The 58,804-nt window shown below is 41.9% G+C and overlaps 5 protein-coding genes across 7 annotated transcripts in view; 2 read left to right on the forward strand and 3 right to left on the reverse strand.

The window, feature by feature from the left end:
* klhl23 (kelch like family member 23) overlaps positions 1-6,590 on the reverse strand; it is an 8,568-nt gene extending 1,978 nt beyond the window's left edge. Inside the window, exons 1-3 of the mRNA XM_002934612.5 lie at positions 6,290-6,590; positions 3,998-5,212; positions 67-219 (exon numbers count right to left, since the gene is read on the reverse strand). Coding sequence (XP_002934658.2) covers positions 67-219; positions 3,998-5,210 — 1,366 coding nt within the window. The 5' untranslated portion in view covers positions 5,211-5,212; positions 6,290-6,590. The remainder of the gene's footprint in view (positions 1-66; positions 220-3,997; positions 5,213-6,289) is intronic.
* Positions 6,591-11,352: 4,762 nt separating this feature from the next.
* On the reverse strand, positions 11,353-16,095 carry phospho2 (phosphatase, orphan 2). Of its 2 annotated transcripts, XM_012970326.3 has the most exons (2): positions 15,997-16,095; positions 11,353-12,542 (listed from the first exon to the last, which is right to left on the reverse strand). In XM_012970326.3, the coding sequence occupies exon 2, from the start codon at positions 12,495-12,497 to the stop codon at positions 11,781-11,783; it is 717 nt and encodes a 238-aa protein (XP_012825780.1). In that variant the 5' UTR covers positions 12,498-12,542; positions 15,997-16,095; the 3' UTR covers positions 11,353-11,780. The 2 variants fall into 2 exon arrangements, with proteins under 2 accessions (XP_012825780.1, NP_001007942.1); NM_001007941.2 differs by lacking the exon at positions 15,997-16,095 and having other exon boundaries at positions 11,365-12,542.
* Positions 16,096-16,436: 341 nt separating this feature from the next.
* Positions 16,437-26,559, forward strand: ccdc173 (coiled-coil domain containing 173). Its single transcript, XM_002934613.5, has 9 exons — positions 16,437-16,675; positions 19,414-19,616; positions 20,408-20,581; positions 21,344-21,537; positions 21,891-22,047; positions 23,112-23,251; positions 23,467-23,659; positions 24,273-24,437; positions 26,074-26,559. Exons 1-9 carry the CDS (start codon positions 16,603-16,605, stop codon positions 26,434-26,436), a joined length of 1,662 nt encoding a protein of 553 aa, XP_002934659.3. The 5' UTR covers positions 16,437-16,602; the 3' UTR covers positions 26,437-26,559.
* A 4,628-nt stretch (positions 26,560-31,187) lies between these two features.
* On the reverse strand, positions 31,188-44,492 carry ppig (peptidylprolyl isomerase G (cyclophilin G)). 2 transcript variants are annotated; one of them, XM_012970274.3, is made up of 14 exons: positions 44,260-44,492; positions 43,180-43,217; positions 41,307-41,375; positions 41,022-41,096; positions 39,664-39,771; positions 39,503-39,547; positions 38,025-38,112; positions 37,013-37,042; positions 36,767-36,906; positions 35,215-35,413; positions 34,301-34,465; positions 33,140-33,218; positions 32,917-33,053; positions 31,372-32,455 (listed from the first exon to the last, which is right to left on the reverse strand). In XM_012970274.3, the coding sequence occupies exons 3-14, from the start codon at positions 41,365-41,367 to the stop codon at positions 31,372-31,374; spliced, it is 2,211 nt and encodes a 736-aa protein (XP_012825728.2). In that variant the 5' UTR covers positions 41,368-41,375; positions 43,180-43,217; positions 44,260-44,492.
* A 490-nt stretch (positions 44,493-44,982) lies between these two features.
* Positions 44,983-57,651, forward strand: fastkd1 (FAST kinase domains 1). The gene is given in 15 exon segments (NM_001045723.1): positions 44,983-44,996; positions 45,315-45,792; positions 46,020-46,088; positions 46,823-46,948; positions 47,046-47,444; positions 48,155-48,265; positions 50,188-50,319; positions 50,409-50,895; positions 51,750-51,864; positions 52,744-52,872; positions 53,468-53,599; positions 54,090-54,203; positions 55,561-55,702; positions 56,537-56,651; positions 57,474-57,651. Coding segments are annotated over 14 exon segments (2,499 nt in total). The 5' UTR covers positions 44,983-44,996; positions 45,315-45,457; the 3' UTR covers positions 57,567-57,651.
* The last annotated feature ends 1,153 nt before the right edge of the window (positions 57,652-58,804 follow it).

Here is a 58,804-nt window from a genome sequence, read left to right on the forward strand (position 1 = left end):
GTTGTTGTGTGGTTGTAATAAGATTTTGCTTTTGCACTGCATGCTGGGAATCGGAGTTAAATTTACCTGGATGCGGACAAACTGTTAAAATGCTCCATTCATTGACATCAGCATGAAAGCTCTGGATTTTATCATAGGTACAGCTTCCCCGGTAGCCGTAATGACCTCCACTCACGTAAATGACATCTCGCAATACGCAGGCAGTCGCATTTCCAACACCTGTTACACATAGAAATGCATATACTTAACTTATCTTCATTGCACGGTGGAACAGTTCTTTTAGGGCTTAAATAAATAGCCAAATATGCAGGTTATAGGCTAGGTATAAAATAGTGGTGGGCCACTCTGGCTCAGATTTGATTGCTTGGCATTTGAGTCAGTTGATTGGATAACTGGTGACCTAGGACAGATGGCAACATAAATATTAGCACCAACTATCACATCTTAATCTAGCAATTTTAGCTGCCCATGCTATAAAGCCATTGGCCAGTTTAGTTAAAGAAGAAACCACCACTATGCCACAATGGGCCATCAGATGCCACCTTGTCCCATACCTGGCCTGAGAAGAGTAGAGCAGTGGGGTTGGTAGCCGCCATGGCTTTGTTATGTCCAGTGTGTAGGCAGGCATCGAATACTGCGCATACACACTAAAAACTGGGACCCAGTTGGCTTCCAGTGCACAAGCTTCTTTTCAGTGGTCAACAACTGGAAGCCTTTACAGAGGATGTGATACAGGCAGACATGGTGGACACCAATCCCCTGTGGTACTCTGCATTCTCAGCCCAGGTACAGGGCAAAGGAACAGCTGATAGGGGTGCATTATATTCAGTTATACAATATATTGTATGCCTATGCATTCCAGCCTTTAGAGTCTACAAGCTATGTACCACACTCTACATGATACATCTACCCAAAGAAACGCAGCTACAGAGGTGCTCGGAAGGTTGTGGTTTCTTTTAAATTTTAATTATTTCTCCTTATGTAAAACTAGATAATAGGAACCTCATAAAACATAATACATGTTCATTTATTTATTAAGGAAAATGATACAAAGTTACATATTTGTGGCTGGCAAAAGTATGTGAACCTCTAGGATCCTGACTTCATTTGAAGGGATGTTTCAGTCATGGCATTACAATCAACAGTGAGGGCCTGCCTTATTTAAAGAACATAAATCTGGTTCAGCACTATCCAAGTCTGATCTTAACTCGACAGGTTTGTGGAAGGAGATTTATGAGAACTTCTGAAACAGTTATTTTTGGTCACCAGGCTGGAAAAGCTCACAAGTGGAGTAGGGACTCCACCATTCCACTGTTAATGTCCCATGGAGCGATTTAGTCACCCGCGATAGATCTCTGCTACCGTGAGTGACTAATCACTCCTAAATTCCTTTCCACTGGCAACAAAGACAACCGCCTGTGGAGAACACTATGCATCACTTCGGTTTTTTTATTAGAAAATACCTTGTAAAAACGTTGCATTTTTTAAATACAGCGATACGGTGATCCAGAAGATGCAGAATCCACTATGCGACGATTGACATCTCCTCCTAGCCTTCCTTCTGTATGGGAGGAGTCGGGCTAGGAGGAGATGACGATCGTCGCATAGTGGATTGTGCAGAGGGAAGATTGCTGTATCGCCGTATTTGAAATGACCGGATGCAACGTTTTTACAAGGTATCTTCTAATAAAGCATTTAAAATAATAAACGCTGGGAAGTATAGGGCAATTATTGGAGCAGGGTAGAATATATTTTTTACTTAAAAAATGTTAATGTTACTTTAATATATCTTGGTAGAATTGATCAACTTAAGGTGGCCATACAGGGCCGATTCTAGCTGCCGATATCGGTCCCTTGGACCAACTCGGGTGCTTATTGGCCCATGTAGGGGCACCAACGACGGGATCAAGGACAGCATGGGCTCGTTGATGCGGTCCCCGAACCGACTGCGCCCATTACCATTGTTTTAACACGATCATTTGGACCCAGGGCCAAATGACCGAATTAGCCTAAATTCGCCCGATATCACCCACCTGAAGGTGGCTCGCCATCTGACCAGATCTTAACGTGTATGGCCACCTTTACTGGGGCCCTTTATTATATTTGCTGTGGGGCCCAATAACATCTAGTTACACCACTGCACAACTCTATATGTAGTATAGTTAGATTTAAAGGAGACACATAGCATAAGTGCAACCCCCCCTAAACTTTTAGAAAATAATGAATATAATATGGTGCTGGTTTCACATTGGGCGGTCGTGTCCTAATGGTCCCTGCCAGAAGCACAGTAGAAGGGGGATAGCCCATCACAGTCCTTGCAGTCACACAGGTAACGTAGGCTTTAATCTCCTATCAGCTGCTGATTGGTTCCTATCCTACAGTCAGTGTGCTGAGTGCCGCAGCCTGGGGAAGAGGCAACAGGAAGTGGGACAGATGGGCAGGGCTAGTAGGATTCTTGGAAAAAATTTCTGTAAATTAGCCCAAAACACTACTTTTCTCAGCACCTTTATTCTATCTTTTGAGTATAATGCACTGGCACAATCTTGTTTTTTACACAATGCGTCTCCATTAATATATTTGTAATACACACGCCATATTTGTCCCAGTCACCACAAGCTAAAGTTAATAGTGCCACTTTTTGTGAAATAAAATTGACTTCCCTGTTAACACTGACAATGGCCGGGCTTTTACTGGTCAAGTGGCCAGCTAGATGCGTGCCCATAGTCAGAAGGAGCCCATCGCAGGGTTTAGTACCTAACATGGCTTTATAAGCTGAATCTATAGGAAAACACAAGCCAGAAATGTGCCCCAGGGAGAAGCTAATTGTGTGCATTTCTGCTGTACTAGAGTACAATAACACTACTGTGTTACAGAACATGACAATCCTACATACAAAGCTCTTTCCTGTGGGGCAGAAAGGGTTATTAGCAGTTGGGCAGATAAACAGAGAGTTTATTTGGTACCCGTACTTGCACCCACTGGGAAAGGATTTACTAACATGAGTTTATGCGCAGAGCCCTACTAAGGGTATTTTTAGATCTAATGGAAGGATGTAAAGTGGTTTATATTTTGTTTCCATGGCTGCAAGAATTTGTTGTCAGGTAACTAAGATTATTTTTCCAAGCAATAATTAAAATGAAGAATTCTTGTTTCGGCAAGGCATAACATTTAAAGTGAAAGTGACACATTCTTATTCAGGTTCATATCAGATAAAAAATAAAATCTGATGGTAACATAAGGGGATGGGATCAGGGTTGTACTAAGGTCAGCACCCTAGTAGGAAGAGTGCACCCCTGCTCCTTCCACAATTGGTATGTGCACAGATGGCCCTTCTGTTCTACACAAGCACCAATCTAAGGGGCTACAGGTACCCCCCCCCCTCACTTCTGCCACAAGATTTAGGGAAGTGTCCAGTGGGAACTGGGGGGATTTTTTCTTTCTACCAGGTATCTGGGGGGCAACCCATCTAAAGCTGCCACCCTTGGCACAGTGCCTATATGGTAGATGCAGCCCTGAATGGGATAACAACATTTGGAGGATTGGGGACAGGTCCAAGTAGATATGGGGAAGCTGGCTGGAATGGGAGCATATATTGGGGAGATCAGGGCATGGCTTGGCATGCTGGGGATGTGACTGGGCAGAACATTTACCTGCAGGTAAACTTACTGTATACCTGGTTTTTAGCTAGTGCTTTCAGCTAGACTGGTGAAATACCATGTGGGTGCCACCCTTAATCTGTGATTCCTGATGGAAACTGATAAATTGCTAGAAGAGATTTTATCAAGCTGTGCTGATCCAGAAGGAGGAAGGTCATTCCCTAAGCTAAAATCTAAATGAGGCACAAAGAACAGGACACAGAATGCAGTCTTATTGGAGATGCCATCTGATATTCAACTTATGGCATTTATTACTTCCCCAGAGAGAAAATATCACAATTATAAGTGGTCACAGGATTATTGCATGCCATAACACTAACAGACAACAGGTGCCCACCTACCTTTTACCATGTTAGCAATGGGGATCCAGCTCTTTTTTAGTGGGTCATAGAATTCCGCTTCCTGGGAAGGAGCTCCTTTTCTATAGCCTCCCAGGGCATAAACACACCCACCCAAGGTAACAGAGCAGTGGTAATACCGCGCTTGGAGCATGGGACATCCTTCTGTCCATTCATCCCTTTCAACATTGTAGATCCACACAGTATTCAGTGCTTCTATGTTATCGGTTCTGTACCCCCCAGTGATATAAATGTTTGGACCTAAACATGTGGCACTGTAGCTTTCCCTGGTGTGGTCTGGCATATCTTCCCCCTGAATCCAGTTATCGCTGGCCGGATCCCACACATGCACTTCCGATAGGGGATGCCAATAATAACCCCCAACCACAAACATGTTGGCTGTAGACCTTTTGGAAGCTTCCTGTGCTTGGGGCCTTAAAGAGTAGTAGAGCAAGGACTGGATCCTGTTTTCATTCAGGAGATGTTTCTTGTGCAGCTCAAGGGACGTCCTGAAATAAATATCATCTATATTGATCTTAATGCACCCCAGTAGGTCGTGAATGTATTCAATTCGTTTCTGGGTATCATGGGCCACCCACCGAACCAGCGGACTCAGAAGAGCTTCCTCCTTCCCAACATTGAGGTTATTTTGGGAAAAAATATACAACATTTTCTCAAAACTGAGTTCCACAAATTCATCCTGCGTCCACACTTCCTCAAAGCGAGAGACGATTAACCTTCTGGCCTCCTTCTCCAAGTTGGGGCAAACGTGGAACTCGGCGAAAGAGTGCATCCCCAGGCAGTTGACGATATCAAGGTGCCTCACCAGGAACTGCTCACAAGCCTCTTTCACGGAGACAAAGCGGAGCTGGTCAGACGCTTGAAGAAGGCTCTGCACGTTTCTGGCCGTAATCCTGATCTGCGCCGTGTAGGCATAGTTCAACAGAGAATCAAGGATGGCATGGTCAATGCCTGAAAGCTTAATTTGGTTCTTAGACTTTTCCTTCATATCCGCCGTAAACATCACTTTAAAATAATGGCTGCAGGCGGCCAGGGCGGCTTTGTGACAGCGGAAGATCTCCCCTGAGGAACTCACCAAGGTGACATCTGTGAACAGACCTTCTTTGTAAAATGTCCGAAAGGCCTCCAGGAAATCCACGTGGTGAGAGGCATCGTTGTAAACAAAGCAGTAATCGTCCTGGTCCTTCAGTGACATTGCTGGAAAGAAACACACACACCGGGCTGAAAGCTTTCCATTGTCTCAGGGGGGATCAGTGCATCACAAGGAATTAACTGCTTACGACTGAGCATCTTGTTTATACAGCAAACAGAACAAATGCCAAGTACTGGGATTAGTGGACATGGTTCAATATTTGGAGAACATTATTTAGTCTTTACTGCTCTATATATATTGATCTTTTCACACATCCTAATGTCTCTCTGTATATAAATATCTACCCATACAGAGCTTGCACAGTTATTCCTCCTTTGCCTGAACAATGCCTTCCCTCCAGCAGTGAATAGCACCACTGGTTACATAAGTAAAACACAGGGACAAAAATGACTCTAAATCCATTGCTATTGATTGCTCTATAGTCCGTGCAAGGATTAGCAGCGATCTGTCAGCTTGAGGGCTTAGCCTGAATCTCTGCCATACCTGCAGCTTTATGGTATAGAGCCATGGTAAATGGGCAATGCCCAGGGTCCCAAATCTTCTTTAAGGGATCTCCTATAAAAATCACAGTGGCTCATTTTCATATACATCAGATCAATGATCTGTGGCAGCAACTGAGCAATTAGCTTTGGGCAACTTCATGCAATTTAGACGAATGAATGAAAATTTCTCATTTGGTTGCTATGGATCATGCACTTTTGCTCATTTATCCATTCCTCTGAGTCCTATTTCACTCCATTAATCTGCTTTAGTGGACTAGAATAAGATTTACCAACAAAGGGTCTGCAGTAACCCATAGCAACCAGTCAGGTTTTTGCTGTCATTCATTCTAAGTGCACTAGAGAAATAAAAGCTGCTTGCAGATTGGCTGCTAAGGAATATTGCTACACATTTGCATCATGTATATTTGCACCAAGTTCATGCTCCCGTTACTATCAAAACGACTAACCTGCAGTGTATATACCCATGATTATACTAACTGGCATAGTACATGTGCAGCCCCCTAGCATCGCATTGTGCGCCTAATGATCCATGTATCACTGCCTGCATGGCGCAAAGTACTAGAGAGCCCACAGTCGCAGTGTTTGCCCCAGTACCAGCTGAATGGAGCCACTACCCACCTGCACATGGAGGGGTCCCGGCCCGGCTGGGAGTGTTAGAGAGGGAGCCCGCCGGCTGGGAGTGTTAGAGAGGGAGCCCGCCGGCTGGGAGTGTTAGAGAGGGAGCCCGCCGGCTGACAGTCCCGGTACCTTGATGCCCATGTTTGGAATAAGCGGCGCTCAGGGAATTGCAATGGATCGGGCTGCAGTAGGAGGGGGAGGGAAGTCTCATCCTATTTTGGTATCTCAGCTGTTTCCCCAAGCGCGACTATCGCACCCTCCCCTCCCTCTTCTCCTACACTGTCACCCCCGAAGGTCACAGACAGTCGTCTCAGCCATGGACTCCTTTATTAATGCGCTCTCCGACTATGCGACTCTGGTCCCAGCGCTGATATCGCTTAGCAACGCAGCCATGGACTGGGGGCTGTCATCCAAATGATGAAACTAAATGGGGGGCTAGAACAATAACACATTTACACCTAATTTAGGTTGTAAGCTCTATGGGGCAGGGTCCTCTTTCCTCTAGCTTCTTAGCATTTTGCACTTAAATGTAACTGTATTTTATATATATATATATATATATATATATATATATATATAATTTCACTGATCCCTGTATGTTCTATCAATGTACAGCCTTCTGCCTTTATATGGCCATGGAAATATTTTACAATAGGGGGCAGGCCTGGGATGGCAATCTGTGGGTTCTGGCAAATGCCAGAGGGGCTGCTGTAAGATGCTATAGACAGTCACTATATAGTGGGTTGGTGGGGGCTGTTTGGGCCTCCTGGGTGTATTTAAAAATTCTAAGGGTCATTTTGAATCCCAGTCCAGGCATGATGGAAGGGACATTATTTCCAGTGTTATACACAGGAGGGGTCTGTTACCACTGGGAAGTCAGTATGGAAAGTGTAAAACTGGGTAGAGGAGGGCCATGCTGGCCAGGCACCCTAGGCAATTTGTCCAGCCGTCTTGCCCCTACACCCTCCCCCCATGTGCAGTGATGTTGTAGGGGTGCCACACAGGCCCGGGCCTAGGGTGGCACAAATTTAGGAAATTTTGCTGACATATGGAGAAATCGGGACCTCTCCCCACTGCTCTGTATGTAAGGTTAAATGAATGCGTGAATTCACACGCTGGGGGAAGGCATGAATGGGGCCGGTCCTGATGATAAATCCAGCGCTGGTGCCATATGATGACAAGCAGCATTGGGGGTAAGAGAGTGCAGGATAGGGGTAGGCAGATGCCTGCCTGGTGCCCCCTCATCATTGCACCATAGCCAGGTGCCTCTTCTGCCTACCCCTAGTTCCGGCCCTGAAACCGGGTGCAAACTGCCATTCTACTTTGCACCCTGCCTTCCTGACAAAAATGAATTGCTGTGAAATCTGCAGTTGCCTCCATGAGCGCTCTGTATATGGGGTAGGCATGGGTGCCATGTAAATATTCCCCACCCCTAACGGGATAGGAGTTCAGGGAGGTGTTAAGGGCGCAGTCTGCATTGGGGCCCTGTACTTCTGCCCTGTGGTAGAGAGCACAGCCAGGCACAGCCATACCTGTTCTCTGTATGAGCCCTTACATAGGGTGACCAGATCACTTAAAAAAATTTCAGGAACACATCTAAAAAATCCAGCTAGCAGGGCTGAACTGATTGCAGTTTATTTTAAATAAACATGTATTTATTAGACATGTGCCTGAATTTTCCAGTGATGTGGTCACTCTGATTTACATGATTTCTACTTTTTGAGACAGCAGTTTTTACATTGCTAATATAATGACATTAAGAAACAGCACCACCTACTGTTCATTTCAACTGAGTAGACTGAGAAAATTCCTGTGATGTTGTGCTGCTCAGAAAATGAATTTAGTGAACAAAGAAAAGTCATCTGATGGTTCTCTGGTCAGTTCTAAACATATTCCTCTCTCTCTGTAAACAAATATATCAGCTCCTTGAATGAGTGGTGTAACTACAGGGGATGCAAATGCTCCTGGGCCTGTCGCCCCCATGAATCCCACTGGAGAAATGCAGCTCAAAATCAGAAGACGAAAGCAGGACAGAAGGTTAAGGGCGAAAACAGACGATTTTTAAAAATTTAATCCACTAAGAATCTCGCCAAACTGGAATATATATATATATATATATATATCATTAAATATTGCCCTTTTACCTCTTTTACCTTTATCCACCATTTAGTAATGGGCTGTGTATTCCCTCAGAGATCACATGACAGGAAATAATTGCAGCCCTAACTATTACAAGTGCAGAAGCAAAAGGCAGAACTCTGTCCATTCATTGGCTGATGGGGCCTAGCATGTATGTGTGCCTTGGCTTGTTTGTGTGCACTGTGAGTCCTATGATCCCAGGGGGCAGCCCTTAATTTTTAAACTGGTAATTTTCTATTTAGGATCACCCAATAGCACATACTACTAAAAATGTATATTTTTATGAAAATTGCTTATTTAGATGAAGCAGGGTCTTACATTGGTTGGGGGTATGCGCTGGTCCCCTGCACTCTGTATTATTTGCTTTTAGGGCAGGGGAGAAAGGGTGTTTCCTAAAGGCCCCCAGAATCACAAGGACCCATTGTGGAGAAATTGTCGATAAAAGCACAAAAGAAATATTGGGTTGTGAAAAATTATAAACACTAAGTCTGCCCCCATTTTTTTTGTATTAACTGCTGAACTTACCTGGGTACATATGGGGATGGGGCGCCTCATCCCTTGGCAAACTGGCAAGAATAAGGCAAGGGGTTCATAGCTCAGGGTAACAGAATCAATTAATCTGTTGAAATCTCATAGAGAAGCAATTGGATCCTACTTATATTTGCCTTTTCCTAATTATCCCCCACTCCCCCCCCCCAGAGGTCTGCCAGCCTAATCATTCATATCACTTTCTCCTACACCAGTGCTGTCCAACTTCTGCGGTGCCGAGGGCCGGAATTTCTCTAGCATACATGGTGGAGGGCCGCTAATGGAAGCCAGTTTTGACCACTCCCCTTTTTTAAACCACACCCTCTTCAAACCACACCTATTTTATCACAATGGCGGTAGCACAGCAAATCCCAAATGCTTGGTCCTTACTGTGGGGATATCAACCGTCATTCATATGTGAAAGAATTATGTCATATTAAGATATACCCTTAAATTCCATATGCCTCCTCCTCCCCTGTGGATAGCAGAGCAACCCCCAGTACATAATTACATACCTTATGGACCATTTAATGACTACTTCCAACTGCTAACAAACTCCCACAACAAACCCCTGCCAGGTTCACCTCCCACAAGCAGCATAGGGCAAGCAGAGTATGGCACACACAGGCAGTACTCTGCCTGCCCTACCCTGCCTGTGTGTGCCATACTCTGCCTGCCCTACCCTGCCTGTGTGTGCCATACTCTACCTGCCCTATGCTGCCTGTGTGTGCCATACTCTGCCTGCCCTTAGCTGCCTGTGTGTGCCATACTCTGCCTGCCCTATCCTGCCTGTGTGTGCCATACTCTGCCTGCCCTTAGCTGCCTGTGTGTGCCATACTCTGCCTGCCCTACCCTGCCTGTGTGTACCATACCCTCCCTGCCCTATGCTGCCTGTGTGTACCATACTCTGTCTACCCTATGCTCCCTGTGTGTGCCATGTGTGTCTGAGGTGTGAAGAAGTGAACAATGGGGGTAATTACAGCCTGAGCCTGAGGTGTGAACACTGCAGGGGTTAAACAATGCAGGTATTAAAAGGTGTGAACAACACAGGGGATTAGATGTTTAAACAATACAAGGGGATTACAGCCTGAATCTGAGGTGAGAACCATGCAGGGGGGGCAGTTAATCTCAGTACTGATACCATTTAAAGCTTACACAAAGGTAAACCATCAAAGCAGCTAGACAGGTGGGGAGCCACACAGAGGGGGGTCACGGGCCGCCAGTTGGACAGCACTGTCCTACACCAATCAGCAAACAGTACCCTAACCCTATAAAGCTTTTTTAAAACATCTCTGGTGTTGAAGCCTCAGAGTACCACTAGAGGGTGCTGTAGTACTTCTCATACAATATAATGCAAGCCTATAAAATAAATGCTGCCAAAAACAGCCTTTAAAGTTGTTGTATAAATAAATGGCTGAATTATAATTTTAACAAAGGAGCAAAAGAGAAGCAGCTGCCTGAGACACATGGTGGAGTCCAATGCAAGTGTTGCAGGCAAGCTCAATTACTTATGGACAGTTTTGAGGTTACCCCCCTGATATCCCACCGGCCAAACAAGCAGTTCCCAATAAAAGAAGGGGGCGTGTAGAGCCCATAGGTGTCCACAGGAGGATTGACCAACTGGACATTATCTATGAACCAATAACAGCGTTTGGGTTAATTGTTAGTACTCCTACAGTTCCGGAACTACAAACCCCTAGACTGCCTCCCAGGGCAGTTCTGTTGATTTCAAGGGTTGCAAACCCAACTATAACATTGTCCCACTGCACCCCCTAGTTTTGCTATAGAAGTTGCTGGGAAATGTAATTATAGAAGCAAGAAAATGGACCAATGAGATTTTTACTGATCAAAAAACTATTATAAATGCAAAAGAACCCACCAGTGAGAATGCTGGTTCCTAGTACTAAGTCAGGCATCTTGCTGTTATCTTATATACAGAGATAATCATGTCATTATTTTCTTGAGTATATGACACAGGAATCAGACATGGGGATAAAGGACAGACTTGTTCAGTGATAGGAAACTGTGCTTAATGCTCCCAACTCCAGTTTGCACAGATCACCTGGGATTCTCATTGGAGGATTTTTTGCATTTTAAAGCAGTAATCTATCCATTTGTTATCCATTCTTCATTTGAATATGGAAGGAGATAAAACATCTTTACTCCTTTATTGTTACGTGTGTAAGAGAAACATCCACTCACAAAAACTAAAATGTACTTTCATGACATATGGCCTTGTACCCTTGTACTCACCTATAGCTGTACTGAATTGGATTAACCACACTACCTATTTAATAGGGACACAAAAGCTGTGGGCGGTGTCATTTTAAAAGAGGAACCCATGCACTCTGCTTCTGGATCAGTATCACAGAGAGATAATAATTATCCATATAAAGTATAGAGTCATGCCAACATTCTGCACTTTATTTGTGTATTCACCATCCCCATGTGCAAAGCAAATAAACCTCCCTGTCCCATAATCTAGAGTCCTGCTGTAAGTTGACCACCCATGGGAGCCTTTCACTGTGGACCACTTTTAGGGTGGTATTGAGTCATGGGTCATGGGAATAAATCACCGGTAAATATTTTGCTGTTGGGTCAGATGTAGAAATACTTTTAGTTCTTCTATGTTTCCGCCTCCTTCTTTCTCTGCTGGTATCATACCTGGTGGCTTCATGCTGATTTTGGGTGTGTATTGTAGGTATGGGTCAGGTGTCTGCATTGTATCTCCAAGTACTACTTTGTCTCCTCCCTCTTGTGTTAGTCATGGAGCTGCCCACCAATCAGTAACATCTGAATATCACAGGATCAGGTGTATGGGCCCCTAATGTTCCAACAGCAGTTTCAGGTGAGATAGGATTTCAGCACCCGTTGACCATACACTTATAGTTGAGTCAACCAAGGTGACGTCCTTGGCAATATGCTTATCTAACGTATAACCCGCCCTCGGCATGGCTATATCGCCTTTTTTGAGGAACGTCACAGGGCAGAGATCGTTCCCCCCGTCACCGACATAGACAATTTTTGAATAGTGGGCGGAGTTTGAGGACTGCTTGGCCACAAATTCTTCCAAGACCTTCTTTTTACACAGGTTTGTAGGACATGTTGTGCAGTGGTGGACATGAAAATTCTGAACAGTGAGATTTCCGACGCTGTCAAAGGCCGCAGGGTTAGTGAACACCTTGTCGAACACATTGTGAACGTTGGCGTGCGTTAGAATCCAGTCAATGAAGATGGTGTTGGAGTCCGAGATGATGATGCAATCAAAGGAGTCTTTGTTTTGGCCAATAAAATGCAGCAAGTCAGTCATGCCCGGGGTGTAGGGAATAGCGATCATGATCCTTTTCATGTCCTCCTCTCGAATTCCTTGCTCTCCTAGGTAGCTGAACACTCGGCCCATGTATTCCGTCCATTTGCCCTTCTCGTATGAATTCTGCAACCCGTTTGGGAGCTTTTTCCCGGGAACACACTGGACAATCCAGGTATCACTGTTATCATTAATAATGGTGTGATCAAAATCAAAAACTAGGAGGGTCTTCATGGCTGTTGGTTAAGGTGATCTCTACGGCGATGGGGTTTCTCTTGCCTAAAAAAGGTAAAATGGTACAGTAACATTTGTTATGGCCAGGATAGTTAGCTTGAGCCATTCACTGGGAAATATGAAAGTCTGAATAATATTACATCCCAACATGCAAGGCCATATATAGATACCTGAAGGCCTGTGCCTAGGGTGGCAGTTTGGGGGTGTTGAAAAATAAATACTCTGATATATATATATATATAGAAACTTGAAGGCAAAACGGGCCGCTCCACACAGGACTTATAACAAGCAAAAATGATTTATTGAAGCAAATAACAGAGACTGACGTTTCGGCTGGTACACCAGCCTTTCTCAAGCAGCAGAGCTAATGGGGAAAGGGGGACCCCACTATTCCACAAAGACTGTCCTACACATTTGCCAATTGGACGAGGGGGAGGAGGTCTGGAGATAATAATATAGTGAATAATGTACCTCCCTATTGTAAAATACAAGGATAATACAAGTCACTTCAGAGTTGACCATATGAAAGCACATGACCAAAGGATATAATTTAGAGCATATTGAGTATTATATAATAATATTACATCAGGGATATAGTACTTTAATTACCCAGCAGATCTTCTGCATTAAAATATCATATTTACATAGCAAATTGTACACAGTGTAAGTGAATACAAAGGTATGTAGAAACAGCAAACATCCTTTTTTCAACATGAGATGAATGGATAGATGCTGAACATACTAAACCAGGAAATAAAACCACTTTCACTGTAGCACTTCCTGGTTCTGACGAGTCACTGTTTGCAGGGGAGAAACTAGTAAAACAAATTACCAGTTCTCTGTTTATTGAACTATCCCTTATCTCTAGGTCTAATAAAGGTTGCAGCTTAGGGATCATTATCTTGTTTTAAACAAATAACCCTGTTTACATGGAAAGAGGGTGAGTGAGTTTAAAGGAGAATGCAAGTCAAAATGTAAAAAGCATACTTCCCAATAGTCCTTCTATTGTTTAGTAAAAACGCCACACTTTTGGCTCACCTAATCAAATATTTACTCAGTCACACTTACTCACATTTTCTAGAACAGGCAGCCATCTCTAAAAAGGTATTCTCCCTTCCTTTCCCTCCTTGCTTCATACTGCACATGTGTTTCATTCCCTCCCCCCCCCCTCTGCCAGATCCGCTTCTGATTGGCTGGTGGGCATGTGTAGCTCAGAAAAGGAGACAGGATCAAGTTACACACATGCTCAGAGAATAGGAAGGCTGCCGCTGGCACCTACAGGAAGGGGAGAGAGATTTCAGTGATGTCACTGTAGGCTTCACACTGCTGTAGGCTGCCAGCACCATATCTCAGAGAAGCAAGCAGGGATCTGGGAATTTAGATATGCAGTAAGTACTTAAAAAGAATGCCTTTAGACTTACTTTTAATTTATATTAACCTTTCATTGTCCTTTAAGGAAAACAAACCATTTTTTTCATTAGTGCTGTATATTGCTTATATACCAGATAATGTCTCTGAGCCAAGCCTACAGAAAGCAGATTGCACAGCGGCTGCGGGAGAATGTAGCGGTGACAAGTGGGCACAGGTCTCTGGGTACAGAGTTCATTGGTATCAGGTTATAGCAGTGACGCGCCCATCCACGTGTATTAGAGCGATAAAAGTCACCAATGACATTTACACTGAAAAAACAATGTCATAAAATGATTCAGTGTGTTTTTGGAAATTCCCCAGCTTCGGGGGGGGTGGTTATTAACTCTTAATTTACAAGGCAGACATATTGGATAAATGAAAAAAAAATATGTGGTGCTGGTTTTACTATGCTCTAAAAATATAACTGTAAAAAGCCCCTTTATTGGAGCTCCCTATAGATCCTCTCAGGTCCCGGTCTGTTTTTCAAATTAGGGGCGGCCGTTTCCCAAAGGTCCCTGCCAGAAGCACAGTAAGAGGGGAGTACATACTTTCTGTATGTCAGAGCTGAGCTCCACTTATAGGCAGTGGATTAGGGGGGGGGAAGAGTTTCTGAACAAAAAGCTGAATAATTAAAAAAAAAAATGCAAACTGTCTCAGAACATCACTGTCTACATCAAGGATCCCCAACCTTTTTTTACCCGTGAGCGACATTCAAATGAAAAAAGACTTGGGGAGCAACACAAGATAATACATATTCCTGGGGGTGCCAAATAAGGGCTGTGATTGGCTATTCGGTAGCCCCTATATAGATTGTCAGCCTACAGGAGGCTCTGTTTGGCATTACACCTGGTTTTTACGTAACCAAAACTTGCCTCCAAGCTAAGAATTAAAAATAAGCACCTGCTTTGAGGCCACTGGGAGCAAAATCCAAGGGGTTGGGAAGCAACATGTTACTCACGAGCCACTGGTTGGGGATCACTGGTCTACATTCTACTAAAAAGTATGATGTATAAAGGTAAATTCTCACTTTAAAACATCCAACTCCAGTTGCAGGACCAAGGTACATGGAGCCAGATGTACACTGATTATTTTGCGTTTTAATGCAGCTGTTGGCTCTGAAGAGCTGGGAATAAAAAGTATTGGGCAATATTGCTTTAACAATACAATAATACATTTAACCCTGATGTTGCTGGACTACAGTTACCAGCATGGATAAGTCACAAACGTAGAGAGAAGGCAGGCACTCCGGTATGGTTAGCGAAGAAAAGCAATTGTTCATGAGAGATTGAAGTAAAATCACAAAACTTTTATTGAGCTAACACATTAGGTAACATGTGTTAGCTCAATAAAAGTTTTGTGATTTTACTTCAATCTCTCGTGAACAATTGCTTTTCTTCACTAACCATACCGGAGTGCCTGCCTTCTCTCTACGTTTGTGACTTATCCATGCTGGCTCCCTTTAGCTGAAGGTCTGGGGCATGAGCACCTGGGCCCATCTATACTACAGGTGAGATTTTTCAAAAAACCTATGAGCATATGTTCTATCTTAGTTCTATTAATTTACAGTTACCAGCATGCCTTCCCCTTGATAATATGCTAAAGCGTGTTGGTATTTGTAGTTCCACAACAACTGAGTAAAGTGTAGTTCAGCAACAGCCTTCAGATCCCTATAACTAGTGCAGTTGCAACAGAAAGCAGGTGTCACACAATATAATTCCTACAGTTACCTGCAGTCCTTTCCCTCAGGGGGCCCTATGAACCTTGTTGCCCAAGCTAAATGCCCTCCCTGCTCTCAGGCTGACAGCTGGACTGGAGTCTATAATGGGCCCAACACAAACAGCTGGGGGAGCCACCTGGCCGACATAAATAAGGCTTCATGCCAATGTTTTCAATAGGGAAAAATTATAAAAATACAGGAAGGCCGGTATTTTTTTTCCAGAAAATGTAGCAACACTAAAACCAGCAGAAGGGGGAAATACAGTAGGACCATAAACACCGCACCCCGTAGTGATATTGGCTGAACGGTGCCCCCATGCTTCCCACTATGCGGATAAAGGCGCTAGTGTATAGGTACCGGCCAACTACTCACATCAGAACCGTCAACTCATAGTAGGATCCCGGCTTCTCTCTGACTCTCATCTGCCTACACTCGGCTTCTGGGTAGAAAGCCACGCCTCTTCCCTGTCTCTCCAGCCAATAGATATTGCCTATATAACAACCGTATGCGCCTATTGGCTGAAGGCTCTAACCTGAGCAAGTTTAGCGAGTGGGGGGCGGGACCGAAGGAATAGTGATTGGCCTCGATAGAAAGGTGGGAGGTACAGACTGCCGATAGGAAACGCAGACTGGATTGAAACAAGACTTGAGTAAATTGGGGGACCGAGGCAAATTCCTTTATTGACTTAAGAAAGACTCTCGTACTAAATAATTCTATAATGCTAAAGTTTAATGACTTGATTATTAATCTGCCCTCAGTAAAGATGGCCGCTTTTTCTCGTGTAGAATTTCCAGCCATCCAATAGGAAGTTCAATGCGAAGAGCATGCGAGATAAGTCGCCCCTTTCCCAGAGCCGCCTTCCTGCTGCTAAGCAACGGATATAACCAATGAGCCTCTGCTTCGTTTCTAGGCAACAGAAGCCTCAACAAAAAAGTTAGAGGTTTCTATGGAGGATAGCCTGGCTATTTCTACTGCACAATGATGGCCACTACTTTGTCTGCTCCTGTCGTGCAGTATGGGAGGAGGAAAGGCCTTAGCAGAGCACAGTCAGGTGAGTGGGTGCCGGCTAGCAGTGAGTGGGTGCTAACAGTGAGTGGGTGCTAGCAGTGAGTGGGTGCCGGCTAGCAGTGAGTGGGTGCTAACAGTGAGTGGGTGCTAACAGTGAGTGGGTGCTAACAGTGAGTGGGTGCTAACAGTGAGTGGGTGCTAACAGTGAGTGGGTGCCGGCTAGCAGTGAGTGGGTGCCGGCTAGCAGTGAGTGGGTGCTGGCTAGCAGTGAGTGGGTGCTAACAGTGAGTGGGTGCCGGCTAACAGTGAGTGGGTGCCGGCTAACAGTGAGTGGGTGCCGGCTAACAGTGAGTGGGTGCCGGCTAACAGTGAGTGGGTGCTGGCTAGCAGTGAGTGGGTGCTAACAGTGAGTGGGTGCCGGCTAACAGTGAGTAGGTGCCGGCTATCAGTGAGTGGGTGCCGGCTAGAAGTGAGTGGGTGCTAACAGGGAGTGGGTGCCGGCTAACAGTGAGTGGGTGCCGGCTAGCAGTGAGTGGGTGCTAACAGTGAGTGGGTGCCGGCTAACAGTGAGTGGGTGCCGGCTAGCAGTGAGTGGGTGCCGGCTAGCAGTGAGTGGGTGCCGGCTAACAGTGAGTGGGTGCCGGCTAACAGTGAGTGGGTGCCGGCTAGCAGTGAGTGGGTGCCGGCTAACAGGGAGTGGCTGCCGGCTAACAGGGAGTGGCTGCCGGCTAACAGGGAGTGGGTGCCGGCTAACAGTGAGTGGGTGCCGGCTAACAGTGAGTGGGTGCCGGCTAACAGGGAGTGGGTGCCGGCTAACAGGGAGTGGGTGCCGGCTAACAGGGAGTGGGTGCCGGCTAGCAGTGAGTGGGTGCCGGCTAGCAGTGAGTGGGTGCTGGCTAACAGTGAGTGGGTGCCGGCTAGCAGTGAGTGGGTGCTGGCTAGCAGGTACCCCCTGTTTAATAGTATATGGTATAGCTGCAGAATCATTACTTGGATTTACTGGGCAAGAACATTTGAGATAAATGTATTCTCTCTCTCTCTCTCTACCTTCAATGTTTTATCAAGGATCCTTGACAAAGGTCGGACCGAAACGTTGGTTTTAACAATATATCTACAATAAAAAAAATTTGATAAAACATTGAAGGGTGTGCTGGCCACAGATGATTATTTTCTATATATATATACACAGACACAGTAGGGTTGCTACCTATCTGTGGCCGTAGATTCAGGCGGGGGGCTGGGAACGTGATGTAAGCAGGCAGGGTGTGACATCACAGCATGGGGACATGACATCATGGGGTGGGTTATGATGTGCCAATCGGTGATTGCCCAATCGCCTCATGAATTTTGGCGAGTTCCATCTGGTTTTCCAAATTGGGAAAACTGTGCAGGCACCGCACAGGTGGTAACCCTAAGACACAGTAAGCACAATTAACCTGCGTGGACTGGAATTTAAAATGGGCCATAGCATTACAGGTACACTGAGGCCCAGGTAGCCCAACATAAGCCAAAAATATAGCACAGAACGGGTCAGTGGAAGCATGCAACAGTCCATCTGGCACTTGCAAGGGCATCCAGGTTGCTACTCTGGTCTGGCACTGGCAACCTAGGGATATTAAGTATGAAAAGCTGTTGAAACTGTCACCTAAAGCAGATTATATAGTAAGAAGCAGGCAGCAAATAGTAGTACCCTAAGTACAGTAAGGGATATACACATTGCATTGTGGAAAACAGTGGGTGCTGCGACCACAAACACATTATGCGCAGTGTGAGTCAGTGAATGCTAAGAACCAAAGCACATTATCTATAGTGAGCGGCAGCAGAAATTGACAACCAAAGCACATTGTATACAGTAAGAATCAGTAGTAGGGTTGCACCTTTTGCAGTGGCTAACTCTGGGCAGGGTGGTGGGGCGTGGTGTCACGGGGCACTGCTCCCAATAATTTTTTTCTATTCCCTAAATTCATTTTTTCTCTCATTCTCTTCTGCTGTCCAGTTTTCTATGACCCTTTCTGGTCATTCTTCCCTTCTCTTTAATTTTATACTTTTCTCTACCTACCGAGGGAGCCCAAATTATTAGCTCACTGCCTCTCTGGGCCCCTGGGTGGTGAACTACAGCTAAATTCACAGGGGTCACAATGAACCAATTATGACAGTTGACATTGTCCTCTGATTCACCCAAAATACACCCACAACTGTCCAAGCTCCACCCATTCCCTTTTCCTATGTGCCAGTCAGACCCCCTACTACAGTGATCCCCAACCAGTGGCTCAGGAGTAACATGTTGCTCCCCAACCCCTTGGATGTTGCTCTCAGTGGATTCAAAGCAGGTGCTTATTTTTAAATTTCTGGTAAAGAGGCAAGATTGGCTGCATAAAAACCAAGTATAATACCAAACAGAGCCTTCTGTAGGCTGCCAGTCCACATAGGGGCTATTAAGTAGCCAATTACAGCTCTTACTGGAACCCCCAGGAACCTTTTTCATGCTTGTGTTGCTCCCCAACACTTTTTCCATTTAAATGTGGCCCATTTAAAATGTTGGGCATCCCTGTCCTACTACCATGGGCCCCTGACAAGATCCCCATGTCTCCCCTGATGGCAGCCTGGCCTCTCTGCAGCAGATGACCCTTCAGAGGTGCTACTCACAGAATGGGAAATGGGCTTTGTTCCATTGTCACCATGTCTGCAATGTGATACCAGTGACAGGACAGAAATATGCTGCTTTCATAAGCAATTATTATATTCACCAATTGATTTTTTTTTATAATATTCCCATTGCAGCTGGAAACAACAGCGAAGTGCTTCCAGGAACAGTTGATCTGATGCAAGTGACTGTATTCCCCAAGGCAGAATGGGAGAGAATTGTAAGCAACACAAACAGCTTGGAGCAAGAAGCCAGGCAAATATATGAAGAAAAGAAAGAAAGGGAAGCCTTGCATTTACATTCCAAGGAAGTGGTGAAGAATTGGACTAACACTATAGCTGTGAGTAAGGACAAGCAGAGGGCCATTAAGGGCCCACAAGGGAATGGGTTACAAACAATGTGCCTTGTTCCTGGGGGGCTCGCCATTACCAACTGATATCCATGTTTATTATTATCATCAATAAATATTTTTATTATTGTTCTGGGATCAGACAAGTTTAAAATCTTAGCTGCCAATGCGCTACACACCGGCCAGCATGGGGCACTGGCAGAAGCGGAAGAAAAATAGGGCCGCTGCTCCTTTTCATATCCTGCTGGTCTGATTTTTGCTCTTTGCACAAACAAATAGAAAGACAGAAAGGTGATTGTGCCTCATGTGGCCCCCTATATGCTCTACTCAGTGGCATAACAAGGTGTTGGGCCGCCCCAGACAATATTTTACAGCAGCCTGGCACACATGGTGCCTCATGAGGGCACCCCCCCCCCAACCATGGCTGCTCGTGCCACTGCTAGATTGTGACGGGTGGGAGGGAGGCTTGGGAGAGGACTACAGTACAGCAGACCCTGCGGTCCAGACCCAATTGATATGCTAATCAAACCATTTATGGCTGCATTTAGTTTAGCTCTGCTGGTAATGTCACCCGCCCTGCTGTGTAGCTTTTATAGCACCAACAGCTTCAAGGAGGGTGCCTACCAAATACCAAGAGCTGGGGCTATCTTCATGAGACTTGGGGTGCTGCACACTGCCTTATACAGCTAGCCCCATTTCTTATCTAATTCACTATTTCAGTAATGCTGTTTGGTTTCTTAACTGTATTTGCTTCTAAAAGTGAAAACATTTACAATTAACAGGGTTTGAGACAAAAAAGACTGGAATCAAAAAAGCTCCGTGAGGAAAAAGAGGAAGAGGAGAAAAGACTGATTGATTTGGAGGAAGCAAAATTTCAGGAGCAAAAAAGAAAGGAGGCTATTGAGAAAGCCAGGCTCAAGCAGTACTATCAAAATGACAAAGTCAAAACATTCCATGTAAGTGACCATTGATTTTTCTGTAGGTTATGGGTTTGAGAGAGGAAGGTGGCAGTGCTCGGGCCACTATCTGTATCTACCTTGCCACAACATGTGCTCTGTGAGAGCTGAATTTGTTTCAAAAGATGGAAATTTGGCTCTTAAAGTTACGTAGGGTCGGACTGGGGGTTGAAGGGCCCACCGGAGCTCCCGTCCCAGTGGCCCTACAGGTGCCCCCAGCCGGGCGCATACCCTAACCCCCCCCCCCCTGCAGAGCCCCCCACCCGACGTCCTCCCCCGAGCGCTTAAATTTGACGCGTCAGGGGAGGAGCACTCGGGAGGGGGAGCGCCGGCAAGGGTCGGGTCTGGGCCGCCGGGGCCCACCCGGATTTTGCCCGGTTGCCCGGTGGCCCAGTCCGACCCTGATTACAAGAAAGGGCTGGTTTGAAGTTCTTCTGGTTAGGAAAAACATTAGAAACCTCAGATAACCTCAGAAACTGACCAGCAGGTGGTGCTGTTGTAACAAAATTCATTTATATTAACAGTGTACATTCCTTACCTATCCTTGGTTGTATTTATAGTTTATGTATGTGAGTGTATAGATTGGTATGTGTGGGTTAGGTGTGATGGGTTTACTTGGATGGGTTGAACTTGATGGACACTGGTCTTTTTTCAACCCTATGTAACTATGTAACTATGTAACTTAAAACTGAAGTGCATTTCCTTCACTTTTGCCGTCATTTACATGTGGATTTTCCCTCAATATGTGGGGTTACTTTACAGAGTGCCCTGTTACTCACAGAAGTAGCGAAGGAAAGGGAACTGCAGATAGAGCTGAAGAATAAGATGTTGGCTCAGAGCAAGAAGAAAGAAAAAGATTGGCAGCGGGAACTGGAGGAAGGCATAGCTGAAGATCAGAGCAAAGCCTTGAAGCAACTTACGGACAGACGCAATAACGCCAGTGAGCTCCTCAAGCAGTATGTTCAATCAGTTCTGGCAAAATTACACATTTTGAAATAAGTTGGTTAATTCATTAACCTTCAGACAGGAACATTTGTGTGACAAGGAGGGAATTGGTAATAACTGTGATAGAAATCAAAATGCTGAGAATCCATTGGGTTTCCACTTTCATATATCAATAAACCTGCAATTTCACCACTTTTCAACTTTAATCCTCTTCTCATCATGATTCCATTCTCCCTGTATCCATGTCCCAGCTCTCTTGTTTTCTGTCCAGTTTATTTCCAACCCCAGTTTCCCTTTTCCATCTCTTACCAAGACAGACTTTGTGAACAGAATTTTTTTTTTGTATTATTTGTCTCTAATCTAGGATTGACGAGCAGAAACACAAAGCAGAATTAGAGAAACTAGGCAATCATAGAGAAGGAGAAGAAATCCAGAGACAAACCAAGGACTATGAGATGGAAATGAGGAGGCTCGGCCAACGTAAACTTGAAGAAAAGCAAGAAATTAAGCGGGCTCACCTAGTGAGTAACAGAGCAGTTTCTCGTATATCATTGGAAAAGACAGGGTGGGGCAAGTGTGAGTATATAAACCAACCCAGCGTCCTGTCACCTGTGGGGCTTGGTACGGTGAAGAGAGGTCATGGGAGCAGCTGGATGGTAGCAAATTTGGCCCACCACCCACCTCTGGGCGTAGCTGATTGGCTTATTTTACTTTACTCACTCATAACCTTCATTTTGTACATTTATCTATGGGTGCCCAACAAGCCCAACCATTATCCATGTATAATTGATATTGGTTGGTTCATTGATCAGACAGCTTTGAGTAAGAGAGGACGTGGAGCCAGAGCTTCACCTTACTTCCTGCTGTGTGACTGTTCTTGCTTTTTGCATGAATGACTGGAACAACAGAAATTCAGCCATACCACGTGTAGCCTCTCATATGCTCTCCGCCTTTAGCCTCTAACCAATTATATCCTACAGTATGTGCATTATTTATAATCAACATTTACATAAAATATCTGACCTCTGTCATTTTCCTTAAAGGAACAGTAACACCAACAAATGAAAGTGTATAAAAATAATTAATATATTATATACTATTGCACTGCACTGGTAAAAGTTGTGTGTTTTCTTCCTAAACACTACTGCAGTTTATATAAATACCCTGCTGTGTAGCCATGGGGGCAGCCATTTAAATTGAAAAAAGGAGAAAAGGCACAGGTTACTAAGCAGATAACAGATAAGTAGCAGATTCCCATTGTATTCTACACAGTTTATCTGGTATCTTCTTATGTAACCTGTGCCTTTTCTCCTTTTTTCAATTTAAATGGCTGCCCCCATGGCCTCACAGCAGCTATTTCTATTAACTACAGTAGTCTTTCTGAAGCAAACACGCAACTTACCAGTGCAGGGCAACGGTACATTATATTTTAATTATTTTAAAACATTTTTATTTTTTAGTGTTACTGTTCCTTTAAATAGACTCTCATGGTCAGATTAACTTTTGTCAGTTTAGTCACCTTAAGCAATTGTACCGATATAGAGTGTACAGTGCAGCTGATGGTTTGCAATTTGCCTTTTGGCAGGCCCATATCTCAGACAGAGATTTTGTCAGAGCTCTGGAAAAACAGAAGGAAGAAGAGAATGATGAAATGCTGAGACGTTTCGTTCTGGCCAAGAGAAAGATGGGCAACTTGAAAAAAGCAAAAGAAGCGGAAATGAACAGGTATGAAATCTGCAAAGTTTGCATTAGTGCAGTCACTCATCACAACCGGAGAGATCTTTGCTCTCATTTTCTACCAACTTGTTGTAGATTGTTTAAAGTTCATTGCTGATTGGCCGCTACCTTCAGAAGCTAAAATCTCATTTTTCCTTAAATGCATCTACATAATCCATTAGCACCCATGTATGTAAAAAAATATAAAAATGTACCATCTCCAGGCAAGTTGAAGAGAACAGGGACCGAATCACTGAGCTTCTGTCGGCATGGTATAAGCAGAAAACCGACGACGAAGAGGAGCGCACTGCAAAAGCAATGGCCGATCAAGAAGCAAAGCAAAAGAAGGAAGCCCAGGAGAAAGAAGAGAAAATAAAGGCAGATATAAAGGCGATAACAGAACACAGACTTGCTGACGTGAGTATCGGATAGAGCTCACCGGAGTGGGACTCTCCAGCTCCTTATTCCCTTGGAACATTAGGGACATGTGAAACTGACTCTGTATTGTTAACCCTTGACAAACATACTTTTTGCATCCAAACAGCCACTTAGTGATGCCCTTGCCATGTAGCACTTGGATGGGATCCTTTCTTATAACTGCCACTGAGGCAGCTATATTTACTTTCAATAATAAAAAGGGAAGTCACTGGCAATAACATGCTCACTATACAACAGGGGGGGTAGGGGTGGCATTGGGGCTCAGCTTAGGGTAGTATTTGATCAAATGTTCTCTTTTAGATACACCTAAAAGTCCAGCTAGGTCAGTTAGGGGAAGATTTGGGTTGAAATGTCCTAGACATTCTTGGAAATACATCCAATATACCAATATTCTATGTCTGTAACTTGCCAATGGGGGGCTGGCTAAACGTGGGACCTTTAAGGGGGATGGGGGGCTTAGGAAAAAAAAATTCCAACACTAACCATAAATTGATACAGCAAAATGCAGTCTGCATTGTTTGATGATAGTGGCAACAATCCTAAGATGTACTTAACCCACCAATCAATAATAGTTACTTGTCGTTCCTTGCAGAGAAAGAAGAAGGAAAAGGAAGAAAAAGAGGCGAAGATGGAGGCTCTGCAGACCCTTTACTCCATGAAAGAAAGTGATCGTTTATTTTTGCAGCAACAGCAAGAGAAAATGAGAAAAGCAGAGGAAGAATGCAAAAATGTGCAGGCTGTGCAAGTCCAGCAAATGGTATTACACATTCTAAGCCAATGACACACAGAGCTACTTGTCGTACCTACAGAATAGACAATACTTATAACTACTTGTGTTTTAGCAGAGTCAGTTCTCAGTATTGTCTGTGGCAGGGCATATCCTGGCATTTTGTAGCCTTAAGAAACCACCTTTGCAGGTTGCAGATGATGTCTGAGCCTGGATACTTGATACTTATGGCATCCCAGGGATCAGTTTCCCACTGTATACACATTCTTGTACATCACCTTTGCAGGTGTCAGATGATGTCTGTATACCCGATACCCAGGAATCACTGTATACACTTCTATAGGACTTGGAGTTGAAATGTTATGACTGAGCAGGTACAGCAGCAACACAATATGCATATTGCTCCTTGGCTCTTTGTCTGCATCCTCAGGGTATACTTTATACCATTCTGGCAAGGTGATTACCGGTTGGGAGCAAGCTAAAGTACGCAGGTAGCTAATTGTTTGGTATGGCTGTAAGCTTTGTGAGTTGCACTGTACAGGCAAGATCCCAATAGTAACAGGAATAGAGAACTGACAGTTCCTTGACCAATAAGCATGTGCCATGCTCCACAGGATACGTGTCATTTATTATGATGCAGAACTGTTTAATCACTGTGGGAAAATATATGTTCCACAGATTTTATCACACTGGCCGCTGCCGCCACATTGCTTACATTTCTAATTTAGCCTTCATAATCCTTTCATATTCCTTTCTGATTAGGTCTCATACAGAGTATCCAGGACCAGATTATATTAAACAATAATGTCCTGCAATCAAGTGTTAGTTGTCCTAGAGCTTGAGGGGCCAAAAATATTCTTTGGAGGGTCACATTCAGTCCATAGGGCCTCCAGTTGGACTGCCCGGCTCTATTGTTTTGTGTAAAGGTGATTTATGCTGACATCTTGTGGACTATTGCTGTTACTACAAGTTATAGACTTAATTGCTCAGTTATCTCAGCATTGTGATGTTTCTATTGCATACAGTAAGTTGGCATCTTTAAACATCATCGGCTGTGGGAAAAGCTTATAATGTTTATAAATGAAGCACCTCAAGAAAACTCTGGGATAACTCTGGACTATATTTATATTTTTATGCTGTATTGAAAATAACTACATATCTTTTGTAAAATGCTCGTAAACATGTGGATCTTAGCCGAATGTTGGCCTTGTAGGTAGTGGGTCAGGTCATGTTGATCCGATCATTTGGGTCCCCATGCTAACAACCAGACAACACTAGAGGGACTATGGCTGCCTTTAGTTGTAGACTGATTCCCAGCAAAACCAATCATACAGGTCAGGGAGGTTTAATTTTCTACATATGTAGAAAAAGTTTAGCATCTCTTTATTTAGCATTAATTTCTCCTCTGCATATTTTATACAAAATGGAATGGCCTTAGAGCTTCCCCTTAGCTGTAAATATATTTAGTGGACAGAAATGGCTGCAATTTTTATTAATAGGTTTATGGAGCCAGACTCAAGCAGAGAAAAAGCAATATGGCAACCCCACATTTATAAGTGACAATATGCTGGGATATTTCATTGTACCTATCTGGAAGACTGCAATGTTCATTGATGTTATAGGATTACTGGCAAGTGCTTCATTTCTTCTTTATTTTGGCACACAGGCAGAGAAAACGGTGATGGCTCAGTCCGACAGGGAAGCGGAAATAAAGTATGCAAAGCAAAGTGAGTTCTTTCTGGCCAAGGAAGAGGACGAGTTCCAAGAATATGCAAAACAAGTGATTGATGTGGTGACCAAAGCAGGGAGAAACCCATACGCCCTGAAGAAAGCAGCAAAGAGCGGCACTGGGGGCGGGCACGGCCCGGTCTATACAGGGAGGGGAGGTATCCGTCCTAGTTACCTCGTACAAGACACCAGTGGCGTTCAGTTACCCTCATATAATAGTGGAACCACCCAGGAAATCAAAGGACTGTATGAGAGTGGGGACATCCAGCACGGAAAGAGAAAACTTGGCTTTACCTGGTGAAACAGTGCCAGCGAGTTGCAATCACCAGACCTAGCCAGATGTTACTCCTATTTACTTACTCTAGGTACTGAGCAATGCAAGGAGCTGTAGTAATGTAGATTAATAAACAAAGTTTACAACATTTTTCCCACCATCCTCATTTTAATTCCAAGGGTAACTGCGATTATAAAACAAAAATACACACACACACACAGCCAGTCTCTTAACAATGGTTGGAAGCTTAGTAAGCACAACTCTCAGGGCACCGGCACACAGGGAGATTAGGCGCCTGCTAATGTGGGTAACTTATCTCCACAAAATGTCTTCCCATCGGCAAGAACGTGAATCGGCAGTGGGATGGCATGTGTGTTGCTTTGGTTTTCAAAGTCAAAGCGATTAAGAGGAAACGCACTAAAACAATAAATATAGATATGAAAAGCTTAAGTGTATATTAAGTGCCACGATGGCAGAAATAAATCGTACCAAGTATTAAGCTGAGACCTGGGTGTAAATACCCCGGGTATATCACTCAGTCCAAAAGGTTATAAGTACATCAAAGTGCGGTAACAAAGCTCACCGTAGTCCAGTAAAGGTCCAGGTGCTCAAAGCCCCGAACCCGTAGCCAAGGTGAACTCCAAAATTGAAAGGGTAACGCCAAGCACACCGGACAGCAGGATATTCTTTTTAAAACTCGATCTTTATTTATCCATTAAAAACAAAAACGCCTAGTCGCCTCACAAACAAACAAGACAACTGTGAAAACCCATCGAGATGCGTATACTATCCCATCGGGGATTCCCATTCTTGCTGGTGGGAAGGCATTTTGGGGAGATTAGTCACCTGTGGCAGTGAAGATTTATCGCAGGCGACTAATCTCTTTTATTCCTAACTTTTAGGGATAAAATGTTATAGAATGGCAAACTCTTAGCAACTTCTCAACTGGTCTTCATTTGTTATAGTTTCTGAATTATTTTACTTGCTTTTCAGCTCTTAAAAGGGGGTCACTGACCCCAGCAACCAAAGCTCTCTGAGGCTACAATTTTATTATTATTGCTACTTCGTATTGCTTTCTGTTCAGTGTCCCTAGAATAAATATTCCAGTCTCTCATTCAAACCATTGCCTGGTTGCTAGGGTAAATTGGAACCTAGCAACTAGATAGCTGCTGAAATTTCAAACTGGAGAGCTGCTGAACAAAAAGATAAAAAGAAACAATAACATGGAGGACCAATTGCAAATTGTCACAATATCCCTCTCCACATCATACAGTTAAATGTGAGCTTGCAGTCTGTCTGTGTGATGTGGTTATAGGTATTGTAGCTGCAGCACCCCCACATTGCCCACATGATTCCAGTCAAACGCTAGTGGGCAGATAAAATATGCTTCAACCTTAAAATGTTTTTAAAACATTTGCCACATGTCCCTCTCCTGAACCGCCGTAATGAAACTTCTCCCGATTACTTACTATTTCTGCACCACGCAAGTTATTTTCAGCCGCATCGTTACTTGCGGCGGCCATCTTTGTATCAATCGCGTCACTTCCCTCTGGCTTCTAACATCAGCGCTGGCCTGGGGAAATCTGTAGAGCTGTGTGAGCATGCGCTTGGCTTGGGGGGAGTGAAAGTGCAAGTGTGTACGCCCTAATCTCACTTCGTTATTTGGCAAAAGGAAGCTGGAATCTTTTATAGGAGTGTACAGTATTTTTTTACTTTGATTTATTATTGCTGGAATAGAAGAAGTCTACTGCAGGAAAGCTAATGGTAAGTAGCTCTTCACATAAAGGGCAACAAGCTGAGCTTAATTTGTAAATAGGGTTTAGTTCTCCTTTAATCCTTGGGATTCACTTCGACTCACCATGGCAACCTGAAAGCCATTGTATATGAAAAATACACCAAAAGTAAAAAAGCCCCTTTCCAAGTGTTAAACAGAGAGATGCATATTCCTAATAGTAAATAATTGTCCTTTGCACAGTGTTTCACAGTACAGAGATTTATTTAAAGAGGCTTTAACATCGTTAATGTGCCATTTAACAGGAGTTCTGCTGGTTCGGTGAAGATTTCATATAATAGTTATACATTTGGGCACCGAGATAAGAGGCAAGTGAAAAGGAAAGCAGCCCCTCTCAGTGTTACACACCAAGCCTTACCCACTCCTACATTTATATTCATCTCCCCTCATGTGACAGATTTCACTAGTTCAACAGAACATTTACAGGAGAAAGCCACATTGAAGCCATAGACACACACACTCATATTTAAAAAGAATAGAAATGTGTTAATAGAAAGTGTCCCAGGGGTTTCTGCAGGTTTAACTGCCACTGAGACAGGAAGGGGGGGGGGGTAATAATGTCAGTGTACAAACTCTTACCTTGGACGGGTCCTCACATAGGTTTTCATTATCAGGTATCAGACTGACAATACTGGAGCCCTTGGAATGTCATATGTTGAGGAGGAAATAAAAGTACCCAATCCTTAATCAGTTCCCCAACAAAGTGTAACATAGTGGACAACAGCACCTAGTGCACCGAGTAGACTCACTGGGTGCTTTAAAATAAGTGAATGTAAAATGAATGAGAGTGCTATTGTAAGCACGTTTGCAATTTTAAGATTCTAAGATATTAAGGGAAATAGGTACTTAATACAATTTAACAACAGCGCCACCTATTGGCTAGTTTCCAAGTGTGATCCAGTCAGGAACATCAGGGCTGGTGTGATATTCTTCTGATGAGGAAAAACAAAAACCTCATAACTTTTCTCACTACATTCCTAACCAAGAGAACACCAGGACAGCCCTTCCTCCTGACAAGTTCCTCAGCTGGATTAGTTGGAAACTGGCCAGCAGGTGGCGATGTTGTAACTCAAATTGTACAGCGCTGCGGAATATGTTGGCGCTTTATAAATAAATGTTAATGTAATAATTCATATTAACAGTACATATTCCCCAACATCATCTTGAAATTAAGAAAAAAAAAATAATGCAAATTGCAATGGTGCTTAGAATAGCACGTCAGTTTTCTCTGATCCACTTATCCATTATAGAGAGTATGAAACACCTACTCATTCGTCTCCATGGATATAGCTGGTGAGTAGGTGTATAACCATAAGTGAAGCCTCCTATGAATGTAAGAATATTGGGGGTAGAGAGACTCATACTATACTGACGGCACCAACACAGCTGCAATCATAGAACCTTAAGGAAATGTGGGAGATTTACATGCAGTTGGAAATCGTATGGTGGCCAATAACTGGCTCATGATTAACACAATATATAATATGCTAGAACACTGCATGTAAACTCCTGCAACATGGGATTTCATCCATCCATCCCAGTGCTTTGAGAGCTATGGGGCCTGCATAAAACAGGACATTGCCTATAGCCATTTACACACTGTGGTGCACCTTGGAACATAACTTAAAATACAAAAATGTTTCCTATTCTATGCAGAAGGCATAGAGGCGGGGCAGGCAATATATGATTGACAGCTCAGACTTTTAAATCCATTTATAAAAAGTATGGATAATTTAATTAAAAAAAAAAAAATGTGTTTTGTGTTTCATTTTTAAAGGACTTTTATTATACAGCTTTTAATGTGTGGGAGAAAGTGTAATTATCCATTGCCACACCTTCCCGGTTTATTTCCTTTCCAACAATCAATGCTGAATCAATCAATGCAGTGATGTACCAATGCACTTTAGGCAAGCAACAACTATATTCTTGTACACTCGGGGTGCTTCCCAATTGGCACCATGCCACAAAGGCATCAGGAATAATGGAAGTTGGGGTTAAACAAAGTCTGTTTGGCCTTTGCCAAACTGGTAAAGCAGCACAGGTATAGGACCCGTTACCCAGAATGCTCGGGACCAAGGGTATTCCGGATAAGGGGTCTTTCCGTAATTTGGATCTCCATACCTTAAGTCTACTAAAGAATCAATAAAACATTAATTAAACCCTATGGGATTGTTTTGCCTCCAGTTGGGATCAATTACAAGGTACTGTTTTATTACTAATAAGAAAAAGGAAATCAGTTTTAAAATTCTGAATTATTTGATTAAAATGGAGTCTATGGGAGACAGGCATTCCGTAATTCGGAGCTTTCTGGATAACTGTTTCCGGATAAGGGATCCCATACCTGTATTTAAAAATGTGTTAGTACTTTGTATCAATCTTCCTTTTACATAAATCTAGTAGGATTTGCCATGAGAATCACAGTACGAACCCACACGCAATTCTGTGCCAGACCCTTTATTTTAAGGACAGCCTTGCCCATACATTGTGAATGATAAGAGACGGAGCAAATGACACATCTTAATGATACAAAGAACCCAGGCTAATGCAAACAGAAAATGAAAACATTTTCAACACATCAAACCAAGTATAAAAAAAAATTCTGTCGGTCCAACATCTCAAATCTAGCCGTTTCTATACAGGCAATGAATTGCGCAGCTGATTCTAAGATGTTCAATGAAACATCACTGCAATTAGACCAATTAGACACACCTCCTCTATTGATTTGTGTAGCAAAAATGGATTCTAAGCAAGAAGGGCTTTATACCATTTACAGTACAGTGATTTTGGGATTTAAAAAAACAAAAAATAACGAAACCTTATAATTCAATACTAAAAAATCTGGAAATGGTATAAGGGCATTTTCACTGTGCCCAAAACCTCCATACTACAGCATGAGAAACAGACGATTCTGTCTAAAACCCCTTTTTTCAGCAGCAATAAGGGGGTGAGGGAGCTGCCATTAAAACTTAAAAGTATTACACCTTGATTTCTTTTTTCATTGAAAGTTTATTAAAACTTCAGCAATACAAACGTTCCAGAATGAGGCTTATCAAAAAGGTGAAACTAAAAGTCCAGTATGACAGAACACAAAAAAAAAAAAAAAAATCCCTCAGTGTACGTAGATCTTCTAAAAAATAAACAGAGCATGGAACCAAAATATTATTTACACTTCATTTTTCGACACTTGCGGGACTTGACTGATGGTTTTTCTTATCTTTTGTGTTGGACAAATCCCTGTCGCGGCTCCTTGATTTTTTCCTTGTTTCCTTGTCATCGTGGGAAGATTTCCTTGTCTTATCTTTATCCCTGTTCCTATGGGTAGAAGATCGATCTTCCCGCTCTTTGCCGTGTATGTTTGTAGAGTCTGGACTTCTATCACGATCCCTGCCTTTTTTTGAATGCCTGTTCTCTGGGCTGCTGCTCTTGGACCGCCTTCTTTGATGGCTTTCATGCTCACTAGATTTACGAGAATGTTTGCTTTCATCTTTTCTAAGGGAATCTTTACTCTTGCTCTGACTCGTTTCTCTGTTGGAATCTTTCGAGTCATCCCTGCTCTTGCTTTCTTTATTCTTGGATTTATCTGGAGTTCCTTTCCTGTCTCTGCTTCTGGACCTACCCCTCCTTTTGGTCTCCCTATCTTTGCTTTTAGCATGGTCTCGACTTCTGGTACGCGTATCGTCTTGACTTCTGGACCTTGCTCTTCGGCTGTTCTCTCGGCTTTTGCTGCGCTCTTTAGCTCTGCTGTTGGAGCCATGCTTAGTTCTGGCAGACTCCCGTTCCCTACTCCTTGATTTTCCTTGTCGCTCTCTGGTTTTCTCTCGCTCCTTACTTTTTGCCCTCTCGTTTTTTGATGAAGAGTGTTTCACTCGTTCCCTGCTTTTGCTCCTATCCTTTTCTTTAGCTTTATCACTAGAGTTCTTTTCCTTACCTTTTTCATGGGCTCGCTCTTTGCTTTTTGACCTTGCTTTCACATCATGTTTGCTGTGTTTAGAATCTTTGTTACTTTTTGAGTTTTCTTTACTTTCACTTCGTCTTTCAGACCTTGTCCTTTTGCTGCTCCGGCTTTTATTAGGTCTTTCTTCCTTTTCAGCATCTTTCTTTAAATCTCTCTCCTTGCTGGCTGATTTGTGATCTTTTTGTTTTTCCCGGTCCCCTTTTTGGCTGGGGCTTTCCGATACTGGCCTCTGATCAGATGACTTCCGTTCCCTTCCCCTCACTGGGCTCTTCTGATTGTCCTTATCATTCATTTCGCTCCTAAAACAAAGTGATACAATAATAAATTGAAGAATCCTAAAATAAGGAAATCTCTTTAAGAGGATACTGCTGAAATGTATATAATTTCTCTTCTAATCTACACAGTATACAAGCCTCCTAGACACACAATCAGTAAACAAAAAAGTATGACAAGCTCATCAGAATAAAAAAGGCCACACAAAAGGTAGATAAAAGCAAATTTAGGAATTCCACAAAGGCCTGTCCGTGTACTGGGCCAAAAGAAGGATATTCCAAAAGTACAGATATCCAAATTTAACCCTACCCCAGTGATTTAGCCAGTGACACACTAATTTAGTCATTGGGTCAAACAATGGATCTGCTAATGTCTGACCAGCATTACAACAGAGCTATACTGCAAATTAAATGTGCAAGCAAAACATTTCAGCTCAGTAAATGATACAAACACAGACAGCATTATAAAATATTGCAGTGCTCCGTACTTGTCTCCTTTGATCCAGCGTTCACCACTGGAATATCTCATTCTTTGCGTCCGCTGCATTTCCTGCCTCCAGTGTGGAGGGGTCTCACTTCTTCTAAAGCGATCTCTTGACCTAGATCTGGAAGGAGTGCGGTAACGCTAGAAAAGAAAGAAAGTGGGTAGAACTATTAATATAATGTACTTAAAACTAACACAGGCTCCTGCCCCCAAACGATTTAACTTACCCTAGGCCCCCTTCCTTTTATTTTTCTTCCAGATCTGGTTACCAATAACCTCCTCTGGTAAAGGGATGCTTGCATGTTGCTAAAATTAAGGAAACAGAAAATGTTAAACAGCCAAATACATTAAATGGAAGATGATTTATTTATATAGACATTAAAGCAAAGAGGCCACATCCCTACAAACACTTTTTTTAATTTAATGATCATGACAGCTTGGACTTAACCAAAAACAATCATGTCTAAAGATATGACCCACTGAATTGTAAATCCACAAGGAACAGTACCATGACAATGATATAGACATTACTCTGCTGTAGAAATGTTAATACAAATTTACCTCCTTAGGCCAGTGGCACTAGTGCTGGGCGGTATACCGGTATATACCGAACACCGTTTTTTTTTTTAAAAAAAATTATAAAAATTTGTAACTTACCGGCATACCGGTGTGGGCGCCTCCTGGCAATTTTTCTTACTATTTCCGGGTTGTGCGCGCTGACGTTACGTGCGCGCTGACGTTGCGCGCGCAACCCGGAAATAGTAAGAAAAATTGCCAGGAGGCTCTGTGAGCTGTCGGGGGTGCCTGCGGCTGCCTGGCCAGTAAGTTATATTTATGTGAAGGGGATGGGGGGGTGTTTGGGGTTGGATGGGGGGGTGTTTGGGGTGGTCACCTAATCATGCATGGGGAAAAAAAAATACCGTCAAATACCGTGATACCGATATAATAAAAAAAAATACCGTGATATAAATTTTTGGTCATACCGCCCAGCACTAAGTGGCACACAGGGTATTTTGCCAGCTGCTGCAATTCAGCATAATGCATTTACGGATAAAATGTCCACCTGTCACCTCTCCTAACACTGCTGAATGCAAGGCACCCAAACTAATTTAAAAGCAGCGATACCTTTGAGCATTTCAGCACAGATGGTGGCCTGTCACCCCTCCATGTGCATCCATGATGGCCCTATGGATTAGGGGGCACTGAGAGATGCAGTTTGATTTCCACCAGAGGGAAGGAGGGGGAAGGAGTCCCAATATCCAGATGTAATTAAACAGCAGTGATTGAAAAGTTAAAAAACAAAAACACTAGATAAAAAGACCCGTGATGAATAACGTGGCTGATTCAATACTAAGGAAAGAACCACAGAGCAGTTGCACCATGCTTACCTTTCACGCTCCCTCTCTCGGTCATTCCTTTGGCTTTCTTTCGCATCTTCTCTTTGAGGACTTTTTCTCATTAAAAACTTGTTTTCAGGTATTGTTGGGATTTCCTCTGGACGGACAGTAGATGACACTTGGAGCTCCTGATCTTCATTTTCATCTTCGTCAGAACTTAAAAAAGAAAAAAAAAAAGTTATCTTTAAAGCCCAAAGCAGTATAGGAATCTACAGTTTTTGCTTGTTTTCTTTGTGAATTCTTGGAATTGAAGGCTGGACATGAGGCCTAAGAACAATAAGTCTAGAAGGGCCTTTATTTGAACCAACACTGAATCACTTAAAATAACGAAGAGCTTGGTCAAGCCCATGCTGTTGCACGAACCACCAAGAAGTATGATTGTGCCAGTGCTTGGTCTAACTTACATTCTGGGGCTGACCAGCTACACATAAGAAACAGCCACATGACTACACAAGTGGGCAAAGTATCAGCTTTTTATAAATGAGGTGTATTTACCACACTTTGGCCAAAATATGTCAGCACACGGGTCATGTAAGGCCTACACTGCCTATTGGTGTAAATAAATGTAAGGTAAAAATATTAGTACCCTCAGGAAAAGCATTTATGTACACTGGGGAAATTTGGACCTGGTCCAACCTGGTAATACATAGCAACCAATCAGTGATTAGTTTTCTGAGCTGAAAAACATCCAATTGGTTGCCATAGGTTACGGCCCAGGTGCAAATTTGCCCCAGTAAGTAGGTGTTTGTGTATAATAATAAAAAAAAGTGGAAACTTTCCATTTCCATTCCAAGTAAAAAACTGTAGACAACACAAATGTGAACATTCCAAAATACCCCTATCAATATAAGACATTTTCTGATAATTTTGCTAAATTGAATTTACAGAAATGTAATAAAACATACCTTTTCTTAGATTTTTTCCTCTTCCTTTTCTCCTTTTTCTGCTTCTTGGAATTTTTCTTGTGTTTCCTTTTCTTCTTTTTCAGCTTCTCCTCACCCTCACTTTTGGAATCAGAGGATGAGTCGGATGATGAATCGGAGTCGCTGGAGTCCTCAGAACCACTAGATGAGGAGGATTTATGTCTTTTCTTCTCTTTCTTGGCTATGACGGTTATAAAAATACATAGTTAATATCCATGCACAACTTGTCAACTTTTATCATTGTCGAGCTGAATAAATACAAAGTGAAAAAAATATCAGCTTTTCAACTTGAAAACTATTGTAAAAATACAGTTTTATATTCAATTTTTTGTGTGTTCAGAAAAAAATATTTTGTGCAGTGCACAAACTATGCCAAAACATGCCAAAGTATCTGCTAGTGGGCTGCAGCCTATGAAAATTCCCATCAGGCCTTTATAATACCAATAACATTTAGCAGTGTAATTCAGGGGCGGGCCAAGCCGACCGGGCGCCCTAGGCAACACGGTCAGCCACCTCGCACCCCCCCCCCGTGTGCTTTTGCGCATGCGCAGTCGCGGAGGCAATGACTAAGAGATGTCTAGGGGTAGGCAGGAGAGGTACCTGCCTGGTGCCCCCCAATCGTTGCGCCCTAGGCAGCTGCCTCTTCTGCCTACCCCTAGTTCTGGCCCTGGTGTCATTTGTTAGCATTGGTGGTTTCATATTTGCATTCATGAAGCTACATTATAATAAAAATGATCCAATTTCATTTTCCTTTTCAGGCTAGCTTCTCTTAGACAAAATATATATGGTTTCTAAATCGATAGCTAACAGCTTAGAGAACTGTAAAGGAGGAAATAGTGTTATGGCCATTATATTAGACACCCCTTCACTCCAGCCTTTATAGATTGCATTTTTGCCTGAAAACATTGTTTACTTTGCGCAGTCTATCTATATTGCCCATTTTCATTTTTACACTGAACGGTTCCTTTAATTTTGTACACCAGTTATTTCTGTTGTGTTCAAGTCAAAATATTTCCTACATAAATATAACATGGAAGCAGAAGTCATGTTACTGAAGTCTTTTTGCTATCAAATCTGGGGCATGTAGACATTTAGCTGCAGCCTAAACAAAATGCTGTATGGTTTATATTGTTTAATACATAGAGTAGGCAGACACAGAATCCACTATTTTAGGGTTTGGCCCCACCCCGAATCCTCCGTAAAAGATTTGGCTGAATCCCAAACCATTATGCAAATTAGGCTATAGAAGGGTTGAAAACTTAACTTCAATGCTTATATGACAAAAAGTCACGTGATTTTGGATTGGGTTCGGCCAGGCACGTGGATTCAGCCAAATTCTGCTGAAAAATGCCAAATCCTGGATTCAGTGCATCCCTAATATTCAGATATTCATATAATTAGCCCCAAAGAAGGAAAGTTAAAAAAAGAAAAAGGCATTTGAATAAAAATGCAGTGCTATCCAGAGATGCTGCAGAGGCCACTTTTAAACATAAAAACCAAGTGAAATTCACCAGGTGGTGCATATAGTACCTACCTTTAGATTTCTGGACGAGCTCCCCACAGTTCTGTATACTAACATCTACACTTGGTTTGCTGGATGCATCTGTTTTTTGATTCTCAATCTCCCTCACTAAATCTTGTCCAGAAATGACTTGGCCAAAAACAACATGAAGCCTAAAAAAAAAAAAAAAAAAAAAAAAAGAACATTTGTATTAACTTTTATGAAGGCTTAGAACAATACAGAAATGTTTCAAAAAGGAAAAAGCAAAACAACGCTTACCCATCCAAGTGAGGCGTAGGTTTAGTCGTTCTGTGACATCAAAAAAGAAATGAGCCCAAAGGGAGGGGAAAAAAATGAATGAAATAAGCCTTTTGAATATCCCAAATTCAACAAACCTGTAAAAATCAATGAACATTAAAAAGGGGCAATTAACATATACCTTTACCTGGGTGATGTACTAACCAAATAGTAGTTAGCAGATAACGCCACTGGCAGCCGCACCAGAACTGGAGGGTATGAAGAATAACACACCCAATAGGTAGATATGTGTTACTTGCCCTTTCAACAATTAACATTATGCATATTACTATAAAACTTAAATGACTGTAATGTTCCTCTCTCTTTAGCAATATTTAAAGGCATCACAGACATTAATGGTTCTGCAATATAGGGTGAATCTAAACCATTGCACCTCCTGTAATTAGCACTTTAATCCACCTTGTGTACTTGGATGGCAATTGCCTGCAGGCTCTCGGGAGTCATGAGGTGAATACAGGATCTACCAATTGCAAACGGCGCCCTACAAGTTAATGGCGGAATAGTTTTGAGTGTTTGATCCCTTTCCAAAAATACTCAGATTCACCCTTTGTGCTACTGCCCTAATGAGACACTGACATTACAAAAGCGTTTATTAATGTATAATATTGTGCAAAGTATTATCGTTTTTAAGAAAATATAGCTATGGATTCAGTCAGTGTTTCAGCCTGCACAGGGAACTGCATTTGCCGATTCTCATGGCCGTCTCTACTTCAACAGCAGCACCAACTCGCTTTATGGCAGAATTCCACTGCTCTTAAACTAAAAGGCTCACTCACAGCACTAAGCTGCTGCCAGGAGAATGCCTGCATCTGATTTAGACAAATTGGAAGAGCCAAAGCTGAACAGAACAAAGAAAACCTCCTAGAGGCAACTTACTGGACAGAAAGGGCCCACTGGAGGATTTCTTGGACCATAATGGTTGGTTTGTGATGAGTATGTAAAGTGATGTATGGAAAAGCTACCCAATACGTACATAAAAAATTGTGATCCATTTGTGTCCTTTCCTCTGTTGGCCATTGAGAGTAGGAATTCTTTGTTGTGCTGAATGGAGAAGTTTTCATCTGAAAGGAATGAGAAGTATTACTACAAAGAACAATGCTTGTGATGCATGTTTTAGCGAGTGTTTTAGGATTGCATGTAAGCGCTACATTTATGAACACTAGGTACATTTTTTCCTGGGCAGTAGCCCATGTAAACCCAATTAAATCGTTATTTTCTTTGCACATCTGAAAAAAGCTAATCACTGAATGGTTGTTATGGGTTACTGTTAAGATGCAAATTTGCCCATTTTGATGAATGAGCCCCACACAGTCTCATCTGCACATAAAAATAGAGCTGCATACACATACACCTGGCATAAGAATCGAAAAGGTAAACAATGGAAAAAAAGCGGGTCTAACCAGCTTGATTACTATGTTTCTAACCATTCTATCACATTTATAATATGCACCGACATGCAACAATCCCATTAATGGAAGAAGCCCAAAAAGTAATCTTAAAAACACAAAAGAGAAGCCCAATGCCTACATGGCCATTTCCACAGTCTCTTCTAAAGATATAGATAAACAAGGATAGCATGGGAAGACACAGCTTACAAATGTCTTTGTCAATGACCTAATACAGGTATGGGAACCATTTTCTGGAAACATGTTATACAGAAAGTTGCACAAAGGGAACTATAGGAAGGCTAATTTCCACTGGCTCATTTTAATCAATGAATTCACATTTTTAAAAACCATTTCCTTTTGCTCTGTAGTAATAAATCAGTACCTTATGGGTGCAGACACACAAAGCGTATTTTGTAGTGTAAATGCGTACTCTAGCTTTTCTGTGCCAAAATCAATTATTTGTGTCTACATTAAGGATGATGAAGTGATTTTCGGTGCAGACACAAGAGCCAGTGAATCGGCTGATTCTTGGCCTGCATTTATCCACAGGCTGAGAATCAGCCCAGCGTGACTGTAGCCTAAGGGCTCTGGCAAATATGGCATGCCTCTGCTTTTGGCTTAAATACCAGCAAAGAAAATGGCAATACCACACTGAATGACCCCTGTGACATGAATGAGATCTGCCTGGTGCTGACAACGTTTTCTCTGTAGGCGGAGAAAATGGCATTCATTGAATAACTTGCTTTCCCTGGCATCCTGGGGGTTCTGACATTTTACTCTACATGTATGTATTTGGCCTACAGGAACATTCCTGATGCAGAGTCAGAGCCACTGCCTAACAAACAAGATCAGGGCAGCTCATGACCAGGAGGGACCCAGTGTCAAAAAGATTTCAAAATAATTTAGTTAACTAAGTTATCAGCAAGAGAGTGTTAAGAACCAGAAAAAAACTGCCAGCTGAAAAAGACTCCCATTATAACATATAACAGTATTATAATCCAAACTCAAATTGTAGTATAGTAGATATCTGTCACTGTATAGAAGAGAGTGGATTTTTCCTTACCTTCAAAGAACCCTCCATAAATAGATTCGCCACCTCTTCCATTTCCTGAATATGTGCAAAAAAAACCAAAACGTGAGAACCAGGATATTAAAAGAAACAACAATATTTAAAAAGGATACACTTTCACACAAATCTGTAAAAAAGAATAAATGGCAACCTACCTTCACTAAAGTCTCCTCCCTGAATCATAAAATCCTTTACAACTCTATGAAACATGCAGTTTTTGTAATGCAATGGCTTTTGTGTGCTCTTCCCAATTCCCCTTTCACCTAAGAAAGAAACAGAGTACATAGAAAATGAAACATGTATGCCGTTTATACTGAAGACTATTACTGGAAAGCAATGATGACTACATCTCACTTCACTGCATGTATGGGATCACTGAGAAAGTACAATTAGACCAGCAAATGGAATAGCTACACACTGCTTAGGGTTGTAGCACTTATGTCAGCATTTACAGAAACTTTATTACATATAGTTGGACATACACTTATGCCCCTTAAGAAGCTGTGTGAATGGTCAAACAAACAGGTGGATCTAGCCCCTACATGCCCCAAGTAGAGAGACAGGCTCTAGAATAAGCTGGGGACAGTTATAAAAGGGTCACCTACTATAAATGGGCAGTATATTTAACTGCTGTGAGCACTTTGTTTTGTGCCAGACACTGGTAATGGGCGAGTTCATACAGTCCAAGGATTTTATTAGTAACCAGAAATGATGTTCCTGATAAGTGACATTTTACTGGGGTAGTGACAATTTTATTAAAGTTGAGATAAAATGTTGTTTTATGTGGTTCTGCTTACTGACTAGGTCAGTGTTGGGCTAACTTATTAGTCAACTGAGCCAAATATCAACAAAAAAAAAAAAATGATTGAAATTTCTTTTGAGAGCCAAATTTTTTGCAGACTGTGACTGGCTCACTCGTGCATGAAACAAGCAAGCCTCCCCTGCACTGTGTATCCCACCCCCTGCCTGTGCCGCGTCTCCCGCAGCCCAAAGACCACTCCCTCTTGCTGATTTTTTGCTATGGGCAACAAAAATGCGATCGCACTGTACGTGTGCGCCCCCATCTGGAAGAGCCAAATTTAAGGGGCTAAAGAGCCGCAGTTTGCCAACCACTGGACTAGGTTATAGGATCTGAACTGGTTCACTGTGAGAATCTTAGAGTGGGTCTAAATCAAGTTTAAAGGCACACAAACTCCTTATTCAGAAAGCAAGGGTTAGCAAACATTGCCTCTCATACTGAGAAATGGCACAGGGCTCTGCCAAGGGGATGAAAGCTTAAACTGCACTATAGTGGAATTATTTCTCCCACAGCATCAGATCAGCATAATTGACTGCAAGCTAAGGCAATACTGGGAGCTGTACAGAGAAAAAACTATATGAAAAGGAAAACAAATGGCCTCAATATTGGGATTATTTCATACTGAATCCTAGCACTTACATTTATTTTTTGTACAGCATTACGTACATTTGTGGTGCTAAATAAACACCTCAGGACAAAACACCTTGTACCCACCTGTACAGAGGGAGCGAAAGTTTTCACAAGTTTTCGGGCAAACGTCTGAAAACAGCTCAAAGACAACCCTTCCAGCTACAAAAGACACAGTTGGTTAGAGAGAGTGCGCTGTTATGTAAAGATACATAAATGTATAATATATATGTGTATGTATGTTAGAAGGTATGTATTGATTGCTTGCTAGGTGTAATCCCCAATAGTTGTTACATTTAGGTATTAGTTTTTATTTAAAACTTTGTCCCAACTGGGTTAATGGCTCAATGGAAGAAAGTTTGTATTTCTTACCAGGCGCATTGTTGATGGCTATGTCAAAAAAACAACGAGTACGTTGCACTTTGACCCCCATGGTTTTATCTATGAGAGGGAAAAAAAGAGGAAAAAGCAATGTAATAATAATAAATAGCAGAGCTAAATGAGATAGGGCCAAGCCTGTGTGACCATGGCCCTATGGCAGCACATAACTTACAATCTGTACAATGTATAAAAAGTTACTAAGAATATTCTACAACATACAAGCTTTTGATGTAAAACGATGAAGAACTATCAAAACCTCCATCACCCAAACTTAAATTTAAAGCAGTGCTTCTCAACCTCCCTAATGCTGCGACCCTTTAATACAGTTCCTCATGTTGTGGTGACCCCCAACCATAAAATTATTCCTAAGACCATCGGAAATGTGTGTTTTCCGATGGTCTTCCGATGGCTACCCCTGTGAAAGGGCCGTTCGACCTCCAAAGGGGTCCTGACCCACAGGTTGAGAACCGCTGATTTAAAGGCTTCTGATCTGACAGGACATATGTCTGATTGATAGGCATGAAAGGAGAACTAATGTTTGAAATCTATGTACCTGCCATGAGAATGCAAAAAATGCAAAAAAAAGTCTTCTTGTTGATTTATGCTATACCAACTTGCACCATGGAGCCCCAAAATGCGAAGGTTAAAGAATGCTCGACGCATGGGCTGCAGTAACCAATTTTCATGCTGAAAGGAAGCGCTGAGAATTTATATTTACTCCAGGCTATCACAGCAAGTCTGCTTGAGCCCTATACCCTGCTCATTTAACTCTCTAGGTATAAAAAAAAATGGATACAAAGTAAAGCTAATAATAAAACAAACTAATACAAACTAAAAACAAATCTAGCCAAAATACAAATTTACAATCTATATTGCAATGTAAATTGCAAAAGAGGACCACTGGGAACATGTGCAATATTTTTTTTGGAGGGGGGAGGTAGTAAGATTGTCTTTAAATATGTGGTTTCTTATACAGCTCCGTTGCCTTCCCAAGTGCTCAGTGGACTGAGGGGATAAAAATAAGCACATTCTACTCACAAAAACAATAAAAGCAGATATAAACACTATTTTTTTCAACTTTTTATATTAACATTGATTCAAAACAAATTCTTGGATATATATTAAAATGTAATTTGTTCGCTTGAAATTTAAATCATTATTAAATGGGATGTAAACTCTAAAATGAAATGTTGCCAGGTAAAACAAAAAGTAATTATAAGCAACTTTCCATATACATATTTACAAATATCTTTAAACCAGAGAAAATGTGCAAAACCTATATACAGGTATAGGACCCTTTATCCAGAATGCTCGGGACCAAGGGTATACCAGATAAGGGATATTTCCGTAATTTGGATCTCCATACCTTAAGTCAACTAAAAAAAAAAAATCAAAACATTAATTAAACCCAATAGGATTGTTTTGCCTCCAAGAAGGATTAATTATATCTTAGTTGGGATCAAGTACAGGTACTGTTTTATTACTACAGAGAAAAAGGAAATCAGTTTTAAAATTCTGAATTATTTGATTAAAATGGAGTCTATGGGAGACAGGCTTTCTATAATTCAGAGCTTTCTGGATAAGGGATCCCCATACCTGTACAGGACAGATATTAAAGATTAGAATTTTATTCATTAGGCAAATTTGTATTTTTTTTTCTTATAAGAGACGTGAGACACGGGGAGATTAGTCACCAGCGACAAGGAAGATTTGTCGCGCATATCTCCCTGAAATGCCATCCCACTGGCTAAAATGTAAATCGCTGGTGGGATGGCATACGCGGCGGCGCGATTTGCCGAATTTGCCTTGAGGTGCAGAGGACATATATTAGGAAACAATTCTACGTTCATAAGGGATATCTAACCTGCACTCCTCAAGCTGTTGACAGACACTCCCAGGATCCTGTAAAAACCTTTTATGGTTAAGGGTATTGTAGTTTAACAATGGCAGGTTAGTGCTGTATGATATGTATATATCTCACATTTAGTGCAAAAGATATATCCCGTAATTTTTTATCATCCCTCCCCCCAAGGGGCCACTGCATTCTCTCTCCATTCGAGCCCTGCGGGTGTTCTGTAAACCTGGCAAACCCACAGAAACATTGTTCTACCTTCAAAAGATCATGGTAGAGACTGGGGTTCAGGGTTCATTTGAGTAAAAGGCTGGTAGAACAGCACTTCACCTTGGAGTTAACTTTTATTATCATGTAGAGAATAATTTTCTGAAACAATTTGCAATTGGTCTTCATTTTTAATAATTTGTAGTTATTTAATTTTCAGTTCAGCAGCTCTCCAGTTTGGAGTTTCAGCAGCTATTTGGTTGCTAGGGCCCAAGTTAGCTTAGCAACCAGGCAGTGGTTTGGATGAGAGACTGGTATATAAATAGGAGAGGGACTGATAACAAACAACAACAGTGTAGCCTTACAGAGCAATAGTTCATTGGCTGCCGGGGTCAGTGACCCCTATTTAAAAACGGCAAAGAGTTTAAAGAAGGCAAATAACTAAAAAAGTATAACATATAAATAATGAAGACCAATTGAAAAGTTGCCTAGAATTGGCCATTCTGTAACATATTAAAAGTGAACTCACAGGTAAGCCACGCCCTTAACCCTTCCAAGTGCCACTCAGCCCCTATACAGATACACAGTGAATGCTAGGGGTTCCCAGACTACAGATGGGGCTGCACACATTACTGGCAGGGGGCCCAGTCAGGATGGCAGATTTGCCTCCCCCAGATACCCCTGCAATTCCATGTTCAAGGCCGGTTAGAGAGAGATTTGGGGGGACGAACCCCAATGTATTTCCCTATATCTTATGGAATCACTAATACAGCAATGTGCTGAGCACTTGGAATGCACTAATGGCCGTTCCCAACCAAATGTTTGACGTTAAAGGAAAGCAGTTTAACCAGCAATGGTGTACGGCCTGTTACAGGCATCACTCACCTCAACGTGGGCTGTCTGGGCGGGAAAGGGCCCGGGAACCGGGCAATCTCCTGAATACAGCCTTCAAGCCACAGCCGGAGCGCCTCTTGCAAGAGGAAAGCTGCGGAAAGCAGTTGCGGGCACCTACACTATCCCGACACCATCAGGGCCTGAGGGGTCCGCCTCCCTAAACACCGCGGAGAGCACGGAGACCATCCAGGCATGACTCACAGAGCCCCGAATCGCGCAGCCGCCAAGCCAACCAATAGCAGAGCGCTCCCTTGGACTCCTCGTTTTTTTCTAAAAACGAGTCACGTAGCAGTGGCTTATCGATTGCTCAGGCCTACGTCAGGCAATTTCACCCTTGTATTTCCGGATATGCGTAATATCAAGCCTTAGAATAGTGCGGCTGCGTATTAGCGTTGACCTTCAGCATGTGAAACGCTAAATGCTTCGCGCATGCGTTCTGCTGTGGTAGTTTTACTTACACTAAAGTTTTCATTTTTAATGATATGCACATAGCTAGCTGATGGGTACCAAGCAAATCTTTTTCAGATAAAAATACTTTGTGTGTTTGACAACTTAAAAAGGAGGAGTTTGGGGGACATTGTCTCTGCCATATCTGTTGCTATATACAGAAGTTGCAAAATGACGTCACATTTGTGCGCCGGGACATTCCTGATGTTACTGCTACACATGTCCATGAACTGCAAGTGTAGGAATCGTTTACCTCCAATGGAAGTCATTACGTTGCTTTTGTAAGAGTGCTGGGGAAGTGGGAGCAGGGGACGATTTTGTATTTATTAATTGTTAACTTAATTTACACTCCATTGTTTTTTATTAAGTGTGTTTCTGGGATCTGAATATATATTGTATAACTAGAGGGACTTTAATCTTATGTATTTAGAGAGAGGTTGGAAAAAGAATACATTTGTCTCTAGTTGGACAGCACCACTATAAAACATTTATTCATTGTTTCAGTATTAATAACAATAGATTGTAATCAATCAATGCAATTTTTTCAGGGATGTCTTGGCATTCTAGGTTAAAAGTTTTTTTTTATGCCCCCTTTCAAGTTGTTCAAGAACTATCATCCCAGTCTACTTTGGTGAAATGAAACGCAAGTGTCCTTCAAGACTGCAGTGAATAGTGGATGTGTATCATTCACTGCAATGAAACAGAATCAAGCACCCACTGAGACTTCTACTTTAAAGCAGAGATGTTCCGTTGGAGCTGTGCATTCCGCTTGTCTCGGAGCTTGCTCCAGACCCGGTTTCTAAGTACTGATCCATTATTGGACCAATTCAAAATATGCTTAAGCGAGGATCAGGTCTTTCAACTGGTTGGCAAAAACAAGGCCAGGCTGTCAGTTACGCATGTGGGGTATGCCATCAATTTGCTGTGGCAGTTTCAGAAGGAGAAACCCAGGATGCTGAGAACTATTGGCCAAGTCAGAGGGCATCCAGAGTTTATTGCCCTTCGTATCTTAGCAGAGAATAAGATTGAGTTCATGGATGACAAAGCCCTGGTGGAAATATTGTACAACATACTCAGGTGAATATTGAACCACTTTAATCACATGCAGAGGAGGTAAATATATATATTTGTTTGGGGAGGCTAAGAACAGAAAGTTTTGCATTGAAGAACTCATAACTACACATAATTATAGAGGAGGTTGATCTCTTTGAGAGTTAGTCATATTACTGGGCATTGCTTCAGATACGTTCAAAATTTTAACAGGTAGTTAAATTCTTGATGTATATTTGCTGTTTTTGGTCTAGGTTCAATTTGGAAGCCCATGATTCCCTAGTGCAACAGCTTGTCATGGAAGGCTGGAGAAGATTAGAAAGGCAAGTCGGAGCTGAACTTCAGTAATGCTTTGGAGCTATTTATTTTGCATGTTTATCAGCGAAATGATTGCAGCTGCTGCATCCCCTATATAACTGCTGCCAGACAATTGGGGCATTGTAGTTATTGTTCCTTTTTATTATTTATCTTTCTATTCAGGACCTCTACTTTTCATATTCATGTATCTCATTTCATCCACTATGTAGTTTTCAACTGTAATATACTGGTTTCTAAAGTTGTCATTATTTAATGGTGATGGTATTACCTCATACTGAACAAAACCCTGACTTTGATACCAGAATTGTCAACTGTAATATACTGGTTTCTAAAGTTGTCATTGTTTAATGCAAATTGAAAAATCAAAATATATGTATAGCCTAATCGTAAATTCTCAGTATATCACTGTGTAGTTCATACTAAAACTTTATTCAAAAGGGAACTACCCATTTAAAGGTGTCTGCCTTGTTCCAAATCTAAGTAATATTTTTTCATGACAGAGCACTTTACATTAGAGTCTATGAATGATGTGAAACAGTAATAGTTATGAATATGAATAGGTAGATCAATCAGGCTCTGTCAGAAGACCCTGAACATTGGTCAGTATCAGCCCTACTTGTCCCTTTAAACACATCCACTAGTTTGCAAAGTGTTATTCTGCAGTACAAATACTGTATTGGGGGTGGGTTTTTGCAGATAATATATTTACTTTACCTTTCCTTGCCATGTTGTAACACAGGTTTAACCTGACAGCACTATCTAAATTTGCAGTGTGCCTTGTAGAGCAGCACATGAATATGAGCCCACTAATGGGACGCATAGCCAGCATTGTAGATGGGACTCTGGATGATGTGCAAGATGCCAGGTGAGACTGGGTTACTACTTATAAGATCTCATTTGATGAGGAGCCTTTTACTGTAGGAGTGGTTTGTGTTACAAAAAGAATATTTTTCATTTCCCAGAATCCTCTCCAGTTTAATGGTCAGTATATATGGTGTGATTTCTCCAACACTGCGAGACAGACTGGTGGATAAAGCAGACTCTCTCGTGGATACCCTAGATGTCTCGCACTTCAATCACCCACGCAGAATTGTACAGTTTCTTCGGAATATGAAATATACATACAGGCCCCTACTTGAGAAATGTAACAGTGTTTTTCTTCAGAACGTTGGCCAAATGGACCCAGAAAATCTCTCTATTATAATTGGGCTGTATCAGTCCTTACAGTTTAATAACGCTGAGTTCCGCTTAATGGCTCGGGCCAGGCTGATAGAGACGATGGATCAATGCAGTGATGTGGCGAGCTATACAAAGTTGTTTGCTGCGCTTGGACCCATGGCTGGGCAAGACATTAGAGAAAAGTAAGTTATTATATTAGGTTATCATTAAAATAAGCATATACAGTTTGCTGCTGAATGCTAAAAGGCAGTTATATGCAGAACTAATTATTAGGGATGAATTGTCAAAAACACAAGCTAATGTTTACAGTAACCACACATGGTAGGGTGGTGGGGGAACCAAGGGTGCCTGGACAGCTTACAAAGTGTGGGGTGTACTACAGGAACAGGGTGTTGGTTGGCCAGTTCTGGGGCATGCTAAGGTGATTGTTTGGGGCCCCAGTGTTCCATATGGCTATCCTGGCCACATGTTTTAAATATCTGTCCATTAATGATGCGTGGGTCTGTTATTTGCCAACCTGTGCCCACCCTGGACCACCCATTCCCAACCCAGATATAACCTTTCCAGTGCTTGATAAGTTTGTACCCAATTATGACCTTCCCTCTACGGTGCTGACAGATGACATCAGCTGGGGCAGGTTCTACATACCAATGATGGCAACAGAGAGACGAACTACAGCATGTTTTTGAAAGTAACTGTGGGTTGTGGCTGGTCAGTAGTAACCCATCTGAACCTGAGCTAGATACACAGGCTTCAGGCCAAACCCATCTGACCTATTGGTATTGGGGTAGCCCCTGCATCACTACCGTCCATAAGTTTATTTTTCAGTACTGAGGAACTGAGAGCAGTTTACGTGATATAGCTGTGCCATCTATGCCATCTTTTTCTCCAGGCTTGAAGAGGGCATCCTGACAATGGCAGATGAAATGAACCCAACTCAGTTATTGGCCATCCTGGGAACAATGGAAGAAATGGAATGCAGAAATACTCTTCTCATTGCAAAGTAACATTCACCTTCTGATCATTCTGGTTAATGTGGTACTGAAATTTAAAAACTACTCTTTAAAATATTAATACAGGTATGCGATCCATTATCCGTAAACCCGTTATCCAGAAAGGCCATCTCCCATAGACTTCATTATAAGCAAATAATTCTAATTTTTAATAATGATTTCCTTTTTCTCTAATAATAAAACAGTACCTTAGTATCAACTAAGATATAAATAATCCTTATTGGAGGCTAAACAAGCCTATTGGGTTTATTTAATATCTGAAAGATTTTAATCAGACTTAAGTTATGAAGATCCAAATTACGGAAAGATCCCATATCCGTTAAACCCCAGGTCCCAAGCATTTTTGATAACAGGTTGCATGCCTGTATACATTAAAAACTACCTATAGATCGTGTTGATCGTTTTCCACTGATAGGTTTGCATTTGTAAGTAATTGTTACTTGAAGTTCCTAAACCTGACGTTTTCCAACCTATCAGTCCCATGTCAACCTGTCAGTTATAGTTTATATTTCTAATGGCCTTCTGCTGCACAAATATGGCAGTCCCCTTTATAGAGAACATGGGGGATCAGTTGGGTAATGTAAAAAAAAAAAAAAAGTTTAATTTCTGGTGTCAGTATCATTTAATTTATATTATATATTTAAGCTGCATGTGTTGTGTTCTGGAATATAGAAGCTGCTTTCCAAGTTAAGATGTAGTTTCATTATGCTAACAAGAGGCCTGAAAAGTTGCTGACAGCAGTGTCTTAATACTAAACTAAGATTAAGATCTTAGGAAATCCATGATATGCAGAAGCATAGTTTAAAGACTGTGGGGGGTAAAATAACAGTGTTTATTACCATTTATTATGTGCACAGAACATTCTTCACAGACTACTGTTGCAAGCACTTTTATGAATATATTATTTTTAGGGCTTTATCCTACAATTTCTGTCTGAATGTTAGTTTGATTGTTGCATTTATGGTCCCCATACACCTTAAGATCCGCTCGCTTGGCAATGTCTCCAAGCGAGCGGATCTTCTCCCGATATCCCCCACCTACGGGGGCATAGGCAAAGTCATTCCGGGGACCGCATCAATGAGCTGATGCGGTCCCCGATCCGACTAGATTTTTAAACCTGCCCAATCGAGATCTGGCCAATTTCAGGCCAGATATCGGTCAGGCAGTCCCGTCGGTTCTGCCCCTACACGGGCCGATTAGCTGCTGAATGGTTTAAGGAACCGATATCGGCAGCTAGAATTGGCCGTGTATGGGGACCTTTAAACGTACGACCGATATCCAAATGTTTGTCGGAAGAAGACTTAAGTCTGAATGTGTAAGGCCAGCTTTAGACAGCTGTAAACTCTTTCCAGTAGAATTGCATTTTTACCCTTTTGCATCTCTTTAATCTGCTTCCGGTGGCAACTGAGCCTAGAAATCAGACAGAGGTTTAACTGACAGACTGCAGGCAATAAGGAATGGTTAAGGGCTAAGTAATGGCAGATACAGATAATCAAGGAGAGGATAATGATTTGCACCTTTGCCAATGCTGTCTGCAAAATACAAATGGAAAGTTCACCTTTAGATTAACTGTTAAAGAGATAATTAGTCAATGCAACTTTTTAATTTGTCTTCATTTGCTTTGTATGCTTTTTTTTTTAATTACCATTGCTATTTACAGCCTGCAGTGGAGCTATGTGGTAGTTGGGAATCACTAACCTCATCAGGCAAAAAACACATTTTGTCGTTAGTCCTATATTTTTACTGAACCGTGTTCAAGTCTTTACTTAAAAAAAACCCTACAAAAAATAACAAATGAAGACTAATTGCAAATTGATGTTTAATTTTCTAACCTATAGTAGAGTGCTCAAAACCATTTGCTGATTGGTTGCTTCTGGCAACTACTACATTTACGTATTTTGTTTCCCTGCAGAATCTCTTCCCTCCTGCAAAAGTATTTAGAGTCCTATAGGCCTGTGGAGTTGGCCAGAATCACCCAAGCAATAGTGACCCTGCGCTGCCAGACCCCTGAACTATTTTCAATGCTTCAGAAGATTTTAGAACGGTAAACAATTCTATTCATTTTCTGTTTTTTGGTTTTGTACAGACTTGGCAACATTACTTACACGTGCATATCTTTATCTTTTTCTGCAGCCTTTTAAAATCCAGCTTTATACCAGCAGATGTGTCTATGCTGGCAAGAGTCATCTCCACATTGCCCGCTGCCAGAGTCGATGAAGAAATTCTCTCTAAGGTGGATGCCATTTTGCCACAGTGCAGCCTTAGTGACCTCAGTTCTCTGGCCCTTGCTATTGTAAAATGGGTGCGGACTGACCAGCCATCACGCAGCAGCACCTCGGGGGGGTTAGGGAATCTGCTGCTTAAGTTAAACACCTGTGGGCGTGAACGCATCGCAAAAATTGACAAGATTGACTTGTTTTTAGATGAACTTAAATACACAACTGGGGACTGGCTGGAAGAGGTGCTTCTGAAGGACACCATAAGCACCTGTGAACGTTTAATTGATCAAGTCACATGGAAAAATGTGCCAGAATTTGCACTTTTTATTACTCGAACCAACTACTTGTGTGCCCAGGTTCTGGACAAAATAGCATTGGTAGCAACAGAGGATATTACAAAGGTGGGTTGTTTCCTCTCTGGGACCTTTCAGTGAATTTCATATATATAGGGATGCTACCATCCGTATTGCTTTGCTCCTTGCTAGCTGTTCTAGTGGGTATCAAGGACATAGCAGAACTGTGATTACAGCAGTTATTACAGCCATGTTATTTATACAGTGCAACAGAGGTACAGTTGAGTTCTGTACAGTCCTATTTAATAATATCACATACAGGCTTTTTTCTGCTGATGGTGAGCTTAATTTAGTGTTACTGGCTATTTGCAAAGCATACAGACACTTATGAGACTATCCTATACCATGTCAACAAGGGAGCCTGGCATGCCCGGACTGGGATTCAAAATAGGCCCTGGTATTTTAAGCAGAGGCCCAGACAGCCCCCACCAGCCCAATAAATAGTGACTGTCTATGGCATCTTACAGCAGCCCCTCTGGCATTTGCCAAAACCCACAGATTGCCAGTCTGGAGTCTGCGCCACTCCTGGAAACTGACCTTGGAATCGCCACTACTCAGACATAGTAATTTTGTGTAAAAACCTGATCCCTAGATAATGTGCTGTCAGTTCAGTTTTACATTTAAAATACTTATTTTACAAACAAAGACATACTTTCTATAACTATAGAATATAATCAGTAGAGGTCTGGGAACATAAAAAAATGACCCCAGACACTATGACATGGAGGTTACTCATTGCAAGGCTTTAGGGCTTATTTAGATCTAGATGGATGTATAAAATTTAGAGAGATCTGGAAGATAAACCTTTATTGTGTCAATATTGCTTTGTATACTTTGGAATATAGAATTTTATGTTTTTCAATAAAAGAAAAAATACTTATTTTAATGTTTTATCTTTAAAGATTCATTACAGCGCAACATATGCAACTCTACTTCCCTTTGTTGTTCTGAATTATGATCCCCCCAATGGAGAAGCATTCTTTGATGCCTGTATCCAGCACTTTCTTCCTCACTTGAGTAAGTATAGCAGATAAAATATGGTTTTGGGGGGTTCTTTTGATTTGTATGTGTGCATGGGCAAAATGCTAGTGAGGTACAGCTATCTCCATATACTCAGGTGACCTTTTGCGCTGAATGATGTATTCCACATGCTGTTTTGTATTGGATCAATAGACTCTCCTATTCCCAGATGAAGATGCAGCTCTCCCTCTTTATACCAGCCCCCCCTTACTTATAGGGCTATTTTCACTTGCTGGTAAATGCATTCTCTGAAATAATGGTCATAAAATAATATTTTGGGAGACTTGCAGTTGTGGACATGTTGTGGACATTTCCTATCTGACTTGTACCTGGTCAGTTCAGCTTAAGGGTAATGACCCATGGGGTGATTAGTCGCCCCTGATTAATCTGTGCTACTACAGACAACTAATCTCCCCTAAAAGCCTTTCCAGTGGCAAAAAAGGGAATTGCTGGTGAAAAGGCCTATGCTTTGTTTTGGTTTTCCAACATTACACAAAGTTTCCTTCTGCAGGCTTCAGGAAAGCTGAAGTGATGAGTAGGCCTTTCTACCGATGATTCCTTTTATTGCCGGTGGAAAGGATTTGCGGGGAGATTAATTGCCTGCCGGCAACTAATCTCCCTGCAGGACATTACCCTTATGAGTTGAGGCCAATCTCATTTTTATTGTTTGAGCATAAAATTATATAAATTCATTTAAATGTCTCCGTATTTATAATAGCATCTATGGCCCGTATTTCAAGCATTGTGGAAGTTCTATATCTAAAATAGGTAATATATATGTCTTTCAATCTGACAGCTTCTAGGGTCCCCATTAAAACTTGCTAATAGTCTTTGAGCATACAAAGAAATGCTTAGTAATGTTGTGTTCTGTTGTAGATTCATTTGATCCTCACCTCGTGGTGCTGCTGGCGTACTCCCTCGCTCTTGCAGAATACTTCCCAGAGGAGCTGATAAAAGCTGTGTTTAATGTTGATTTCTTGGGCAGGCTGGATGCACAGCTGGAAAGTAGGTTTTATACATGGTTTCAAGTCAAAGGCTAAAACTAGTTACAACTTCTCTGTCAAATGATCATTATTCCTGTATTACCTGTTCAGAGGCCCAGGGCATAGTGCTCTTGATCTCACTGACTTTCATTTTGGGGAAAAAGTTGAAATCATTAGCAGCTTGTTATTTCATACAGGCTACTCTGTACGGGCATATTTATCAAAGAGTGAAATTAAAGCTCGCCACAGTAAAATTCCACCACTCTCTAATCATTTCTATGGGGTTTTCATAAGTGTTTTTATCACAGGTTGTATTTTCACTTTTACCCAATGATAAATCAGTAAAAATCCCAATGAAATGAACATAGAGTGGAGAATTTTACTGTGGCAAGCTCTAATTTCACTCTTTGGTAAATATACCCCTATGTGTTCAGTATGTAGAGCCACATCCATGTACCATTCGGGTCACCTTCACCACCAGTCTCTTGGGGACATTGTTACTCCTCTGCTCACTTAGTCCACATATATTGTCCTTAGTAGAATTTCTGAAGATGTTACATATTATTACCTCACATCACATCTAGTAGTTCTAATATTTTGTTATCTATTTCTTAAAGCCTTTTCAAGTGCTTTAAACATGAGGATTCGCTTGCGCCTGATGGAGCTGAATCGTGCAGTCTGTTTAGAATGTCCGGAATTCCAGATCCCCTGGTTCCATGATAGATACTGTCAGCAACTACAGCACAGAGGTGAGACTTGATTTTAGACCAATTATAAGCATGGGAAGGGTAACTAATGGGCTTTATGCTGCTTATATATGTACTAAAAAATTTGTACCTGTATGCTGGGCAGACACACCTGCTGGATAACTGTATCGCAGCTGTGAATAGAATTCACAAATGAAATGCTTATTGGTTGTTTATGGGTTAATGCTCTGAGATAATTTTGTCCGGTGTTAGTAAATGAGGGTTTATATCTGTGGAAGTTATAGCACCCTGCACAGATAATCAAATGTACATAAAGATTGTCATTCCCTAGATAAACATACTAGTTATGGTGGCAGCATCCTCATTAATGAAAGGGGTTTCCTTGTGTTACAGCACCTGTATGGTGTTCTGTTTCACTGTCTCCCTGCACAAAATTCATACTATGTTTTTTTTAGGGTGTTCTTTTGTTTAAAAATGCCAGAAAGTTTTGTCTTGATGATGTGATTGTGATTTACTCATTGTTTTTGTGCAGCTAATGGCGGGATAAGTTCAGTGCAGCGCCAGATTCACCAGCTGCTGGGAGAGATTCTCGGGGGAATAAACTATGCAAAAGTATCTGTGATGACACCGTACTACCATGCCATAGGTAAGATCCTATACTGAGTTTTTCAGTGATTTTTTCCCCACTAGGGTTACAGTGAAATGGTTTACAGGTATAGAATCTATTATCCAGAATGCTTGGGGCCTGGGGCTTTTTTTTTTAGATAAGGAATTTTTCTGTAATTTGGATACATATCTTAAGACTGCTAACAATAACTTTAAACATTTAAACATTAAATAAACCCAATAGGGTTGTTTTGACACCAATATGGATTCATGCTGCTTAGTTACCATCAATGTGCTGTTTTATTATTACAGAGAAAAAGGAAATCATTAAATAAAAAAATAGAATTATTATTATGTATTCCTGTAATTTGGAGCATTCTGGATTAAATGGATGATTTATTAACACTCAAGCATTTGGTTCCTAAAACTCATGGTTTCTACATCCAAATACCTCGTCATGATACTGATCGTTTTTTTATTTCTCCAAGCGGATTTTACAAAAAAATAAAAAGCTCTGCATCTAAATCCTTCCTCATTTTTTTTGTCAGGGAAAAAATTGGTAGCAAGCCGAGGTTTTTGGATGCAGAAAGGATGCATGAGTTTAGGAACTCACGCATGGTTTTAGGAAACACCTCAAAGGTTAATAAATCGGCCCCTAAGTGTTTCCAGATAAGGGATCCCATACCTGTACCTTGTCAGCCATTCAGAGAAGCATCAGGAGTGGTACAATATAGAAAATGCCTTGTCAAGCAGGGCTGCTTTCAGTATTCCTGGGGCCCCATACTACTAAGTTAGAAGGCGCTTCTCCTCCAGGGTGCCCAAATAGCCAATCAATGGCCTGGGCCCTGCCAACAAACAGAATGGGGGCCCAATGAATGATCCATCCTGGCACCATCTGCCCAAACCTTGTGCACTACCCTGCAAGCCCCACTTTACAACACTCACATCTCTCCTCTGTGCCTTTTTGGGCCCCTTCTTGCCACGTTGATCTAGACTGGAGTACCCACTGTATCACCTTTATGGTGGCCCTAGAGAAGGACAGTATTTATAGACATAGATGTACAACGTAGTAACATTGGTATTTTGATAACCGTGGCATGTACGCTTTTGCACAGTTATGGAGGCTATCAACAGATATATCAAAATAATTAAGTTAGTGGTACAAAGGGTACAAGGTACTACCGCTGTTGCAAATTGTAAATAGTATTTCTCTGCATATAACCTATATATAGCTTATATATAACCTAACTATATGTTAGGAATTTAAAAGGAACTTGATGAATTTCAGGTATGATAGCCCCAAACACCTTTCTGCCTCAAGGGAGCCTTGCACTTATTTACTGTACAGATTACTTTTATTTGACCTGTCATTTTTTAACGTATTTGATTATTTTTAGATTTTGAATGCATTCTGGATAAAAACAAGAAGCCAATTCCTTATTTGGATCAGAATGTACTTTCAGCTGACTTGTCAAAAGTGCAGTGGGGAAATGGTGGTCCATTACAGGAAACAAAATCTCTTCCACCCGGAGCTCAAAGGTACAGGCAGTACTGCTGCTTCTAGATCCATTGGTCCTCATGCTGAATCCGGCCTTTCCTCATAGCCTCAAACCTATATATTCTCTGCACCACTCCTCTATCTAACCATATTTCTAATATGGAATTGCACCCCTTCATACTGTAGATTTTCTCGTTATGTTTGTTGTTTAAGATTTAGATCTTTCTGTCCCCAAAGTTCTAAGGACCAGGAATTTTTGAACCACTGCACCCTTGCACACTGGCACTTTCAGTTTAAGCCTATAGACAGAGACTGTTAAAGGCTTCTGCTGTTTTTATTTGAAGTTCAGAGCACCAGTGGCATAAAGTATGGTTTCAGGTGTTGAAACCAACAAGGGGTGTTTGCTTTTAAACAGCAGCACCTGCTGATTGATTATTGTAGGTTACTAGACCTGAAGCAAGCTTGGGGCCTGTTCTTACATTATTCCCATGTCATAGCCCTAATAAGGAAGCTTCTGATCTAGGATTTCATTTGAAAATTCACCAAAAACATATCTCTTGTTTTCAGTGATCTAAGTAAAAGCTATGCCAATGTATATAGGTAAAACAGTTCTGCAGGAAAGTATAGTTGGATTCATTAGCAGTTCAAACCAATATTCCGTTCAGGTTGTGGTAAATAACCAGAACAAGATTAGCCCCCCCTCTTTATTTTATACCCCCATCATAGGGCAGATTTCTTTTCCTATCTAAGCTATACACATGCCAGCAGTAGCCCAACGCAGGCCTCCCTGAAAAGAGCTTGTGTTTGAATCCAAATAAGTGAAACAATCGGAAGTGTATATTAAGTAATTTCAATGTTCATAATTTCTGCATTAGAGTGGCTATTGAATTTCTGGATTCCAAGGCATTCAGCAAAAACTCTTCTAATATCAAAGGGGAATACGTCATGAAGAAGAGGCACTTGGAAATACTGGGATACCATGTAGTTCAGGTATGTGACAAGGTGATATTTAATAGCAAGGATGTGCAGGGTAGGGTGTCCCAGCTGCCAAAAACTGAATGGCATAGCAGGGAGCAGCACTGGATACACTGATGGTGACCAGAAGGTCCATGTCATCAATTCTCACCTATATTGGTACATATCTAGCCAGAAAATATCCATTGGCTATGGAGCTGCAATTGTTGGGCAAATCAACATAAGGGGGCTGATTTACTAAGACATGATTTTGAATCCGAATTGGAAAAATTCCGATTGGAAACGAACATTTTGCGACTTTTTCGTATTTTTGGCGTTTTTTTCGGCGTCTTTACGATTTTTGCGTAAAAACGCAAGTTTTTCGGCGTCTTTACGATTTTTGCGTAAAAACGCGAGTTTTTCGTAGCCATTACGAAAGTTGCGCAAAGTCGCGATTTTTTCGTAGCGTTAACACTTGCGCGCAAAGTCGCGCCTTTTTCGTAGCGTTAAAACTTAAAAGGCGCGACGTTTCGCGCAAGTTTTAACGCTACGAAAAAATTTCGACTGCGCAACTTTCGTAATGGCTACGAAAAACTCGCGTTTTTACGCAAAAATCGTAAAGACGCCGAAAAAATCGTAAAATTACCGATCATTACGAAAAAAACGCAATCTGGCGCATTCGGCCCGTTCGTGGGTTAGTAAATGTGCCCCATAGTCTTTGGCTGTGGCTCACCTGTAGGTGCTGTCCTATTGGTGTATTTGGAAGGGTATGGCCACCTAGATGCGCCTCACCCATTAATGTGCATGTTCTATATTTCTTGCTTTACACAGTAACCGGCTCATTCTGTCTTTTGTCAGATTGCTAGTTTCGAATGGAACTCAATGGAACTATCAACAAAAGATGCGTGGATCGATTACCTAAGGAAACGGATATTCGCTGATGATGTATGATGATGCATTAGATATATATATATATATATATATATATATATATATGTGTGTATTTTTTATTATAATAAAATGTTGTTTCTTGTAAGATTTTTTTGATGCAAAAGCAGCAGCTTATGATGTCTGTATTAGAGGTCAACTCAGATTTACTGGGGGGTGGCAATGTGTTAAGCATCCCCCCAGTAAAAACGGGTGGCACTCCTATTTGCTGCAAAGTGGCCCGGCCAGGGCTACTATCCCTAGAGCACTGCACGGTGTCCTAGCGATCCGCTGCATGGTGGGAAGTGGGGTTTATATACAACAACAGAGAAGCAGACCCTGCAGTGTAGGGCCCCCCTACAACCACAGGGTCTGCTCCTAGTGTTACACCAGAGGCACCCTAGGCAACCTCATCCAACTGAATGTGCACATGTGCCGTAACTTCACGAGGGGGAGGAGAGTGCAGTGACAAGTGGGGCAAGGGGTAAGTTCCCTTTTACATTACCTTGCATTGTGTTTTCTCCTTCTTTAAATAAAAAGTTATACACAGCCTTATGCTTGCACGGAGGGTGGGGGTTGGGTGACTTTAATGATTTGGAACAATGATTTGTACAAAGATTTGTACAAAGATGAAACTTGCAGTGGATTATCAAAATAAGCACCTTCACTACACAAGGGGCCCATTAAACAACCCTCACTTAAATGCTTGTAAACTCATCTTCTACCATAGCATGACATTGCATCATGGGAATTGTAGTTTTCACCAGGTAGGAGTGCCAGAATACTACAGAGTGGAAATGGGTGCACAAACTAATCAAACATGCCCCAAACCTTAACAACTGCAGGGACATGAATTGCACACAGATACAACTGGTATGGGCAGTCTGCTGTGACACCAACCATTCCCTGCATAATACAGACTGTGTAGAAATGCTAACAGCTGCAAGATTCTCTAGCAAAGTGTGGACTAACAGGGATCTTCCACTCACCGGTGTAAAAAAATAACAACCAAGCGGCTGATTAAAAAGAAGGTTATTTGGCTTTAGGGGAAGTTTGAGTTCTGTGCTGCCACTAAGCAGTGATAGTGTTTGGAAGAGATCTGCTGCCACAGTTAGAAGTCAGCTAACCCCTTACATAATAAAAGGTATAGAGCTTGCACAGATCGCTCTTATGTGTTATTCATCTCCACTGAACACAGATCTTAGCTGACGTTCCTAAGGCATCATACACTTTGACATTAGGCAAAATAATGGTGGAAAATT

This window comes from Xenopus tropicalis, chromosome 9 (genome assembly GCF_000004195.4).
Source record: "Xenopus tropicalis strain Nigerian chromosome 9, UCB_Xtro_10.0, whole genome shotgun sequence".
Classification (NCBI taxonomy): Eukaryota; Metazoa; Chordata; class Amphibia; order Anura; family Pipidae; genus Xenopus; species Xenopus tropicalis.

Coding starts and splice junctions, on each gene's coding strand:
- phospho2 (XM_012970326.3), bottom strand. CDS start 12,497: ATGAAGACCCTCCTAGTTTTTGATTTTGATCACACCATTATTAATGAT.
- ccdc173 (XM_002934613.5), top strand. CDS start 16,603: ATGATGGCCACTACTTTGTCTGCTCCTGTCGTGCAGTATGGGAGGAGG. Junction 16,676..19,413: donor CCTTAGCAGAGCACAGTCAG/GTGAGTGGGTGC, acceptor TTCCCATTGCAG/CTGGAAACAACAGCGAAGTG. Junction 20,582..21,343: donor ACAAAGTCAAAACATTCCAT/GTAAGTGACCAT, acceptor GTTACTTTACAG/AGTGCCCTGTTACTCACAGA.
- ppig (XM_012970274.3), bottom strand. CDS start 41,367: ATGGGGGTCAAAGTGCAACGTACTCGTTGTTTTTTTGACATAGCCATC. Junction 38,113..39,502: donor TTATGGAGGGTTCTTTGAAG/GTAAGGAAAAAT, acceptor CATTCCTTTCAG/ATGAAAACTTCTCCATTCAG. Junction 33,219..34,300: donor CGAGAGAGGGAGCGTGAAAG/GTAAGCATGGTG, acceptor CCTTAATTTTAG/CAACATGCAAGCATCCCTTT.